This window comes from Bacidia gigantensis (assembly GCF_019456465.1).
Source record: "Bacidia gigantensis strain McMullin 20006 chromosome Unknown contig_74, whole genome shotgun sequence".
Lineage (NCBI taxonomy): Eukaryota > Fungi > Ascomycota > Lecanoromycetes > Lecanorales > Ramalinaceae > Bacidia > Bacidia gigantensis.
In genome coordinates this window covers 800,390-872,478 of record NW_025408613.1, presented here as the reverse complement: position 1 = coordinate 872,478, position 72,089 = coordinate 800,390, and positions in this window count along the sequence as shown.

The following is a 72,089-nucleotide window of genomic DNA, read 5'->3' as shown; positions in this document are numbered from 1 at the left end:
TTTAGTAGTATACTATTACGGATTATAATAAGAGTAGGATAAGGATATCCCAATTAGGCTTAGCTTAGCTTTACTTGGTTTAATATAAAGCTTTACTTCTACTATAACTTTTAAATAGCTTTTTAAAAAATCTATTATTAATTAACTATATTATATATATTGCTTATTAAGGCTTGCACTTAGTGCATTTTCTTATAATAGTTAATACTTATATTAATTATATTAAACTAGATCTTTATTTAGAATAGCTATTACTAGTAGCCTATTATATTTAATAGCGATTTATCTTTTTTAAAGAATATTATAAATAGAAAATAATAAGCTAATAAAGCGGAATAACTAAATATTTAACCTTTTATAACTATTAATAATATTAACCTTAATATAGCTATTTAAACTATAATTCCGCTCTCTCTTATAGGAGGAACATTTATAATATATATAATTAACTAAATATTAGTTCTTAGAATACTTAATACACTATACTTTAATAAGATAAATATTATTAAATTTTTAAATATATATATTTAAATATATAAAAATTATTAAATACTAGACATAGAATATTTTAATTAACTCCTTTATTACTATAGATTATAGATTAAAAAGGAAATATAAATAAGAATAAAATACTTATATAATAACTAAAAAAGCGTATATAAAAGTATAAAACAAGAATATTAAAATTAAAATAATAAGTAGAAACAGTTTACTTATAAGTTTCTAGAAGGATTTATTATATAAAAATATACTAAAAGCTTAGCATAATACTATTATTATTTCTATTCTATTATATATAAATTTATAATAAAAGGTCTTTTAGACAACTATAATTATATATAATTATTTTTTAAAAAGCTTCTTAAAAGTATAAAAGTTTATATTATTTATAAGTTAAAGTATAATTTAAATAATTTTAAGATTATAAACTATTAAAGTACCTATAAGTTTATAAATAAGCTAGTAACATAGAAGGAGCAACTTTAGCGTTTTAAACTAGATTTATAGTATATAAATTTTTCTATATTAATGTCTATAGTAAAACTAATAAATATAATTATAATTATATTTATAATTACTACCTTATTAATAATAAATTAATATTTGATACTAGTATCTATAGCTATAATTACTCCTATTATTTAAGTTATACTAAATAGACTAACTTATATATTATATTATATTAAGCTATTATTATAGGTGCTAGCTATATTAAGCTAAATTAATAATTTATTTCGCTAGTTTTAAGAATTATATTTTAATTTAGTAAAAATAAAAGCTATAAAATAAAACTTTAGCCTTTACTATTTATAATAATAGGGAGATATATATATAAATATAATACTTATTTAAATAAAGTATAAAATAAAGGTAAATATAATCTTTATTAGAAAGTATTTTATTTATAATACGCTTTATAGTATTTAGAAGAATTTATTTATAATTAGCTAGCTATTTATTAATTATATATATTAAAATAATTATAGCTAAATAAATATTAAAATATTTAAAAACTTAAGATTAAAACTTATTTTTTTATAAAAGCTTAGTAATTATATAGTAGAAGTATTAAAGTAGATTACTATATAAGAGAATTTAAAAATTAATTTTATTTCTATTTAATTTAAAAATATTTATAATTAAGTTAGGGAAATAGATAAAGAATTAAAAGTAGAATTTAAAAATCTAATTTACTTATATAAAGTTTATAATAATTAAGGGAAATAAGAACTAAATATAGATATATATATATTAATAAGCTAGTTACATAAATATATAAAATATAAAAGTAAAATACCTACTTTTAAAATACTAAAAGCTAGGGAATATAAATCTACTACTAATATAAATAAAGATAATAATAATATTAGCTTTATAATTACTAATAAATCTATAGAAATAAAAATAAAAAATATATTTATAATTCTAGTATATTTTATAAAGTTATAAGAAAAGAAAGCTAATAGTTGAAAGATAAAAACTACTAGTTTAATATTATATTTAAGTTTAAATACAATTTTAAATAAAAATATTAACTCATTAGTAAAATAGGTAATTAAGTTGTTGTTTTTTTTATATAAAAGTTTAATAAATATATATTTAGAAATAAATAAATAATATAATAAATAGAGTTTAATATTAATTAAAGTCTCTATAGTTAAAACCTATAATCCTTATAATAATATATATATAAGTACTTATCTAATAATAGTTATTAAAGTTAATAATTTATAAGTAAATATATTAGTAAACATTAATATAGAAATTAATATAATAAGCTAAAGCGTTGCGTATAGAGCTAGTATTTCAATTATATAAAGACTAAATATATATATAGTTTCTATAAATATAAAATATAAATAATAGCTTAAAATTATTAAAAAAATAATAGTAAAAGTTAGTAAAGTTATAATAATTATTTTTTTCTTTATACTAAGCTATACTTTATAAGATTATATTCTTAGATAGCTTTAGTAAGTTAAATTAAAATTAGTTATTATATATATAAATAATTAAACTTATAAATATATTATTATTTCTAATAATAATATAACTAAAGTTGAATTTAAAAGTATTATTAAGAATAGTTAATAAAATTAAATAAACTATAAGATCTTTTATTAAAATTATTTAAATAATTAGCTAAATAATTAATTATAATATTATTTAATAATAATTAAAAACCCTATATTTATTAATAATTATAAGGAATAGCTATTAGCTTAATTACTAAATAATATATAGCTAATTAGGATTTTATATATTTAGGTATATAAAATACTAAGCTAATTAAATTAAATACTAAGCTTTAAATAATATTTTATTTAAATTATATTATATTAAAATATCCTTTTAATAAAAATATATATATAAATAATATAAGAGTAAAAATATTTTAATTATATAAAATAAAAAATATTAAATAAGAATTTTATTTATTATAGAGGCTAAATTTTAAATTTATAATAAAGAGTTTAATAAATATTACTTATAAGTAGAAAGTAAATAAAGTATATTTAATAAATATATTAAAAATAGATAAATCTAGTCTTAGTAAGATAATAGATTAAAAGTAGCGTATAATAATATAAATATAAAGATAATAATATATAAAAGTAATAATATATATTAATATTCTATAGATTCCTTAGAAAGGTATTAATTATAATAGCTAAATTATTCCGAAATTCTTCTCTACAATATATAAATAATAACTTATAATAAAATATATATAAAAGCTTCTTATTAGTAATATATTTTAAAAGTAAAAATAAAATTTACTCATATAAGTATTATTAAATTATAAAATTATATTAATATAAGACTTCTTAGAAATTCAAAGTATTTATAATAATATAGCTCTATTTTAGCTATTATATATAGTTAATTATTATATATAATAAGCTATAAGTTTTTTAATACTATATAAGCTATAATAAACTATTATTAAAATATTAAAAGAATATTTAACATAAAACTTACTAAAGCCTTATTATAGCTTATATTATAACTTTTAGTTTCTAGTTAAAAAGAAGAATAATAAATATTAAATTATAAATATAGCTACTTATATAAATATAATAATTATATATAATATAAATTTACTATTAAATATAGAAAAATTTATAAAAGAATTTATAAGAATATAGTTTATTTCTTTAATTAATTTCTTCTTAGGATATAACTAAATAAAGCTAGCGTAATAATTATAAGATTTAATAATAATATAGATACTACTTAGTTTATTATATATAACTTAGCTTCTATAAGAAAAGACTAACTTAGTTATATAATTTATTTATATTATAATATATATTTTAAAGAATTTAATTCTATATATTATATAATAGTTTATTAATAATATTAGTATAAAAAGTCCTTATATATAATATAATAAAAAGAAAACTATACTTAGTGTTTATTATTTTATTATAAAATATATTAAAAATCTTAATTAAATATTATTAAATATTAAATACTTTAATATAATTATTTCTAGTAAAAAATTATAGTTTTATATAAATAGAGTTAAAATTATTAAATATATATATAATATAAATAGAAGATCCCCTAATATAATAAAAATTATTAAAATTTTATAATAGCTAAACTACTTTAACACTATAAATATATATATATTTCTAGGGGTTTATATTTACTATTAAATATAAATAAAAAGCTTTTTTCTAATTATTAATTTAATTTATATATTATTATAAAAGGATATTCTATTTATTTAGAAAGTAGAATAGTAAAAATAATAAATTATTTTAAAAAAGCTTTAACTAATATGCCTACTTTTAAACTACTTAACTATAATAATAATATAAATAAAATTACTTTAGCTTTAGATACTAGTCTAAAAAGCTAAGGAAGTGTACTTATATAGATAAATAAAGCTAATAAGAAATACTACCCTTCGCAATATAAGAGTAGCTTATAAACTAGCGCTAAAGTAAAGAATAATACTAGTAAATATAAATATTATAGTCTATTTAAGATATTAAAACAAGTGTAATTTTAATTATATAATTAAACTATATAGCTATAAATCTACTAAAAGCTTTTATAATTAAATAGCTTATATAAATTCAATTATTTAACTTTAATATCTATTATATATTAGAATTAAAGTATATTATAGCTAATAGCTTATTTTAAAAACTAATTATTATAAAAAATAAAAAAAAATTAGCAGAAAAAAAAGATATTAATAATTTTATTACTAAGAAATTATAATATATTTATATTTATTTTATATATATTAAGCTAGCTTTGCCTCTATTAATAAATTATATAATATTTAATAATATTAGAATAGCTATTAAATCTAAAAAATAAAAATAAGTTTTAGCGTTTTAAAATAGACGCTCTTTAATATATAGTATATAAATATATACTATTTTAAAAAGTAAGAAAAGATATATTTTTATAATATATAGTTAATCTATATAAAAAGTAACTAAAGATTTTAAAAAAAATTATATAATAAAAGTAGTTATTATAGATATAAAAATACCTATTATTGTATTATAAATAGGTATTAATAGTTGGATTTATTTTAAGATATTTTATAATACTTATTAGAAATATACTTTAAACTATATATATAAAAAGCTTTATTTTATATAAACTACTAATATATAGGATAGAATAGTAGTTAATATAATATATATACTATAATACTATAGTAAATAATATTTAGTCATTATATATAATAATCTTAGTAGTTAAGCTAAAAGTAGAGTAATTAATAATAATAATTTAAAAACTATTATTAAATTTTTCTATAAAGAAATAATAATATAGTATAGCTATATAAAAATACTTATTAATAATAAAAAACTAGAAAATAAAAGTTATATAGATAAGCTTATAATATATTTTAATATTAAATATAAGTTTATTATATTATTTATAAATAAATAAAATAGTTAAGTATAGCTATAAACTAATTATTAATATATTTATAAAAATAAATAAAAATAATTTCTACTAATAAATATAATATTTACTAGTAATATTATAGGCGGATTATATAATTATTTAAATAAATATTAAAATAATTTTATTTTATATTCTATATAGTATTAAATTAGTATTACTAATTAAATTTATTAAGCTAATTTAATATATCTTTTATTAGGGTAAAATTACTTTATAAAAAGAACTATTTATAATATATATTAAATAATTTAAATAATAATAAAAAGATTTAAATAAGGTAGTATTTTATCTTTATTATATATATAAAAATAATAATAATTTATTTTATATTATTATAAGTAAATAACTTAATACTTTTATATAATTCTACTAAAGAACTTATTCGCTTTATTAATATAAATTTATTATATAAATAGATAATACTATTTTATATTATTAATATAATAGATAGTTATAGTATATATAAAAATATAGAACTTAATAATACTCTTTTCTTTATTATTATTATTAGTTATTACCTAAAAAAGTTTATTTAATATAAAAAGCTAAATATTTTTAAATAAATTATAAATAATATACTAGATTATAGTATAAATTTAGATAATAAAAGCGATTAAAATAAGGTTATATTAGAAATAGTATTAGAACTAGGATTAAATAATAAGGTAGAAAAGGCTATTATATTTATATAAAAAATATAGTAAGCAATAGTAGAGTATATAAACTAAAACAAGACTTTATATATAATAAACTCAACTAATTATACTATTAATTATCTAAAAGGTAGTTATACTATTATTAGTAATAATACTTTTAAAAACCTAGAATATAAATATTTTTTAATATAACTTTCTAAATTATAAGTATAAATATTTATATTAATAGATAAAAATATAGATTATATCTACCTAAGTAATTAGATATAAATTAATTATATTTATATAGTAGGTATATATAGAACTATTATATTAGCTTAAGACTTTAGTTTCTATAATAATAAAATAATCTTATTTATATATTTACCTAAATAATAAGTATTAAAAATACATCTATTTTATAAATATATAAATAAATACTTACTATATTATATTTTATATATAATATAGCAAAAGTATAATATAATAAGATAGCTAAAGAAATATAAAAAGTTTTTTATAATATATAAAATTTTTCTTATATATTATAAAAGAAATATAAATATTAAAAATTAAACTTAGGTCTTACTATTATTAAAGATTAGATATTAATTACTATACTATAAATGTATTTAATATTAATAGTATTTATTTATATATATAAAAAAGGAAATAAAAATAGTTTATTATTTTTTAAACTTTCCTATAGAAATACTAAGCTAAATACTTTTACTAAGAATTAAACTTAAATCTTAATATTTTTAGGAATTATACGCTAACTACTATACTATAAGAATAGGTAAAGTAAATAGTATTTAACTATATAAGTATAGAAAAAATAAAAATTTCTTTATAATATATAGAAATTTTTCTATATATTATAAAAAATATATATTTACTAAAAATAAAATTTAGAGTATAGTGCTATTAGGAGCTATCTATTACTATTATATTATAAGTATAGTTTAAAAAAGTATTATTTATATATATAAATACTTTTTCTTTAAATTAATAATATATATAAATTAGCTTATATAATATAGTATATAATATAAATTATAAAGTATATATTACTTTAATATTATAAAACCTAAAAAATAGGTTCTTATTAATAAGGGAATATATTATAGTTATAATAATATTATTATTATTTTATAAATTTTAAGAAATTTTCCTATTATTAGATTTAATTAATTAGGATTTTATATACCTAGGTATATAAAATTAATAACTAATTATTTTTAATTAATAATTATATTATTAAAATTTAATTTAAATAATATATAATTATATATAATATATATATTTATTTATTATAATATTAGCTAGAATTTATAATATATACGACGCTATACTCTTATTTATTAAATATTATAAATATAGGGATAAAAAAGGTAGAACTTTAATTATTAAATAGTTAGGGAAAATAGAATATATAATTACTATAATAATATATATATTATAATATTAAAAAGGGAATTAGAAAAAATAATTATAATTATAAAAACGTAGTTTCAAATACGCAATTATAATCGCGTATATATATAGCTTATATATATTATTATAGTTAAAATTAAATATTACTTTTAAAATAGGCTATTTTATTTATATATATATAATTATTTACTAGAAACCTAATTACTAGCTATTTAGATTTAAAAGTTAAAAAGCTTTTCCTTAAATAAAATATTATTTAAAAGTAAAAATAAAAGGATTAAAGCTTATAATCCTAATATAGCTATTACCTTTAATAGCTATAATATATAATAAGAACTATAACTTTATAGAATAAGAAGATACTAAAGGAGGGTAATATAAATAAAATTAAATAAAAGTTTCTTTATAAAAGAGATAGAAATAAGAATAAAGTAATACTAGCTATTAATATATATAATTTATTTAAATAAATTTACTTTTGCCTTTATATTAGTTTTTAATAATATATATAATATTTTCTTAATATTATTTATAAAAATTTTAAAAAAATATATATAATATTATATTAAATACAATTCCTACCTTTTTAGTTTTAATATATAAATACTAGACACTATTTAGTATTAACTAAATAAAAAACTACTTAGCGATAGTTTTTATTAAATAGTATTATAATATATTGTTATATTTTAAAAATTAATTAATATAATAATATATTAATATAAAGAATTTAATTATATTATTCTTTAATAATATATAAAATATACTTAAATATTAGTCTATAATTAAACGCATTTTATAGGATTAAGAAGTAATTAAAAAAATAGTAAAAAAATAGAAATTTATATAGAATTAGATTAAAATTATATAGGATATTATTATAAAAAAGCTTAAATTAAATTAGATTTTAATAATCTAAGAAAATACTTGAACTTTATTAACTTTTATTAATTTTTTATAAAAATTAATAAAGCTTATATTTAATATAAACTATACTATTTATTAATGGTTTATTTACTTTAAAAAAAGTTTCTATTTTAATAAATACTATATTAAGGGATATTAAGCTAGGAATTTTTAACTTTTAAATTAAAGTCTCCTAGCTTAGTAATAGAGAATTTACTTAAATTAATATTATATATAATATGAATAAACACTTAGTATATATAATTAATCTACTATTAAAGAGCAGGAAAGTATAAATAGTAATACTATTAATTAAAAAGTAATAATAACCTACTTAATAAAGGGATTTTAAAGCTTTACTTATTATAATAGAAATATAGTAAAGAGATAGGCAAGCTAGCTTATGTAAGCCTTCTTAATCCTTATTATATATATATAATCTATAAATAACCTAAGATAAATATAAATAGTTATTAGCTTTAGAGACTAAAATAAGCAATAGCTTATAAATAATAGATAAAGTAAAAACATAATAGAAAAAAATAAAAAAATATATAAAAAAAAAAAAAAAAATTATTATTATTTATTAAGAATCTACTAAGCTATTAAGCGTTAAAAATAAAATAACTAAAGCTATAAGCGAAAGCTATAGTATTTATATTTATTATTAATTTATACTAATTAAGCTAAAATAAAGAATAAAAAATATTAAAATAGGAATTTATTAAGGAAGCTAAAGTCTAATAATATTATATATATATAGTTCTATTAAAATGTAAAGCCTACTTACTATAATAATAAGCTAGCTATTTATTACTTATATCTATAAAAGCTAAAGAAGCTTTTTACCTTATTTTATATAAATATAAAAATTATAATTTCTCTTTCCCTAAGAGTATAATAAAAGTAAAATAAGTCGCTTATATTACTATTATTTAATTAGCTTATAAAAGATCTAATCTACTAGCTAATCTTTAAAGAGATATATATATATAATTAATAGTTATTTAAATATAAAATAGTTTAAGAATTATATTTATATAATTTTCTAAACTTTAATATAAATAAACTTAAAGTATTATTATTATTATGTTGTTATCTAACTAGATCTAAACTATTATTTTATTATTTATTTATACTATACTAAGTGTTTAAAACTTAATATAAATACTGTTTTTTATTATTTAAATTTAAATATTCTTAGTATTCATAAAGGCTATAGTATATCCTAGATTTAAAAGAGTATTAGCTTAATATAAAAAAATAAAAGTATTTATATAAAAATATTTTTAAAATAGTATAATTATATTAAGGATTAATAGCTTAAAATAGTTATATATATAGCTTTATAAAATAATATAATTACTAATAGCTTTATTTATTATATTAAAAACTAAATAATATTTAATAAAAAAATAAATAATTATAAGATTAAATAGATTAAAGTTATCTATAAAGCTAGAGATATATATATCTTTTTATTTTATTTATTATATAATACTATTAGTTTAATAAAAAAAAGAGTAAATTACTATACTTCTATAGTTTATAGCTATTTAAGATAATAGTAATATACTAGAAGTAGCTAAATCTAGAATATATAAAGATTTAATAATTTTTTACTATACTTTATTAAGCTTTCCTAATTATATATTAATTTTATTCTATTTCTTATATATAATAGAACTAGATAGCTATTTAGTTATATTTAATATATTATTAAGAAAATATTATTAAGACTCTCTAACTATATTTAAAAAACTTAAGCTCTTATTCCTATATAATAGTAATAGTTATAAAAAGCTAATTAAAAAAACTTAAAAAAAGGCTTTTATTATAGTAAAAAAAATATATATACTACTAGAAAAGTATAAAAGGCGTTTCTATTAAAGGAAGTTATATTTTAATAATAGGGATAAAGAAGTTCTAAATATTTTTAATAATAAAAAATCTAGCTTAATAATAATATAAGCTTAATAGGATCCTATAGTTTTTTATACATTGCCTACCTTTTTAATAGTATCTCTAATGTCTTCCCCTCCTTTTTATATATAAAATATTACTATATAGTAATCTTTATAAAATAAAGATTATTAATCCTTTTATTATAATAATTCCTAGAAAATAATAGAAAATAACTATATATTATAATAATAAGCCTTTTTATTATAGTCTCCTCTTATATATTATTAGAAATAATTAAAATAAATAATTCTAAGTTAGCCTCCTTATTAATAGCTATTATATATAGCTAATTATTCTTTTTAAAGAAATATAGATTTATTTATTTAAAAATATATATTTAATATAGAAAAAGAATATATATTATAATATATATAGAGCTATAGATTAATAGGATTATTTAGTAAAGAGAGCTAATAATAAAAAGTATTAAAAGAATTTATAATGGATTAAAAAGAGCGTAGATTATATATTTAATTAATTAGTTACTTAATTATTTACTTACTTAATTACTTATTTACTTAATTACTTACTTAGTTACTTAATTACTTATATACTTGCTTACTTACTTACCTACTTACTTATTTACTTATTTTTACTTTATACTTATAGAATAAATACTAGCTAATAAAGAATATATTATAATATAGCTTTTTAAATATATAATTTAATTAATTTATAGAATATAAATAGACTTAATATAAATAATAGAGAATTAATTAATTATTATTTTTCTAAAAATTAGTTTCTTTAAAAGTATATATTTAAACGTATTACGATTTTTTTATTATATTTATATTACTATTAATTAAACGAACTACTACGTATACCCTCCTACTTTCCCTACGCTAGCCTCACTACTATACTATATATCCTACACCTTTATAATAGTATTAAATTTAATAAACTAAGTACTTTAAATGATACTAAAAATAAGCCTTAAAATACTTTAAAAAATAATATATATAAAAGCTAATAGTAACCCTTTTAAAGGTTTACTTAAAACTAGGGTAAAACTTATTATAAACTATATTAAAAGTAAGTTTAAAAAGCCTTTTTAAGATATAGAGGTATTAGTAATTTATTTCCTTATTTATATAATAAATAAAGTTATTAATTAGTTTCTTAGTATCTAGTAAGTAGTACTTAAGCTTAAAAGGGAGTTTTATATAATTAATAAATAATATATTAGCTTTAGTATTTAATATCGCTAGTATATTCCGCTAGGCCTTATCCTTTTAATAGCTTTTAATTAGTAATTTTATAAAGCCCTTATTTATATAAATTATTATAATAATATAAATATATTAAATATTAAGCTCTCTTTTAGCGTTTTTAAAGATAGTATTAGGAGAATTATTCTTAGTCTTTTTATTAAAAATATTTTTAAAATTTATATTAGCTAGCTATAAAAGTATATTAAGAATAATATACTTTTTATTAAAAGTATATTTTACTTTAAGCTTAAAGTAAGAGAGGTATTTAAAAGTATAAATTAAATAAAAGTTTATTTTATTAGTAAAGAAACTAGAAAATATAGTCTATTTAGCTATTCCTAGTATAGTAGTATAATTAATATAAATTATTATTTAAAAAGTAGTTTTAGTTATATATTATATTTTTTTAAAAATTTAAATAAAGCTAGCTACTTTTAGTTTAGTTAGCTAGTAGTAAGTAATAACTTAAATAAATATAATAAAAATAAAATAAGCTTAATTAAAGCTTTTATTAATAAAAAATTTTTTATTTTTTTATTTTTTTAAAGTTAAATAAGTTAAAATTATTTTTAATATAAAAGACTATAGTATTAAACTTAAATTCTTTAGAAGTATTAAATATAATATAAAAATACTTTATAGAATCTTAATAAATTAAGTAGTTAAAATATAATAGTAATAACTATAAACTATAAAATAAACCTTTATAAACCTAGGAATTTGGTATATAAACTATTAAAAAATAGTATTTATAAAGGTTTTCTACTTTTAAAGCTTTTTTAAAAGTAGGGTTTTAACTACTTATAAAAAGGCTATAATTTAAATATAAAAAATAATAGCCTTTTAATTAGCTAGTTATATTTAGATAAGTTTTAAAATCTTATAGCATTTTTAAATAAATTAATTTATTTATTTTTTTATTTTTTTTAAAGATAAATAAATTAAATAAATTAATTTTTTAATTTTTAATTTTATATAAAATTAACTAATAAATAACTTTAAAAGTTTAATAAATATACTTAGTTTTATAAAAATATTAAATATTAATTATAAATATTTAATATACTATTCTTTTATTTTTTAAAAAATAATATTATTATTAATATAAGCTTTTATAAAATTATAATATAAATAGAGGATATAATTAATCTAACGCTATATATTTATATAAATAAATTTTTATATCTTATTATAAGAATTTAAAATATTTTTTACTTATAATATAATATAATTATAAATTTATTTTAATTTTTAAAATATATATACTATTAATAAAGAAAAAATATAATATTTATAATAATAATAAAAAAACAACTATATATTAATACTATAGTATTTTTTTAGAATAATATAAAATAAATATTAGTTTAAATTAGCTTATTAAAGCTTTTAATATTAATAATAATATAATTTTTTTAAATACTATTTATATTAATTTTCTATATTATAAATATAAAATAGTTAAATAAAGTAATATTTTTTATCTATTAAAGCTCTCCTTACTTATATAGTTTATCAAATATTATATTAATAATAATATAGTTTTTTAAGTTAATAAAATAAATTTTAACTTTTAATAATATTTTTAATTTTTAACTTAGTATTTTTATTTATTTATTTCTAAAAATATTTATAAAACTTTAATTAGTTTAAATAGTAAGGAACTTACTTATTATTTATTTAAATATAATAATATTACTTCTATAAATCATAATATTATTAATAGTTTTTATTTTAAAAATAATAATAAGTTCTAAAATAATAAATAATGTATTTACTAAAGGGGCTAAGCTAAAAAATATTTTTAAATTATTTATTAAAATCCTTAATAATAATAAGCTAAAAAGAAGTATAGTAATAGTAGCTACTATAGTTATAATAGCTTATTTAGCCTAATTAATATAATCTACTTATTTTAGAAATTTAAAAGCAAGATCTTTAATTCTTAATACTATATAATATAAGTTATATTCTATATTATAAATATTTTTTAAATACGCTTTCTATAAAACTATAATAGGGATATTAGTATTATTTTAAGTAAAAATAATATTAATATTCTTATCTATTATATAAGTAAATAAAACAATATTACCTTAATTAATAAGCTTAAAAATATAGTTTTATATTAGTAAAGATTTTTTATTATTATATATAATTAATATTATAAGTTAAATATTAATAAGGATTATAGTAGCTTTTTATAAAAATATTATTTATTTATATTTCTAACTATTAGTATATAGTATAATTAGGGTATATACTTTATAGCTATTAATATAAGCCTTTTACTAAGAATAAAAATATTAATCTTCTCTAGTCCTATTATATTAATATTAATAAGTATATTTACTTTAAGCTTATTTATAATATAATAACTATTTTTAAATTTTTTAATTATAATAAATAATATTATTCAATAAATTTTAGGATTTGAAATCTATAAATATAGAAATAAATAATTAATGAGTAGTATACTATAGCTTAAGTTAAAGTATTTAATTTAATATTTAATAAAAATTAAATAAATATAAAGATATAGTAATATTACTAAAAACTATATCTTTTTTTATTAAAGGTTATAGTAGTAAAATAGATTAATAAAAGCCTTATTTTCATAACTAATAATATATTATATATCCTTAGTTATAAAGAAAGTAGGAATATTTATTACTAAGAAAAGTTTATTAACTTCTTTTAAAGAACCTCTTTTTATATAGTTAGTATAAATATATTAATATAATTTATTATTACTTAGAAAGTACCTTTTATAATAGCAATATATATATTTACTTTTAAAAGTAATAATAATAAATCTACTATAAACTTCTTTAAACTTATTTAAATAATTATATAAATTATAATAATTTAAGTTTTTATTTTTAATAATTATATAATAGGAAGAAGTTCTTATTAATAATAAGGGGTTATTTATTTTTTAATTTAATTTATTAAGTTTATTAGCTTTTTACTAAGAATTACTTTCTTTAATATTAGCCTAGTACGCCCTAGTAGCTTTTAAGTATTATAAATATTTATTTTAGTTTTAATATCTACTATAGCTTAAATATTTTTAATTAAACTAAGGTAAGTAATTTAATAGTAAATAAAATATATTTTTTAATATATTACTAGTAGTAATTTATAGTAAGAGTTTTTAGGGAGTAATACTAAGATAGTTAAGAAGGCTATTACTAATAGGGAACATTAGTATTATAGTTCTAATTATATAAATAAAAAAGCTATTATTAATATTAGTTACTTTATTAATATAGTTATTTATATTAATTAAAAATTATATAATATAGCTATTATAGCTAGAAAAAAAATAATTTTTAATATTTATTTTAATTTAAAAATATTAATTTTTTAATATTTAAATATAGAATTTAATATTAATATATTAGCTTAAATTAAATATTTATTTCTAAATTAACTTTATTAAAGAATTAGCTTAATATTATTAATATTATTAATTGATTAATATTATAATAAAGTTTAATAATTAAGTTATTTTAAATAATTAAAAACTAATTATATATAAATATTATTTTAGCTAATTTTATAAAATAAAAGATATATTAAATATAAATATATAAAGAATAATAAATTCAAATATTAGTTATAGTATATTGCTTAATTTATAAATATAAAAAAATAATAATAAATATTTTTTTAAATTAATATATTAAAGTATAATATTAAATATTAAAAGACTTTTCTTTTAAAAAAAAAATTTAAGCTTTATTAACTATAATAAATATTAAATAAAAAATTTATTATAAAAGTAAATAATTAATATTAATTTAATTTTAGCTTTTCTATAAATAGTAATAAAGTTTTTAATATAATTAATAAATATATAAATATTATAATAGAAAATATAATAACTAATATTAATTAAAAATATATTTTTTATATTTTTAAGCTTAGGATTAAAATAACTAATATTATTAAGCTTTAAAATATTATTTAATCCTATATTTAGAAAAATATTAAGAAGGCTAATTCCTAGTCCTAGTCCTATAGAAGGCTAATTCTTTTAAGCTAATAGCCTTTATAAAGCTATTTATTACTATTAACTAAAACTAGTATTATTTTAATTATTAATATTATTACTATCTTTATTATTGTTAAATCTATTAATTAGTTCTTTAGAAAACTATTTAATTATTAGCTTTATAGCTATAATAGTATTAATAATATAAAATAGCTAATATAAATTAATTTTAATTTTAATTATAAAGTTTAAAATAAATAATAATAATATAAAAATTAAAAGCTTTATTAAAATTAGAAAATAAAAAGGTATATTCTTAGTAAATCATAGCTTATAAAACTTTTTAATATAAGCTATTTAAATTAAAAAATGTTTAACTACTTTTTAAGTAATAAATTTATTAAATACTTAGTTAAATAAATAATAAGTTATTTAAAATAAAATTTATTTATTAAAAGCTATTACTTTTATTAATATAATTAATAAAAAAGGCTTAAAGTAGTTTTTAATTATAAATATTAAAAGGTTTAATACTTAAGTATTAATAATACTAGTATAAAGGAGATTAGTATTTTAGAAATTATAAAGCTAGAATACTAAAACTAGTAGGTTATATTTAATTAGGAACACTAGTATAGAAAGTACTTTTATAGGAACTAGTAATAAATAGATAGTCTATTATAAGCCTAGTTATTAATATAAGATATAAGATCTTATCTTAATAAGGGAATAAGATTTATTATAAAGATAGTTATTATAATATAGCTGCTAGCGCTATGTAGTAGAGTATATATTACTTATAGTAGCTCCTAGTTCATAGGTATAATTGATATATATTACTATTTCTATCTTTTACTTTTATTTATTACTTATTTTATAACAACTTAGTAGTAATATACTAGCTAAGGCTTTAATAGCCTATGTAGTATATCCTTATAGCCCCCTTATTATTATTATTAGTACTAACTAACTTAAATTAATAGGGCTATAAGCAAATACAACTAGCTATACTAGTAACAACTAGCCTCCTAGTATACTAGCTCCTCTTACCTTTAATTAATTGCTTAAGAGATAGATATAAGCTATTGTTATATACTTCTTATTTATTACTCTTATTAATCATTATATAGTTAGCGTTGCCTTATTTACTTAGATAGTAATAAAAATAAAAGGCGCTAAAAACTACTTTTATAATAATCCTTACTTCCTTAATAAGGTTCTCCTCCTAAAAGTCTCTTCTATATTACCTACTAGGTTAGTAATAGACTATCTATTTATTACTACTAAGCTGCTTATAAAAGTACTTTTTATATTAGTTACCTATATTAGCGTTCTTAATTAAATATAATCTACTAGTTTTAGTGTTCTAGTTTTATAATTTCTAGAGCACTAATCTCTTTTATACTAATATTATTAACGCTTAAGTATTAAACCTTTTAATACTTATAATTAAAAATTGTTTCAAGCCTTTTTTACTAATTATACTAATAGAGGTAATAGCCTCTAGTAAATAAATACTATTATAAATAACTTATTATTTATTTAATTAATTTATTATTTAAAAAGTAGTTAAACATTTTTTAGTTTAAATAGCTTATATTAAAAAGCTTTATAAACTATTATTTACTAGGAATATATTACTTTATTTATTAATTTTAATAAGGCTTTTAACTTTTATATTATTATTACTTATTTTAAACTTTATAATTAAAACTAAAATTAATTTATATTAGCTATTTTATATTATTAATACTACTATAGCTATTAAATTAATAACTAAATAGTTTTTTAAAGAATTAACTAATATATTTAATTATAATAAAGATAATAGTAATATTAAAAATTAAAATAATATTAGTTTTAATTAATAATAATAATTAGCCTTATAAAGGCTATTAGCTTAAAGGAATTTACTTCCTATAGGACTAGAACTAGGACTAGGGCTAGGACTTAGCTTTCCTAGTATTTTATTAACTGTAGGAATAAATAGTATTTTAAAGTCTAATAATATCAGTTATTTTAATCTTAAACTTAAAAATATAGAAAATATATTTTTAATAAATATTAGCTATTATATTTTCTATTATAATATTTATATATTTATTAATTATATTAAAAACTTTATTACTATTTATAAAGAAGCTAAAATTAAATTAATATTAATAATCTATTTCTATAATGAATTATTTATTTAATATTTATTATAATTACCTAAGCTTAAAAAAAACTTTTTAAAAAAAGCTTTTTTAATATATAATATTATACCTTAATATATTAATTTAAAGAAAAAACTCTTATTATCTTTTTATATTTATAAACTAAATAATATATTATAGTTAATATTTAAGCTTACTATTTTTTTTATTTATATTTAATATATTTTCTATTTTATAAAATTAGCTAAAATAATATTTATATATAATTAGTTTTTAATTATTTAAAATAACTTAGTTATTAAATTCTATTATAATATTAATAAATTAATAATAATAATAATATTAAGCTAATTCTTTAATAAAGTTAATTTAAAAATAAATATTTAATTTTAACTAATATATTAATATTAAATTTTATATCTAGATATTAAAAAACTAATATTTTTAAATTAAAATAAATATTAATAATTATTTCCTTTCTAGCTATAGTAGCTATATTATATACTTTTTAATTAATATAAATAACTATATTAGCAAAGTAACTAGTACTAGTAGTAGCCTTTCTACTTATTATATAATTAGAACTATAATACTAATATTCTTTATTAGTAATAGCCTCCTTAACTACTTTAGTAGTAAGTACTAATTGCTCCTTAAAGGCCCTTACTATAAATTACTACTAGTAATATATTAGGAAATATATTTTATTTGCTATTAAATTATTTACTTTAGTTTAATTAAAAATATTTAAACTATAGTAGTTATTAAAACTAAAATAGTTACCTATAATATTTAAAGGCTACTAGAATATACTAAACTAATATTAAGGAAAACAATCCTTAGTAAAAGGCTAATAAACCTAATAAATTAAATTAGGAACTAGATAACCCTTTACTATTAATAGATATTTCTTTTTATTATACAACTACTGAAAATAAGAATCTAGAATATTATAATTTATATAATTACTTAGATAAGTCTAAGGAGGTCTATAGTAAGTTTATTACTATTGTTTCTAAAAGTAAATATATATATATTACTGTTATAAAAGTACTTTCTAAGTAATAATAAGCTATACTAGTATATCTACACTAACTATATAAAAGGAGGCTTATTAAAAAATGCTAATAAACTCTTTTAACCTTAACTTTTATTACTAGTTAATCCCTTTTTAGTAATTGTCCCTACCTTCTAAACTATTGCTAAAGATATATAATACATTATTTATAATAAAACTTTATTATTAATGAAAATAAAGCCTTTATTAGTCTACTCTACCGCTATAGCTTTTAATAAGAAGGGATATAGTTTTTAATAATACTACTATATTTTTATACTTATCTAATTGTTATTAAACACTAAATTAAAAAATCTTTGCCTTAACTTAGGCTATAGTATATTACTTATTAATTATTTATTCTTATACTTATAAATTCTAAATCTAAAAATCTATTAAATGGTATTATTTGTTATAGTAAAAGGTTTTAAGAATAATTATTATACTACTAATTAATATATTAACTTTCTAGTCTATATTCTAGCCTAGAATACTTATAGTATTTATTAGAAAGTATTATATTATAAATAAGTTAAAAATAAATATATTTATTAATATTAATATAATAAGACTAAAGAGAATTAATATCTTTATTTCTTAATAAAAAGCTTATATTAGTAGCTATAAAGTATATACCTTAATTATATTATATACTAATAGTTAGAAAATTAAATAAATAATATTGTTATAAAAAGCTATTATAATCTTTACTAATACTTAGCTTATAATACTAATTATATATAATAATAAAAAACTTTTATTAATATAAAACTATTTTTTAAGCTTATTAATTAGAGTAATATTACCTTATTCGCTTATATAATAGATAAGAATATTAATATTATCTTTATTTAAAATAATACTAATTCTTTTATTATAGTCCTATAGAAAGTATATTTAAAAAATATTTATAATATAGAATATAATTTATATTATATAATATTAAAAATTAAGGATTTTGCTTTTAAGTCTTTAAAATAAGTATATTATATTTATTAGGCTAAATAAGCTATTATAACTATAGTAGCTACTATTATTATATTTCTTTTTAGCTTATTTTTATTAAAGACTTTAATAGATAACCTAAAAGTACTTTCTAGTTTAGCCCTTTTTATAAATATACTATTTATTATTTTAAAATTTATTACTATTTTTAAAATAAGAATTACTAGTAGTATTACAATTTATAGAAGCAATATTACTATATTTAAATAAATAATAAATAAGTTCCCTATTATTTAAACTAATTAAAATTTTATAGATATCTTTAAAAATAAACAAATAAAAATTTTATTAAAGTTAAATTAAAAATTAAAAATATCATTAAAAGCTAAAGTCTATTTTATTAGCTTAAAAAACTATACTATTATTAATATAATATTTAATAAACTATATAAGTAAAAAAAGTTTAAATAAATAAAAAATATTATTTTATTTAACTATTCTATTTTTATAATATAGAAAACTAATATAAATAGTATTTAAAAAAGTAATAATATTATTAATATTAAAAGCTTTAACAAGCTAATTTAAACTAATACTTACTTTATACTATTATAAGAAAATATTATAGTATTAGTATATAAGTATTTTTTTATTACTATTATAAATACTATATTATTTTACTATTAATAGTATATATATTTTAATAATTAAAATAAGTTTATAGTTATATTATATTATAGATAAGAAATATTTTAAATTTCTATAATAAAATATAAAAATTCACCTATATATATAGTATTAAATTAATTATATTCTTTATTTATATTATAATTTTATAAAAGCTTATATTAATAATATTATTATTTTTTTAAAAATAAAAGAATAGTATATTAAATATTTATAATTAATATTTAATATTTTTATAAAACTAAGTATTTTTATTAAACTTTTAAAGTTATTTATTAATCATTTTTAAAAAATTAATTTTTATAATTTATTTATTTTTAAAAAGAAATTAAAAATAATTAATAAACTAATATATTTAAAAATACTACAAAACTTTAAAATCTATTTAAGTATATCTAGCTAGTTAAAAGGATATATTCCCTTTTATACTTAAATTATAGCCTTTTTATAAGTAGTTAAGACTTTATTTTTAAAAAAGGTTTTAAAAGTAGGGAATCTTTATAAATATTATTTTTTATTAATTTATATATTAAATTCCTAGATATATAAAAGTTTATTTTATAGTTTATAGTTATTATTATTATATCCTAGCTATTTAGTTTATTAAAATTTTATAAAGTATTTTTATATTATATTTAATACTTCTAAAAAGTTTAAGTTTAGCGCTATAGTCTTTTATATTAAAAATAACTTTAATTTATTTAACTTTAAAAAGGTTAATAAAATAAAATATTCTTTATTAATAAAAGCTTTAATTAAGCTTATCCTATTTTTATTATATTTACTTAAATTACTAGAAACTTACTACTAACTAGAAGTAGCTAGCTTTATCTAAATTTTTAAAAAGGTATAATATATAGTAAAGACTACCTTTTAAATAGTAATCTATATTAATTATGCCACGATTTTAGGGATTACTAAATAGACTATTTTCTCTAGCTCCTCTATAGATAAGATAAACTTTTATCTAGTATAAGCTTTTAAATACTTTTTTTATTTTAAGCTTAAAGTAAAATATACTCTTAGTAAGGAGTATATTATTCCTAACACACTATTATAGCTAGTTAGTATAAACTAGAAAAGTACTTTTAATAAGGTTATTAATAATAACTCTTTTAATACCTTTTTTTAAAAATACTAAAAAAAAACTTAATATTTAGTACGCTTATATTACAATTATAGTTTATATAAATTAAAACTTTATAAAATTATTAATTAAAGGCTATTAAAAGGATAAAGCCTAGCAGAATATACTAGCTATTTTAAACACTAAGATTAATATACTACTTATTAATTATATAAAACTTTTTTAAGCTTAAGTACTATTTACTAGAAGCTAAAGTAGAGAAGCTAATTAGTAATCTTATTTACTATATAAATAAGGAAATAAGATATTAATATCTCTATATACTAAAAGTACTTTTTAAACCTATTTTTAATATAGTTTATAATAAGTTTTACCCTAGTTTTAGATAAACCTTTAAAAGGGCTACTACTAGCTTTTATATATACTACTTATTAAAATACTTTAAAGCTTATCTTAAATATTATCTAGAGTATTTAATCTATTAAACTTAATAATACTAGCTATATAGTTCCTTTAAATTAATATCTATACTTTTTATATTATTCTATATTATTATAATTAATTTTATCTTTATATTACCTATAATAAATAAGGATTTATATTATATTATATTAGTTATTTATAAGCTAAGTAAATATATTATACTTATTACTAGCTCTAGTACTACTTAATAGGCTACTACACTTCTTAAATGGCTTTAAACTACGGATTAAAGTATTTTATAAGTTATTATTTCTAACTATAATTAGAAGTTTCTTTTAGAAATATAAATATTACTTTTTAAATATTTTAATATTAAGCTGCTTTACTCTATTACTTACTACCTATAAATAAATAGCTAAAGCAAGCATATTAACTAGTTTATTAAAATTGCTTTTTAATTCTTTTTTATTATAATAACTAATTTAATAAACTAGCTAAAAGTATTACTTAAACTATAAGCACTTTTTAATAATTTAATTTTAAAGGCTATAAGTAAAATATTAAATAAAATTATTTATAAATTTTAACTATTATAATTAATTAATTTTTTTATTTTAGCTTTTAATATTATTAATTATATTTAATTTTAAATTAAAACTAAAAATATTGTTAATTTTATTAATATAGTTTATAAGTTCTATTATAATTAACTTTTCTATATATAAAAAAGAGAATATACTCTTTTATACTTATATTATAGTTATAATATCTTTTCTATTACATTTAAGAAATATAGCTAGTAGTATACTAGTTTTTTTAAGATTATTAAAAAAATTAAAATACTTATTTACTAATTTAATATACTTAGTTATTAAAGAATATATAATATAATTACTATTACTTAGCTTAAACTAGCACTTAACCTTTAGACTAATCTATATAAATAACTATATCCTAATTATCTTAATTTTATTTTTATTAAAAATAATATTAATACTTATTATTTATTTATTATTAAATAACTTATTAATAAGTATATTATTCTATATAGCTATAAATAAACCTTTATTACTTAATACCTTATTTAGTAACAAAGCTATAAGCTTAAAGACAATATATACTATTTAATAAAGGATTTTATTAACTCTATAAAACTAGTAAAAAACTATAAAATAGAAATAAAGAATAAGCTTATAGCTAGTAAATAATAGGTTTGTCTTTACTTTATTAGTATATAGCGATTAAGTGAAAAGTACTTTTAGACTAATAATATTAGTATTAACTAATAGGTATAAGTATATATAAGTATATAATATAGGCGTCTATTTTCTTTACTTTATTAGTATAAACTATTATAATATAGCTGCTAGCGCTATATAGTTGGCTACTAGCGCTATACAGTAGAGTATATATAGCTCCTAGTTCTTAGGCACAATTAATATATATTGCTATTTTCATTTTTTGCTTTCATTTATTGCCTATTTTACAATAGTAGTTCTTAATACTTTCTATTTTTATTACTATTTAAGTAAATAGAGCAATAGGAGCTAGTAAGTATAATAATAATAACTATATAGTAGGAGATAATTAAAAAATAAGGACCTTATTATAGTATATCTATTTCTTTTATAATTAATTAATTAATAGTAAGAGTAGCTAGTATACTAAAAGGCTAGTTACTACTAGTATAGCTAGTTATATTTATTTATAACCCTATTAATTTAAATTAATTAATAATAATAATAGTAAAAGGAGCTATAAAGATATACTAGATAACCTATTAAAGCTTTATACTAGTATATTACTACTAAGTTATTATAAAAGTAAGTAAGAGATAGAAGTAAAAAATAGAATTAATAATATATATTAATTATACCTTAGAACTATAAGCTACTATAAGTAATATATACTCTACTATATAGCGCTAGCAGCTAACTATATAGTACTAGTAGCTATACTACAATATTAAGGCAGTATATATTAAAAAGCTTTTTAAACTACTATTTATAAGTAATACCTTTACTTATATACTAATATAATCCTTAATACTAACTATAATATTATTAATAAAGTTTAAGTTGTATAAACTATTTTATAATATTAAAACTATAACCTTTATAGTATTAACTATTAAATACTTTCTAAATAATATATTAGACTATAGTAATAAAAACGCTAATTAGTAAAATACTAGTTTTACTTAGTAATAATAAATAGCCTTATAAAGGCTTCTAGCTTATTTAAATCTTAACCCTAACTTTAGCGGGTTTACTCCTACTAAAGGAGCCTTATTAACTAGAATAAATAGTATATTAAAAGCTAATAATATTAAATATTTTAATCTAGAACTTAAAGATATAAGAAATGCTTCTTTTATTAATATTAGTTATTATATTTTCTATTATAATATTTATACTTTTATAGACTATATTAAAAATCTTATTTCTATTTATAGGGAATAAAAGGTTAAAGCCGCTTTTATAACCTACTTCTATAAAAAAGTATTTATTTAATATTTTTTATAATTTATAAAGTTTAAAAAAACTTTTTAAAAGAAAGTATACTTAATATCTAATATTATATTTTAATCTATTAGTTTAAAGAATAGACTCTTATTATATTATTCTATCTCTAAACTAAGTAATATATTATATTAAATACTTATTTTAAATACTTACCTTATACTTATATATAATATATTTTTTATTTTACTAAATTAATAAAAATAACTTTAATATATAATTAATTTTTAATTACTTAAAATAACTTAGCTATAGTATTCTAATATAATACTAATAAATTAACTACTTTAATAATATTAATATAATTCCTTAATTAAATTAATTTAAAAATAAATATTTAATTTAAGCTAATATATTAATACTAAGCTTTTTTGTTGAAGCCAAGACGCTAGGCCGTAAGCGGCCTAGCGGCTTGGCGGAGATTGTCTTTGCGATTGTAGCTAGTTACATTATAATAAACTAAGTTACTTACCTACTTTTGAAATTTTTAATTAAAATAAATATTAATAGTTTAATTTTTTTTAGCTATAATTATATTTTAATTTTTTAAATTGATATAAATAACTATATTAAAGAAATTAATACTTATAATAGCCTTTCTATTTATTATATAATTAAAATTATAATATTAATACTTTTTATTAGTAATAACTATAATAAGAACCTTTTTTAGCTTTTCCTATAAAATTACTTATAGTTAAAAATATATTTAAAAATATATCTTATTTAATATTTTTAAACTTTTAAAATAATTAAAAATATTTAAATTAAAGAAACTACTAATAGTATACTAGGCTAGTATTAAAAACAATAACTAGCCTAAATATATTAAACTATATAATAAAAAATATATTTTTAATCTAGATAACTTCTTATTATTTAAAACTTTTTCTTATTATATAATAGTAAAGAGTAAGAATTTAAATTATTATAATTTATACTATATATTTCTAAATAAGTTTAAATAAGTTTTTAATAGTTTTATAATTAGTTTATCTACTTATTAATATTATTATTATTAAAAGTACTTTTAAAGTAATAATTAGTTATACTAGTATTTATATACTAACTATATTAAAGGTTAACTAATAGAAAGTCTAGAAATTTCTAAAATGGAAATTCTAGATAAAAGTCCTTTAATAAAAACCTTAAAACCTCTTTCTTAAATATTAGTACTAATATAGTTTAATACTAAGTTATTTAATAAAAAAAGATATAGCTTTTATTAATACTATTATATTTTAATAAATATTAGCTTTTACTTTAATAATAAATTAAAAAATATTTACCTTAATTCTAAGTATAATATCTTACTAATTAATTAATTATTTTTATATTTATAGATCCTAGAACTTATTATATATATATTACTAGTACATATTGCCACTACTTATAATTAATTAATTAATAGGTAGATAGTTAATTAATTAATATTTAACTAAGCTAAGAATTACTTATAATATCTAGTAGCAATACACTTAGAATATATTAGTTATTTAGATAATTATATAGGGATAGGAATATCTATTAGTAGTTTTCCTTTTTCTATATAGGGCGTTTATTAGTAGCTATCTATTACATTTATAATATTATATTAATATCTATTAGTAGCTCTACTAAGCGATTAATAATAATACTTAATAGCTAATATAAATACTAAATTTAATATTAATTAATTGCTACCTTAGCTAATAATTTATAATTATATATAATCGATATCGCTATTCTAACCAAGCGACAATTAAATACTTAACTACTTAATAATAAACAATCGAATTACTATATATAATTAAATAATTATTAAATATTAATTACTAACTATTATTAATCCTAAATATTGATTATACTAACCCTATATTTTTATAACTATATTATTATAATTATTTATATTATTTTATAAATAATAAGTATTAGTTTTTTTTAATTAAATAGTAATATAACTATATAGTAATATAATTATATAGTAATATAATTATATAGTAATATAATTATATAGCTAACAAGCAGTATATTTTCCTATTTTAAAATATAATATATTAATAAAATTAATTAAATAAAAAAAGTACTAAATAGCTATAGCTATAGTGGAAATAAGTAAAGCAATGTCTATATAACTTAGAAAGAAACTATTATAAAAACCCCTTATTAACCTACTAGATAATATTATAAAAATTAATAAATTAACTATTACTAATTATTAATAGTGTACATAGTTACGTGTATGCCTAATATGTATAGGATAGGCTTAATAGACATAGGATATATAGGCCCTTTAAGGCTTCCTATATTTAGATAATAATTAATCTTATATCTTACTCTAACCTAACCTATAATAATTAATAGCAATACTAATATTGTAATTTAAAGCCTTTACTATTTTTATTAGTTGTTTATTTGTTTAATATTATTAGAGGCCTTATTACTAGATAAATAAAAGCCTATACTAGCTTTATTAAAATTAAAATCTATAGAAGCAAAATCTATAGCATATAAGCTCCTTTAAAAGTACTTTTTAGCTATATAATAATTAATTAATTAAATAACATATAATATATTATACATAGGTCCTTTATTTAATTAATTATATAAGTCACGATAATAATATCATTATATATTCACTTTGTTAGTATTACTTTTGCTTTCGCTTTCACTTTTACTAGCGTTCCTGCTAAAAGTATATTAAAATAACTTTACCTTAGCAACTTATATTACAATAACGTGGGAAAGAGTAAGTCCTTTAATACTTCACTTGCTTACTTTAATTATTTTCTTATATTACTATTATTAATACAATTAATCGCTTATTTATAATATAACGCCCTAGCTCCTAAAACGTCTATCCCTATTAAAGAGGAATATATTATTGCTCTCGCGTTTAACTTTTTAGAATTTATTAGTATAGATTACTAATATACTTATAAACTTAATCCTTAAGGAATTTATTTTATCTTAGACATAGTTAAGAATCGATTTAAACTATATCGTTTATATACTTTTATTATAGGCATTCCGCTATTTAAACTTATATACTTATAAAAGTAGGCTATTAATAAAGTATTATTTAATCTTATAATTAAAACTTTATAACTTAGTATTAAGGAATTATACCTTATTTTAGAGGAAGAAAGGCTTCTACTTCTATTTATATTATAGTTGATATAGTTAACTACAGCTATATAACCTACTACTACTATCAAAAGTACTTTTAATGCTAATATCGATTAAACTTTTACCCTAACTAATTAAATAATTTACTTTAGTTTTAAAGCTAATATACTATCTATTAGAGACCCTACCTTGTTATAATAAGGTCTTTTATTTATAATATTAAATATAATATAGTAGGTAGTCTTTTTGATAAATCAATTCCGCTAGCTACTAAACTTATTATATTTTTCTTAGTAATAGCTAACCTCTTAGCTTATAGCTTTCGTATAATAAAAACGCTTTAAGGCTAGGGATATTAGTTATTTTAACTTTTTTAATAATATTCCTTCTATTAAAGCTTTTAAAAGCAAGATAATCTATTATAATATATTCTTATCTATATTAAAACTTTATATTAAAATAACGAATAATAATACTACTTTGATAATATACAACCTTAATTAATATCTCCTTAATAAAGTAGAATAATAGTATATAAAAGAGCTATTTAATATTATATAAGTTAGTCTATAAATAAGTATTAATCTATAGTATTTAAAACTTAAAAAACGTTTTAAAGAACTATTAAATATTATTTTTTTATATTTTAAAGTAATATAATATATTATTAATAACATGTATATATAAAAAGATTTAAAGGATTATATATTTAATAGAAGAAACTTAGGTATTACTACTATAGAAGTAGCTTAAGTAATATTAGTATATAATTATTTTAATATATAACTATATATACTACTTTTATAATAGCTAATATCGATATTTTTAATTAGTAACTTATTATAGTAAATATAGTCTATAAAAGCTAATTAGTTTAATTTCTATAAATTATTTTTTAAATCTTATAATAAATATATTTTATTAAACTTATATAATAAGTAGAATAGAAATAAGTAATTTAATTTATCTAGACTAATATTTAATAATAAATAAACTATAAAGGATTATAAATCTATTTCTATATACTTGCGTATTAATTATTAGTCTAATAAACCTATTAAATAAGAAAAAAATAAGCTAAAAGAAAGCTATTAATATGTGCTATATTAAAATTAAGCTATATTAAAAGATTAAAATAAATTTAATAAAAGAAGATAGAATAAAAGATAAATAAAGCATTTGTTCTATATTAATAAAAAGGAATATAATAATTTTAAAAATATTAAAGTCCTTATTAAAGACAATAACGCTTATAATCTAAATTATTATTATAATATATTTTATAATAATGAGAACACTTATATAGATAAAGAAATATATAATAATATTTTTTTAAAGAAAAAGTATAATAAACTTTCTATTATATAATTAAATACATTAGTTTCCTTGCGCTAAATATATTAATATTAACTAATTAATTATAATAATATCGCTATTATAACGCTAGATTTTAGTCTAGTAATAAGCTATATAAGCACTTAAAAACGTGCTTATTAATAGCTAAGAAGTAGTCTACTGTGGCTACTAAAGTATCCTCTACTAAAGTCGCTACTAATACACTATTTATTTGTTTATTACCTTAGCTATTAAAAGTACTTTTAGATAAAGCTCCTAAATTAGAGCCTTAGAAGTTAATTGATCCTAATACCTTTTCTATACTAGCTGTTGTTATATTAAATACTTTAATAAGTCGATATATACTAGGGTATAAGTATAAAGGATTTATATACGCTATAGTCATTATTTTAATAAAGAATCTAATTAATAATAAATCTATAATATATATTAATAGTAATTATATTATATTATTAATTAGTTAAAAGTTCCTATAAAAGTATATATTATTATTAAAGAGTATAATAATATTAATACTTATAAGAGTTTATAGTATAAGTAATAAGCTATATAATACTAATTCGTAGATAAAACTTAACTTTTATTTTAAGACTATAAATAATTTTATTACTATGTTTTTATAAAAAATCTATATTATAGACGACTTTAATACTAATGCCCTACTAAGATCTAATATTCTCTTTCCTAAAGGATAGATCCTTAACCTATTAAATAAATAGGCTTTATTAATTTATAACTTAGAAATAAAAATTAAATTTAAAATTATTAAATATACGCTTTAATTCGTATATTATACTATCTATAAGAAAGATATAATTATTATTTCTCTAAATATTTAAAAAATAATTATTATTAATAAGCTTAAAAATAAAGCTTTTATTTTTAATAAATATGATATACTATTTAAGCCTATTAATATATCTATTACCCTATTTACTTATATTATAAATAAAGGGACAAATATTATAATAATATAAAATACAACTTTATTACTTATTATTATATTTTAGAATATAAGACTAAGATATATAGGAAATATAAAGGTTAATAAACTATTTATTATTACTATAGAGGTAGAACTTTTAGTATTAAAAGGTAGAAGGAATAGTTAGAAGAGGGTTATATTAAAAAGACTTTTAATAGTAGTAACTATACTAAGTACAAGTTTATTATCGCTAGATATTACCTCCTTAGCGCTAGTAGCGTCCTTAACAAATAATATATTAAGCGCTTCTATAGCGCTATCGTAAATAGCGCTATCTTAAGCGTTATATAAAACAATATTATTAAATAGTATTATTATTTATAGTAAATAAAGTGTTATTAAATCTATAGTAAACAACTTTATATTACTTTAGTAAGATTATAGGTAATAAGTATATATTTTAAAGGAAAATTATATAAAAATACCCTTTATCAATAATTAAAAAGATATTTATAAGCCTAGACAAGCTTATATCTATTTCATTAGTCTAAGAGATTATAAAATTATAGATAATATTTTTAATAAGCTATATAAGTAAAATCGACTAGAATAGATAATAAAATATATATTACTTAGTTTCTTTTATTTTATAGTTTAGAAAAACACACTTAAAAGGCGCAAAAAAAAAGTTGTAATTAATATTAAAGTATTAAATTAAGTCTCTATTCCTAATATATACTTAATATTTATTTAATTTAATATTTTATCTATAGTTATAAGCTATAAATATATTTTAATAATTAATTATACCTCTTTTTTTTATTAATTCTTACTTAAGTACAATTATTGTTATCGCTTTATAGTCGCTTTTTATAGGGGCTAAGAAACATTTAAATATACCTTTATAAGCTATTATAACTTTTTAGTTTATATTTAATATATAATCGATAAATTTTTAAAGCTATAGTATAAATTTATAAAAATATATATTAATAATATTATTATTTATTTAAATAGCTTAGCAAACTATATTTCACACTTAAAAGTAATATTTAAATAGCTTTTAAAATATAATATTAGTTTATCTTTTAAGAATTTATTTCTTATATATTTATTTATTTAATTACTTAGCTAGAAGATAAATATTTTAATTAGCTTTTAATACTAATAAACTCGCTACTATTATAAGATTAGCGTTCTTAAAAACGTTATATTATTTTAAATATTACCTTAGTTTAACTAGCTATCTTTATTAATATATACTATATTATACTAGAATTATCTCCTTATTATAAATATATAAAGTAAAGTTGAATTAAGTTTTAAAAGAATAATTTATTATAGGCAATAGATATAAAAAAGAAAGCGGTAATTATATAAGTATTAAATTTTATAATTAAAAAGATTAATTTCTTTAAAATACTATAGAAGCTATTTATATATCTAAAGATTCTTATTTATTTCGATCTAATAAAGATCTTATTTATTAATATAAATATAAGCTTAAAAATAAGATTTAGTATTTATATATATTATATTAAAGATTATAATATAAGTACTAAGAACGCTAAATAGAAGTTATAGTAGCTAATTATAATCCTATTAAAAGTACTTTCCTTAGTAAAGACATAATATTAGTGTAAGAAAACACACTAGGTACAAGCCTTAATAAGTAATATATACAATATAGTTAATTAATAATAAATTAATTATAAAACTATTTAGGAGCTGTAGTAGAAGTAAGGCTTTATACTAAGCTAGGTAGGGCTAAGCTAAACCTAATCGGGATATCCCTATCCTACTCTTATTATAATCCGTAACAATATACTACTAAAAACAATAAAAAATAATGTCCTCGTTATTAGTATAGCCTTATTTTTGTTTATTTGTATTTTAGCTTTTATAAAAAATAATCCCCGTCCAATTTAGTCAAGTTTCGGGCAAAAACTGCTTGTATTATATTAGGGAACTTTTTCTTAGAAACTGTAGCAACAGCAAAATTTAAGCCAATTAGGTTAAAAATCACGTCGGAGGAACATTTAAACGTATAGAAAAACCGATAACAAGCGGAAGCTAATTAGTCGGAAAAAAGTATTAAAAATCGGAGGTAGGAAATCGTTGTTTTTAATAGGGATTTTAAAAGTTATAAAATTGTAAAATAACTGTGTAGCTAAAAAACTATAGCTTAAATTGTTTAAAACTATTTTAAAAGCTATTAATAAGCTCTAAGCTATATAAACTATTAATTATTATAATAATAAGTATAGCTATTTTAATAATAATAATAATTGTTTCCTGCAGTAAACTAAACGTCTATAGATATATATTCTTTATTATTATATATATTTCCTATATTATGTAACGTATAATTAAAACTATAAGCTGTAGGACTAGTCACGCCGACATAAGTATTTATAACTAAATTATATTCTTACTTTTGTCCAAATCTGTTAACAAAATAGACAGTTGTAAATAGCATTTTTTTTTATATTTATATAGTAAGCTAGCTGTAATTATCGAAAAAAAGGTGCTAAACATAGCGATTAATATTAAAACCAGAAATTTTAATTTTAAAAAAGTTGATTTTGCTAATTAAACGGAGGAAAAAGAGTAAAAAGGGCTCTTATTAGCTAATTCTATTGTTGCTACAGTAGATAGTAAAAAAGCTAGTTGCTATAAAAACTAAGCCTAAATTATTATTATTACTTATGTATGTAAATATTATATTAAATCGGCTGGAAACGCGCCAACTTTTTTAGGAAATTAATATAGTTTATATAGAAATATAAAAGCTAAAAGCTAGTTTTGAGCTTATTGTTAAAGCGATTATAAGCTATTATAATAATATTATAATTTAAAAATTTAAAACGCTTAATAGTAACTATAAAAAAGTTAGCTTATTTAATAACATTTTTATTGTTAGCGGCATTCTATTTCATATAGCAATTCCTTAATAAATCGTTTAAAAGCTAGCTATTCGTTTGCCTAAAATACTTTTTTAAATTTTTAACTAAAATACTTAAATTGTTTAAGTTTAAGATTAAGTATTTATATTTGTTAGTAAGTTTATATTGCTATTAAACGTAAGTTTTATTTAAGCCACTTATTAAAAGATCTTTGTTTAGGAATAAAATTACTATATAATTTAATATTATTTTTACTTTTTTAACTTTTGCTATAGTTTTAACATATTTAATAAAGCTGTAGACGTTATTATAATTGTTTTTATTAAAATAGCTAATATCTAATTAGCGGAAGCGGTCTATTAATAATAATATAACTGTTTTCTCTGTCTCTTTTTGCTGTATTTGATTTTAAGATTAATAAAAATCTATATTTTAACCTAATAGTAATAATATATATAATCTATGCTCTAAAGCTTTTGTATTTAGCTCTTATAGCTTATCTTTAATTGGTCTAAGCTGTCTGTTTAGCTTTTCTAACATCTTAACTTCTATTATTTATATTATTTATATAAGATTGTTTATAGAGGAGGCTTTTGATTAGTCGTTTTATAAGCGTATTATTATTGCTTTTTATATTGGTTTTAGAGTTATACTAGGATAGCTATTTTTCTCTGTTATTTTGAGCCGACTAGCCTAGTAAAAGGGTTGGAGAAAAGGCGGTTTTTTAGTAGTAGTTTAGCTGAGTTGCTAAAGCTGTTTCCGGATATTAATATTTAGTAAAATAATAACGACACTTAATCTTTTAGTGTTATTATTATTTATAAGGAAACGTATTAAGTATAAGCCTTAATAAGCAATATATATAATATAGTTAGTTAATAATAGATTAATTATAAAACTATTTAGGAGCTATAGTAGAAGTAGGGCCTTATACTAAGCCGGGTAGGGCTAAGCTAAGCCTAATCGGGATATCCCTATCCTGCTCTCATTATAATCTGTGACAATTAGCCTACTAAGCTTGAAGTTGTTAGGCTTATATAGATAGTTAAATAGCTAAGATATTTTATTAAAACAAGTTATTAGCTAACTATTATTTTTATTAATTATTAAATAAAATAGTTTTAATATAACCTTTATTATTAAACTAAATTTATATTATATATAATTGTCTAAATATTTAATAAGATTTTGTTTTAATATTCGCTATAAAACTAATAAGGTTAATATTATCCTAGAGGCTTTTTTATATCTACTAATTATTAATAAAGTATATAAGTACTTACTAAAGCAAAACAAAGAATTAATTATTTATACTTACTTTATTTTTACTATAGAAATATCGCCTAAGTTTCTATACTATGGCAAAAACAAATATTTTAATAATAAATAATATACTAAGTTATTTAAAATATTGAATAATAATTATTATTGCAATAAAAACGCTATATAATTATTATTTAAGATTATATATAAGTTGCTATATATAGATAATAAATAATATAGCCTCTATTTAATACTTTTTAGAAACCTTTTAAAAAAACTTTTTAAGATTATTTATAATTAATAAGGTTACTTAAGCTATAATTATATATATTAAAAAATTATAGATAACTTCTATATATTTAACTTATTTAAGTAGTTAAAGTTATATATTATATATTATTAAATATACTAAAATAACTAAATATTTTACTATTAGCCTTTTAGCGCTTCATAACCTATATTTAGCCTTAGATACTTTTTTTATATATTAATAATTAATTTTATCTTTATATTTTTAGTTTTAATGCCTAATAGTTTTAATTATATAATACTAATTATAAAAAAATTTATAAAAGTAAAAATAATTATCCTTAATAAATTTTTATAAAATAGTACTTAATAGGTAGTTGTTTTTTTTAATAGACTTTACCTTATACTTTAGGGAATATTATATACTTTTATATTAGATAAAGATAAAAAGTTTATAAATTAAATTTAATTAACTATTATAAAGTATTTAAGCATTTACTTTATTTTTATTATATTATAATATCTATAAGCTAATAGCTAATTAAAATATATAAATTAAATAATTAAGATCGCGCTATACTTTATAATTACTTCTTCTCTTAATAATAATTGCTTATAGTTATTAATATTTCTTTACCTTTTAATATCTTTATCTAATAATATTAATTAAATAATTAATTTTACTTCTATATAAATTCTCTTTAGTTAGCGCGTTAAAAAAGCGCTTAACCTATTATAAGCTATTCTAATTAATATTATAATTATACTCTTTAATAAAGATAATAAGTAAATAAATACTTTATTATTAATAGCCTTAATCTAATTAAAGCCCTTAATATATCCTACTTTAAATAATAATAATATTAATAAATTAGCCCTTGCTTTTCCTACTATCCTAATAAATCCCAAACCTTATCTGCCTACTTATATCAATATTAATAATATTATCTCTCTAGTAACAATAATTATAAAAGTATAATATAATAAAAAGCGAACTTAAAAAGACTTTTTAGTTAAAGACTAAGCTAGCCTAAGATTATATTATAGCTATATACTACCTAGGTTAAAGAATTAAAATATTAAAATATTTTAATAGTTTATAAAACCTTATAAAATTATTAAAAAAATTAATTTAATTTTATATTACCTATATTTATTTCTTTTTATATTAAAAGTATACTTTATTATATTGATTATATATCTTAAACTAGCTATACTATTTTATTAGAACTTATTCAATAAATAACTATTAAATAACTTAATCTTAACGCTTAATAGAAATATTAATTAATATCCTTATTCCTTACTATATAAATACATTTAATAAAGACGTAATAGTAAAGTATTTATAATATACTATAAAAGACTTAGTATTAATTACGATTAATAAAAGTATACTTATAATATACCTAAGGAGTTGAAGCTATAGTTTAAGTATAGCTAGAATATAAGATATATTTACGATTAAGGACCTTGTTTTAAGCATTGTTTAGAAGGCATTCTTAGTCTATATATCTTAGTCTATACATTTATATTAGTACCTAGGATATATATATTTTTCGTTAGTAGCAAACTATTAGCAGTATATATAGTTGTACGTATATCTAATATATATAGGATAGGCTTAATAGACATAGGATATATAAGTCCTTTAAGAGTTTCTGCACTTAGATAATAATTAATCTTATATCTTACTTTAACCTAACCTATAATATTAATTAAAAAAGATAAAAAAGATAGAGTTAAATATATTTTAAAAAAAATCAATATAATAGGAAAGAAAAAACTACTAAATATAGGGTATATAAAAAGTGCTTATTAATATAATATAGTATATATTCTTTTATTAATAAAATAAATATAGAATAGGATATTACTAGTTAACTATTAAGTTAGAAATTATATTATTTAAATAAATATAAATATAGTATAACTTCTATACTAACTTTAATTTAAAGTAAAATAGAAAAACTTATAAAAGGAGGCGGAAATAAACTTTTTCTAACTAAAGAATACTATTTATATCTTTAAGATAAAAATTATTTTTAACAAATAGCTTAATTGCTTTAGATTAGGCCTAGACACTTAGGTAGGCGATTTAAAGGTAAATTTAAATATAATATTTTAAATAAGAATATTACTAGCTTATTAAATATAAAATAATCTAGCTATAAATTAGAATATTTTTTAATTAGTTCTAGCTTAAATAACGCTACTATACTAGCTACTATTAGAAACTAGGGCTTTACTAGCTTCTACTTAATAAGGGAATATAAATTTTAACTTTTTTAAATTATAGAAATCTTTTTTTTATATTAAGTAATAAATATAATAAGTCCTTTCAAATATAAAAAAAGATAAAAGTAAGAACATTAATCCTTTATATTTAAACGCTAGAATACTAAGCTAGAAGAGGTAGAAAAACTATTTAAGGAAATAGAACTTACTAAGAAGCAAAATATAGGTATTCTACTCTTTTTAGATAAAGAACAACTTTATAGTCCTTATTATTAAAGCTTGCGGCTATAAAGCTTATATAATTACTTATATAATTGCCTATACAATTATAGTCCTCCTTAATATAAGTTTATAAATACTATACTATTATAAATATATTATATTTTTAATAATTGCTTAGTATTAGTTTTACTAAAAAGCGAATTCAATATTTTATAATATTAGCTAAAAGAAATAAGTATAGAAATATACTAGCTATATAATAATTATAGAATAATATTATAATATATTAAAATATATTTATATAAAAATGTTAATAATATAATAAATATATTTTAAAAATTCTATTAGATAAAAATAGTATTAAATATTAATAATTAATATACTAAATATACTTTATATAAATAAGTAAACAACACTTATATACTTCTACTTTTTTAGTAAAATAATTGAATATATAATAAATATAAGCCTTTAAATAGAAGGAGTAGGAGACTACTAGAGGAGTAACTATAACTTTAAATATAAGTCTATATATTATAACTATTAAATATTATATTATAAGATTTAAATAATAAAAAAGGCAAAAACATAGCATTCTTTATATATTAATTTAAGTATATTACTAAGATTAAAGGTAAGGCAATAGTATTATATATTCTACTAATCTATTTATAAAGGGATATAATTATATAATATAACTATTTATTAAACAATACTAAGTAAGAACTAAATTTAAGCTTAGCGTTCTAGGAAGATAAACTACTATAAGAATATAGACTAAACTAGTTTAATTTTTTTCAAATAGCTAAGAAGTTATATTTTAATTTTAATAAAATAAATATATTTTTAAGTAAATATTTTTCTATTAAATATAAAGATTATAAATAAATATATAATAGTTAGCTATTTATAGTAAGGATTAGAAGGATAATTAATATTAGTAATATTATTAAAAAAAGATTTTAATATAATTAAAAGTTTTAATTAGTAAGTAAAAAATAATAAAGCTACTATAAGATAGGTATATAAAGATATAAAAAAAGCTTTAAAAGCTACAAATAATATAAATATTAATTAGTTATATATTATAGTAAATTAATTATATATTATATCTTAAACAAAATCTTAATACTAGTAGGATATAGTTATTATTAAGGAAACTTAGGAGATAAAGAGTATTACTATTTAGAATAAAAAAAAACGCTCCTAAAAAGGAGTAGATTTTTAAGAAAAACTAAATTTAAAAGAAGATAATTTAAAAAGTATATTAGGCACTAGTTTAAGATATTCCACTATTAAAGCGATTTTATTTTTATTTTTATTTTTATTATAAAGGCGATTATTAAAATCAAGATTACCTAGCGGACAATAAAAAGGTTTTTAAAGCTAATTTATAAGACGAAGATAAAGAAATACTAGATAAAGATAACAATATTATTATTAATTTTTATAATCCTAATATATATAAGATATTTTAAATTAAAGTATTTAAGAAAAATCTAAAAAAATACTAATAAGATATATAGCCGACGTAGTACCTATAAGAGTAAATATTAATAATAAAAAAAATATATTTATATTACTTATTTAAGTATTTAATAATATATTAATTTGTTATTTAAATATTAAATATAATAATACTAGTAAAGTATTGGAGCTAGAATTATATTTTTAAAAATTTATAAAAATTTTTTACTAATATTATATAAATAATAATAGGGTAGTAGATTTTATTTTAAATATTGATTCTTTAGTATTACTTATATTTAAAGCTTATTATAATACTTTTTTTTTAACTTTAAATTTTTATATAATAGTAAATAGTTATTAGTTTAAATATAAGGGAATAGTAAAAAGCGATATTATATTATTACTTTATACTAAACTAATAATTATTATAAAAATATTAAATAATATATTAATTTTAGTTAAAAGCGAAATATATATTATTTTATTATTATTTTATAGCTTATTATTAAGTATAAATATTTTAAAGTTAAATAGTATATATATTTTTTAAAATATTAAATAAGATATAATATAAATTAAGGACTTAGAAATTTTTATTAGAATAATAGCTCTAGAATTAGGGACTTTAATTTTTTTAATAGAGATATCTATTTTTATAATTAAAAACATTATAATAATACTACTTATTAAGCTATATATATATATAGAATTGAAATAAAAAAATTAATTTTTATATATTAGCTAATATACTTTTTCTAGTTAAATATAGTATTAATATTTTAGTAGAATATTACTTTTTAATTTAAATAAGTATATATTATTTATTTCTTAAATTGAAACTAGATTTAGCGTTAGGAATATTTTATTCTATAGTTTAAAATATAATTATAAATAATCTAAATAAAATTCTAGTAGCGAATTTTAGTTATTATAATATTAAAATTTTTAAAAAATAAAGACTTAGAATAATTATATTTCTAAAAGAGTTAAACTATATAACTATAAATATTAACTTTATTTATATTTTTATGGGAAGGTTTAAAGATAAAGTTGAAATACTTTATATTATTAATTATCTAGAAGAAATAATAGTAAAAAAGGCTAATATTTTTTAGTACTAAAAACTTAAATATATAAAAAGGATTTTAAAAGTACTATAGCTTTATAAAAAGCTATTTCAATTAGGTTTAGGGAGATTTAATAATAATATTAAAATACTAATACTATTCTATAATAAAAATAATTTAAATAAGTTAAAATAAAATATTTTTAAGTTATTTTATTAGGATAAAAAGGCAATAGATTTAATCTTAAACTTTTTTATTAAATAGGAACATATTAAATATATCTCTTTTAGGATATTATTTTTAGCTTTTTCGCTAGCGTTTATAGTTTAGAAAAATAGAAAATTATATATTATTATTAATCTATATAAAATTAATACTAAGTTTTATTTAGATGCTTATTTTTTACCTAAATAAAATACTATTTTAAGTATTCTTAGTAGATCGATAATATTTTTATAGATTTTATAAAAAGATTTTTTTAATAACTAATTAAAAAGTCTAACTAGTAGAAAACGATATTTATAATACTATATTATAGATAAAAGTAGCTTACTATTTTTATAATAAGTTTAGTAAATATATTAGGTTTCTTCTAATATCAAACAAAAAACTTACTTAGTTTATACTTTTAATAATTTATTTTAATATATATTAATAATATTATTATTTTTTTTATTTTTTTTAAATAATTATATAAAGTATTTAAATTAAATATTTAAGATTTTAGAATAAAGCAAAGTTATATTATTAGTTAATAAATATTGTTTTATATATTTTAGTATTATAGTTTTAACTTATTATATTTTTTAACTAAACTTAAGTATAATAAAAGAAAAAATAGAAACTATTTATAAAATAAAATTCCTTTAGAATTTATACTAATTTAAAATAGGTTTAAACTTTTTAAGTACAATTAGAAATGTATTTATTATTATATTTTTATTATTTAGCTATTAGTATAGCTAAAGATATAGGGCTTTAAGTATATAGTAATTAAAAATAGTAAATAACGCTACTATACTAAACGAACAACTATTTATAAAGTTTTAGTTTTTAAAGTAAAAGGACTATTACTATAAAAGCGATTACCTAATATAAAATTAAATAAAATAATATAAAATATTATTTTAAAGTGTTTTCAAGTATAGAAGATATTAAAAAACAAATTATATAATATTTCAACTTTAGCGTTTCTAAATTTTAACTTACTATTTATTTTTTATATAGATAGTAGTAAAAAAAAGAACTATAATATTGCTTTTTACTAAATTAATTTAAATAGAATAGAATAACTAGTACTTTATTTATTTTACAATTTAATAAAAGCGGAAATATCGTATTAGGTAATAGAATTAAAAGCTAGCGCTCTAGTATAAGTATTATTAAAATTACTATAATACTTTAACTTAAATAATTTTATTATAATAATAGACTATATAGTATTAAAATTAGTATTATAAAATAAGATTATAAAAAAGTAATTAGTATATTTAAATAAGTAAATACTTTACTTATTATTTTTTAAATTAAGAATAAATATTATACATTAGGTAGGAAAAGTATATAGTAATATAAATAACTTATTATATATTTTATTAATTAAACTATTAATAGCGATTAAAAATCTATTATTAAATATAGTTTTATAAGTTTTCCCTATAATAATAATATAATTTAATAATAATTTTTTTAAAAATTATTATAAAGAAAATAAAAATTAACTTTAAATTTATTAAAATTTATAAAAAGTTGCTAAAAATTAAAAAATTATTAAAAAACAATAAGTAAAAAATATAAATATTATATTATTTCTATTACCTAGATTTAGAGACAGGTTTACTTTACTATATTAGTATTAATATTAATTATTTATATATATTAATAAAATTTATATATACTATCCTTAAATATAAATATAATTTTTATACTTATAAAAAGATTAGTTATATATATAAATAATTAAGATAATTAGTATATTTTCTAAGAATATAGAAATAAATTAAAAGCTATATAAAGGCTTATTTTATTTATTAACTATTAAAAGTATTTTAAAAACCTTTTTATAATAAATTATACTTTTTAAACAAGGCTATAGCTCCCTTTAAAGTCGTTTTACTAAATTTTATTATTATATTTCTATTAACTTTTAAATAAGTATTATATTTTATTTCCTATTATAAAAAAAATAATAAAATTTATGTAATTAGTTTCTAGAAATAAGAAGTAAATAGCTAAATAATAAATAAAGTAATATTAGCATTAGATATACTATATATAAGGATAATTATTAAAAATGATTTTAAATTAAGATTTTAAATTTATATCTAATTTTTAGAAAGCTTTATTTATAAGATATAAGGTAAAATTAGGAATAACTGCCTTTTATTACTTTTTAGTAGAAAAGTAAACTAAATAAATAAATTAAACTATAAAAACAATTTTAAAATATTTACTAATTAGTAAATATAAAAAGCAATAAAATAAAAAATTATTTAAAATTAAATATACTTTAAATATATTACTAAATATTTTTACTAGTATAATACTATTTAAAGTATTTTATAGTATTTTACTTAAGGATTTACTATTTTTAATAATAGATATAGAATTAAAATATAATTAGCTAGCTAAAAACTTTTATAAGAAATAATAATAAATTTATTTAAATAGAAATAATATAATTTACCTAGTTTAAATATATATAGTAATTAACTTTAATCGAAAATATTAACTATTTTAATTCTAAAAATTAGTTTATTTAAAGTTAGTAAAAATTAGTATACTAGGGTATTATTTACTAAAAACATTAAGTATTTTAAATAAAAAATTTACTTTATTAGTTAAAGCTACCGCTAGTTATAAGCAAAATATATTTTATTATATTAGTTATTTATTTAAAATAAGTAAATATAAATTTTTATAAATAATTATTTTTTTACTTTTTTTAATTCTTATTAATAAAGTAGAATATTATATTATTAAAAAGATTTTATAAAAAAAAAAGGAATAACTATAAGGCTATTAAATAAAATAAAAAAATTATAAGAAAATAATATTTAAGCTAGTATAGCAATTTTAATAAAATATTCCCTAAATAGTAAAATAATTTAAAAAGTATAAATAAATTATATAAGTGCGAAATACTATTTTTTTATTAAAATAGTTTTTTTAAATTTTTTCCTTAGATAGAATTAATTCTATTTATTTAATATTTTACTTTATTATTATTTTCTAGCTTTATATTTATATTAAATAATTACTTATACTTATTAACTATATTGGAAATAAGCTTTAATATTAAATAAAAGAAAAATAAGTATAAATATATAGTTAAACTCCTACAATAGACTATAAAGCTATAAATATTTTTTAGAAAACTATTAAATATTAGAACTAAGTAGGAATATTACTTAGGAGAACTAGTAAATATAATAATATAATAGTATTAAAAGCTAAGCTATAATAATTATTTAATAAATATTAATCTAAATAAACTAATAAAATGGGAGCAATTAGCTTATTTACTAGACTTATAGTATTTACTTATAGTTTAGGCAAAAAACCTAGAGTATTATAATATAGTATTCCTAGAAAAATATTTAGCTATTAATATTAATTATTAAAATGATTTAAAATCAAACTTAAAAAATACTAAAAAATTAGTTTAGGCGCTATATATAAATAATATATTATATTTTATATTAAATAGATTTTATTTATATAAAGTAGTCTAGAACACTTTTAATAGAACTAGCTAACTATATATTCTATAAATAATTAAGCTAGATAATAGGATTATATATAAAATAAAGTCTTTCTATAAAAGCAATTTATTTAATATAAATAAATCTATAGACTTTCCGAAGGTATATATTAGTATTTTTAATTTATATTTTATAATTAAAGATAGTAGATAGTACTATAGTATTTTTATTAATATAAAAGTAAAATAGTATAATATATATTATTAAATTTATATAGGCGAATTTAATAAAAAGGTACTATAGTGGAAACAGAATATAAAGTAAATATAAAATATTATTTTAAACTTTTTAATTACTTATAACTTTTTAATAGACAATAGTATAATATAAATCTAATAAAACTAATTATATACTATTAAAATATAAAAAGTTATAAATTTAGCTTTTTTATCAACTTAGAATCTATACTAAGGGAAATTACAATAAATTCCGAAATATTTATTAAATATAATTGGCTTTAGGCTAAATATAACTTAAGGGGATATAATAAACTAGATATTAAAAGTAAAGCTATTAATATTAATAAATAATAAAACTTAGAATATAATAAAGATAATAATTTTATAAAATTGTATTATAAATTATATTAAAAAAAATATATTAGTTTATAATTTTAAAAAAAGTATAAGTTTTATTTTATAAATATTTAATTAAAAGATATATTTCAAAATATATAATATTATAATATTTTTTATAAAAGATATTAAAATTTATATTTTACTAAAAATAAATAATATAAATATAGTAATAATAATAATAGAGTATAAATAGAAACTAAAGATTTTAAAGTTTATAGTATAGCCTTTAGTTACTTATTAGCTAGTTAAAATTTTAATATACTTTATTATATATTTTAAAAGCATTTTTTTAGACGATTAATAGACCTATTAAATTAATTATCTTAAAGGAGTAGAGGGTACTAAACTATATATAAGATATTAATTACAGTTTATTAGAAAAAGCAATTTAATTAAAAGTATTATCGTTAGCGTAAAATACGCCGTATAAACTTTTAATAGTAAAACGAAAAAATAATACTTCTTATACTATAAAAGAAAATAGTATAAAAGTAACTTTATAAAATAGTTTAATATAAATAAGGATTTCTTTAAACCTAATAATTATAGGGAAAATACTTAGTACTTAGGTAATAAGTTACTGATATAGTATTATACGCCTCTAATACTATAAATACTATATAGCGTGTATAATAGAAATTAGCTATATAATAAGAGATTAGTATTAAATATTACTTAGAAATTTAAAAAGTATTTATTATTTATTACTAATTTAATATTAATAACTAAAAAGAAGTATAAAAATATAATAAATAAAGAAAATAAAAAAGACTTTTTTTTATAAGCGGGATTAAAAGTTAAAAAGCTTAAAAAGAACTTATTAAAAGCGAAAATATATAGTTACTAGGTTCTAAGTGATTTTAAGTTAGAAAAAGAAAAAGATTTTAATACTAAGAAAGAACTTAATTTATTAAAAAAAGAAAAGGCTTAAATAATTATTAAATTAATATAACTTTTATAATAGGTAAAAAAAATATTATAATTAATAAAAACGGATATAATTAAACAACTTACTAGGAGCTTAATATAATAAGTATTAAGTTATTAAAATTAAATAATAATTATAAAGTAGTAAAAGCTATAATAGAGGTTATAACTATAAATTTAATAAAATATTTTAAAAAATAAATATTATTATTATATAATAAACTTTTTAAAAAGTCTAAAATATTTTAAGAAAGTTTATATAAAATAGATAATAAATTATTTAAAATAAGTAAATTATATTTTAACCCAAATATATATATACTATTAAATGAAACCAATACTATAAAATAAAAATATAATATAACTATTAATTATTTTAACTCTATTAATAATATTTTTTATATAAAGAATAAGATTATATTATAAAATCTATAAAAAGTTAAAGGTAAATAGGATATAGCAATAGTTAAATAGTATATAGCTAAAAAATAAAAAGGTACTATATTATAAAATTTATAAAAAGTTAAAATTAATTAAAATATAGCAATAGTTAAGTAGTATATAGCGGAAAAGCAAAGTAATATTATACTATAGAATTTATAAAAAGTTTAAAGTAAATAAAATATAATAATAGCAAAGTTATATATAGCTAAAAAGAGAAACTTTATACTATAGAGTTTATAAAAAGTTTAAAATAAATAAGATATAGTAATAGCTAAATAGTATATAGCTAAAAAGTAAAATAGTATTATACTTAATAGGTAGCAATCGCAAGTGCAATTGCAAGCAGAAAACAAGGAACTAGTAATCGTTAATTATTATTATATTGTATACTAAGAATAAGTTCTATAAAATACTTTAAATTTATACGCTATGCGCTATACGCTATTTACGTATTAGTTGCTTTTTCTTTTTGAATACTACTGCTCCTGCGCAGCTTAAATTAGAATAAACGTAAGTATTTATATATAATAATTGTTTATAAAGAATTGTAAGTAAGGAATCGTTAACGATAATTGTAGCTAATATTATATAGTTGATAAGTAATATATCGCAAATATATATATTGCATATTTGAATTAGGGCTAAAGGAAAAGTAATAAACTATTAATATAAAAAAGTATAAATTAGGAATTATTAATTGAAAAAAGATCGTTAAATCAACTATTAATATATTATCGATTATATCGAAGAATTATATTCTATTAAGAAATATAAAAAAAAAGAATTTATTAAATTAAGTCGTTAGCAATATATTGCTAACGGATATATTTATATTAAACTGATTTTATTTTTTATTTTTCTTTAATAACTTTTATGCCTTTTCAGTTTAGTTAAATATTACTATTCTTTAATAGTTTGCTAGTATTACTTCGGTTACTAACTTAATTTTTAAAAAATTACGCGATAGTTCCGTTATTTATATAAATAGTAATATAATAATACGATTTAAATATAACCGTTTTAATAATATTAATTGTCCTAACGAAACGATTATTTAAAGTTATTAGTATTTTTTCTATTTAATTATAGTTTATATAGCTTTTTTTCAACAATTCGAATATGAATTTTAGAGTTATTTTACTATTATAATATATTCTTTCTAGTACTCGGGTTATTTTTACTTATTTCCCTTCGGCTATTAGTATTAATGTGTTTGCGCTTTTTATTTTCGCTTTAAGTTAGCTAACTTATTTATTTATTTAAATTTATTTAGCTTCTAGCAATATAGTAATATAAATAAGTATTTTTTAAGGTTTTTTATTAAGTATTATAAAGCTATCGTTTTCGTATTCTTCGTTTTCATTACTTTTCTAATTTATATTTAAATAATTTATTATATCCGATATAGGAATATACTTTGGAACCAACTATTTTAAAATAGCTTAAAGCTGCTACGTACTTTTACTTATACGAATATTATAATTAAATTTGTTTTCTATAACCGCGGAAAATATTTTATTTATTATCGATTTAAAAAGGAAATTGTCTTTTTTTTTAAACTTTTCCCTTCGTTGTTTTCGTACTAAATTATCGATAACAAATTTATTTTATTTTTTAAGTTATCGCTTAAAGCGGGCAGTAATATTTTTTTTTAAAATTGGTTATTACTTACTTTATATAACTAAACTTAAATTTGCCGATTGCTATAGCAGATTCTTTTTGGGAAATAGCTAAGCCGGAAGCTAAATTTATATAAATAATTTCGTTTTCATTTTATTCGATTTTTTTTTTAAAGTTTTCGCTTTTTTTATTAAAATATTTTTATCGTTTTTGTTTCCTATTTCTATGCTTAAAGACTTTAGTTAGCCGAAATCCCAAACTTTAAAATTTTATTTAAAACTTTTTCTATTATAAGCTTATTCTATAATTCGAAAATTAATTTCTAGCTTTAATATACGAATATACGACGACGAAATTATTATATTTATATATGATTTCGATTTTATTTTAGAATTATATAATAAGATCTTAGGTAAACGGCAGTAATAGCGTTTAGTTGGATTTTTTTTTTCTTTTTTTTGCGTAAATATTTTTAACTAAACTTATATAAGCCGGATATTTTTAATAAAGAATATTAGTTCTTAATAAGTTAATAGTATAAACTAGGGGTTTTACTTCTTAATATATATACTACTTATTTAAATAATAAATAATAATATAATAAAAGCTAAGTATTTATATTTTTTTAATTATATTTTTATATTAACTTATAATCTACTAGTTTTAGCTTTCTTTTTTTTATATTAAGATTTTTATTTCTTTTTTATTATTTTGTTTTAGGTATATTGTCGGTAGTATACTTTCCGAATATATATTTTCGAGCTATTTCTAAATTTATATCGGGATTGGAGTTGTCGTTTTTGTTTATTAAGTTTTTTAGCAATAAATTTTTTAATACTAAATTAATACTTTTTATCCCGGCATTTAAAAAGGAATTATTAATAAAATATTTATTTTTATTATTTTTTTTTTCGTAGTTTTTAGGTTAACTTTCCATAGAAAGAGGTTCTATAAAATTATTATTATTTTATTTTATTATTTTTATAAGTATATTTCTTTAATAAAAAGAATATAGCCCCAGTTACCTAAAGCTTAATAAAAAAAAAATATAGTTATTCTAGTTTAAAACTAAAAATACTAATAAAGTAATTATAATCGTAAAAAGTAATTAAACTTATTTTAATAATATAATCTTAATTTTTATCCGATAATATTTCGAAAATATTTATCTAGTACTATTTATCGATTAAAAAGAAAAGCGATAATATATATTCCTATTTATATTCTATATATAAAATTCCTTTATATAAAAAAATTTTATTTATCGTATTATAGATTTCGTTTAAAGCGGGATATAAACCGCCGATTTATAAACTAGCGATAAATAATCTATATAGCTTTACTATTTTTTTAAGAAAGTTTCTAATTATAGCCAACATTTTTAAGTTTTCGATTTCAAGCTTCGTTTTAATATAATTCGTTTTATTATTACTATAATATATTAATATTTTTTATATAATTGCTTATAGCTTTTAAAAAATTAATTTAAAATAATTGTATTCTATTTCTAAAACGGTTTTAAAAAAGAATATTTTATATAAAATATAATTATTAAATGCTAGTTTTAACTTTTTTAAAAGCCCGGAATATAATATACTTGCAGTTTATTTATTAGTAATAAATATTATTTTACTATTTTATTTAAAATATTTATTTAGTATAAGCTATAAATTGCTTTTATTAAGCTTAAATGTATATTAATAGAGTAGTGAATAGTTTCTTAATATATTAGTCGGTTCGTATAATACTACTTATATATTATATATATGTTTAATAAGTATTAGGATATTATTTATATATATTATTTGTCCTTTAATAATTAAAAAATAGTATAGTATTGCTAATATATTTTTTAAAAAGTAAAAGTTAAAATAAGGATTTAAAGTATTATACTGCTAAGCTTTTAATACTAATTTACTTTTCTAAAGTATTAATATCCTAGTTAAATTAACTTTTATATAAATAATAAAATAGGAACTTATAACAAATAAAAGTATATAGTAGTTTATACCCAATTTTAAATTTTAAGTTAGACTACTTCCTTAAACTATAATATTTTTATAACAATAATATTTAGCTTATAACCGCTAGCTATAAATAAACTTATATTTGTTAATTAGGTTTTATATAGCATTATTTATATTAAATATTTTTTAAAGTAGCTATTATTTATTTTATATATAACCCTATTTTTTCTATTTAACAAAATACTATACTTCTTTGCGTTTACTATGACTTGGAAAACTAAACACCTTATAATTAAAAATTTTCTTTATAAAATAATTGCTGGTTTTGTTTTTATATTTTTTTATAGGTTTTAAACAGTTATTATTATATAGTTTTTAGTATAGGTTTTTACTTTTTAAAGCTAATTCCAATATTATTATAAATATAATAAAATATATTTTCCAATTTTCTAGTAATTATAGCTTATAAGCGTTTAGCCTATAGTATTTAATAATTTTGAAAAAGCTTATATATTAATTATATAATTTTTTATTGTCGATTCTTAATAACTTATAACTTTTATATAATCTAATAAAAATGTAATTTCCTTCCTATATAATAAAAAAATAATAATATATATTATAGCGTAGTTTCATTTCCGCTACTATAAAACCTATAGTATTTAAAACTTTTTTCCTAAATTTTTTCGCGGGTTTTTATTATATTAATATGCTTAATCGGTATAAGTAATTTATTATTATTTAGCTTATATTTATATTGTATTTTATTTAGAAAAAAAATAGTATTAAAATTTATTATATTATTAAAGGAAGTAATTATACGTTTTATAAATTTATCCTAAAAAGTATTAGAATATATAGCGATCGCAAACTTAAATATAATTTCGAAAGTCTAATTACTATATTCTAACTAATTGTCCGTTTATAAATAATATAATATTAATACTAATATTTTAATACTTAAAATTCTAAAGATCTTTTTCTAAAATTTTAATAAAAATTTACAATTTTTATTAGAAATAATTACTTTAGAAATATTCTATAATCTCGTAATGTAGAGCAAAGCTTTTGCCTAATTTTTAGCTATTTATATAGTTATTCTTAGAACCGATTTAAATACTTTACTAAACTTATAAATAATAATTATATTATAATTAAAACCGCTATCGAGTTTTAATAAAGCTATTATAAAATTAATAATAATAATATAGTAATCAATCGGAGGGGAAATAATAAATTGCAAACGCCTATATATTAAATGCCGTTTTATTTGCCCTAATTAATATTTTAAGTAATAGACCTTAACGACTTATTTATATATCTTATATAAGCTATTATAGAAATATAGATTATATACTACGTAGAAAACCGTTTTCTCGCAAAATTCTAATATATATAGCTATATTCGTGTATTCTTTGGATCCTCGTAATAAATAAAATTTAATTTAAAACGGAAAAAAAATATTTTCTCCTTTTATTTTTTTTTTTTTTTAGATTTTAAAGTATTATAAATTTTGTTTTATTTCCTATTTTTAGTATATCTTTTAATAAGTTTTTTTTTAAATATAAACGATATTTCCGCAAAAATTATATAATAAATATTAATATTGTTAAAAATATTTTTTTCGCTTTCTAGTTCTACTAATTTCGCTTTTTTTTAAAACAATTATAATAGCGTATTTAATATTATGTTTTTTTTTTTAAGTTTTTAGCGAACATCGAAATTATACTAAGAAATATATTAAAAAGCTTGTACTAATCGCAAGTTTAGCTTATTTATAGATGAAAACAACAATCTGGTATTGTTATAAACTTTAACTATAATTATATAATTAGTAAAAATTATCGGTTTTTTTTCTATTTTATATATTATTATATAATTAATCTTTTTAAGAATTTATACTAAATAAGCAATTTCTATTTTAGTTAGCTAATAATACTTTTCTACTTTAATTAGTAATTTCGAAAAAAATAAAATCGGTTCGATAGTATTGCGAAAAAAGCTATTTTTTTTCGGATTTTTTTTTATATAATAAACTATTATATTGAACCCTATTTTTAATATATTAAGCTCGATAAATAACTAGCGTTGTACGTTTTAATAAACTAACTATATATTTAAAGTTAGTATATTCCGAAAAATATTAAATATTTTTATTTCTTTTTCTATAAATATAAACAATTTAATATAAGACTAGTTTTTTTATTTATTTCTTTTTTTAGGAAGTATACTTTTTAGCAATTTTGTTTTTTTTATTATTAGTAGTTTTGCAATTTAAGTATAATATACGATATTCGACCGTAAATAGTTCGAAAAGCCGAGCTAATATTCTAATTAGTCTAAGTTCCTAGGCATTTTAATATGTTTAATCGCCGCTATATATTCTTCGGTAATTAAAAAACCGAAAGTATTAACTATTTTTTTAAGAGTATAATGGCCGGATATTTAAAAAACGATTTTTTCGGTTTTAAAAATAAATATTTTTATATAAATAAGTTAAATATTTAATTTAAATACTATATATATTTTTTAAATATTTTCGAGAATACTACTATATTATTTATATAATAATAGCAAAAACTCCTAAATTCTTATAGTATTTTATTTTTTTTTTTTTATATATAAGGAACCGATTTTTTATAGCTTATAAAAGCTATATTAAAGGATTTTACTTTATAGTATAAAACTATTATAAATTTATAATAATCGAAAATTCGAACTAAAAATAAATAAAATATATTACTTCCATCGACAACTATAATATAATAATAGCCTATTAATAGTTAAATAATTTCCTTTTAAAAAAAAAAAATTGATTATTTAATACCGCAATTTTATTAAGTTTTCTAATATCGATAACAATTTTTCCTTTATAAATAGGCGTTTTCTTAGGTTTTATATATAATAAATATAGGAAAAGCAAAAAAAGTTAATAGTCGAAACTATAAGATCTTATTTTTTTTATATATTTTATCGAATTTCTTATTAATTAGTTTTTTAATATCCGGATTTTGCAAATAAACTTAATAATTAAGCTTCATAGTAAAAAACTATTAATTAATAATTAATAATACTTCTATTTATTCGTTTTTAGGAAGTTTAACTATATTACTTATATCCTCTTAAAGTTGGGGATACTTATTAACTAATTATCGTATTTATAATATTTTTTCTAATAATCCGTACACTGTAACTTTATTAATTAAATAAGTTTCCAAGTTCGGGTTAACTATTTTTTTCTATATACTTAAAGTAGCTTTTTCCCGTTTTCTATAAAATTCTTTTTCAAATTCGGAATTAGTAGCTAGTAAATATAGCTTAATATCGATAGTATAAGCTTTTTATTAATTATATTCCGAAATTACTTTTAGTTTATATTTAGCTTTTAATTCTAAAAGTTTATAGTTATTATTTTATATTAAAATAAAATCAGTTTTTATATCGATAAAATAAGTATAAACTTTTTCAATTTCTAGTTTAAAAAGAAAATTTTTATTTAGAATAAGTATTTATTTTTTTAGCATTATAAATATTAGGACTATACTATATAGTGGAATTATTTGCGATTTATTGCATTAAACTACCTAACGAATATAAATATTCTTTTTAGTAATAGGTTTTATAGGGACTTCAACGTATTAATAAGTTTTGAATATAAAGACTTTTTTTAAGATATTGATTATTATATTCTTCGGTTTTAAAATATTTATTCTTAATAGTATATTAGCTTTTAAGTTATTTATAATACAAACTTCCCGATTAAAGTAAATAAATATTTTATTTCTTAAAGTCGTTTTGTTTTTTATATAGAAATTTAGTATTATATACTTATTAGTTATATATCTGTTTTTTCCGATGTTTCTAAGCGTTATAACATTTAAGTACATTTTAATTTGCAATTATTTATAGCGATTTTTAAAAAAGCGACAATCCCCTAAGCTTATATTACATCTAGTGTCTATATAAATAAAGTTTAAAACTTTCTTAATAAAAAAAGATACCCTAGTTAATAGAAAATACTATAAGCGAAATAATAGTTTTATACTTTTAGCTAGATTAGCTATAAACTCGATTATTAGTATTTCAACTATATTAAATAAAAGAAAAAATAAAACGTTAATACTTAGCTTTTTTATTATATTTTCTTTTTTATTTTTATATTTAATATTTATATTTTTTATTTATTTACTTCTATCGGTATAAGGTTTCTTGCTTATACGATTTGAATTTTTTATTTAATAGTATATTTCTTAAATATATATTTATAGTTAATTGCTTAATTTAAACTTTTTTTTATATTTTAGGTATTCTAATAGCTTACTAAGCTTAGAAGTATTGGCTTAATAAATATATTATATATTGCTAAAATATATAGTAACTTTATTTTACTTTGCTTTTTCTAACGGCTTTTCTATTTACTAATTTTTAAAAGTATTTTAATAATTGTTATTCGTTTTTATATAGAAAATGTTTTGTATATAATAATTCTTTTAATTTAAATACTAATCGTTTAAAGCATAGTAAGTTTCTTATAATAAGCTTTTTTTTTACGTATTAGCATAGTATACCGGCATATTAATAACTATAAGGCTATATAGTATTAGGGCCGTTATACTATATTTAGCTATTGGCTAATTACTATATACTATATTTTTTTAATAAGCTAAGAATTAGTTGTTGCTATATTTCTAGTTCGGTTGCGCATTTTTAGTTATAATTATTAAAAAAAGGTATATAGCCGGTAGCTTTTTTTTTATAAGCTATTAAAATTGTACTTAATTTGTACTTTACACTTATTACTATTAAGGATATAACTATAATAATACTATTTACAAGTATATATTTAAAACTTATATTATTAGATATTAGTAAGCTTAAAATTAAAAAAAGTAAAATAAACTTAGCGGGTATCCTAAAAAATAAACACCGTATATAAGCCGCTAAAAATATATTTAAAAATTAAAAAGTTAGTTACTTTAAAAAAGCAGCTAATAAATACTTTTAAAACTTTTCTACTATTAATTGTAATATAAGTTCGATAAACTTTAATTCTAATTTCTTTATAGCCTCTTACGCGGACGATTTATACGTAAAAGCTTTTTTTCTTTTTTATATATCTTTTTATATATTTTTTTCTTTTATAAGTTATAAAGTTTTTTACGGTTTTAATTGCGAACAATCGCAATTCGGTAAAATAATTCTTTTTTTTTATTTAATTTTATAGTAAATAACCGAATAATATAATCTATTCTTAGCGGAAAAACTATATTTTGTAGTTCTATTGCAATATTATTTTATACTTAGCTATATTAAGTTGTTTTATTAGTAATACCTATTTACTTTATATATTTTAATACTAATTATATATAAATATTTGCTTTTTTATACTTTAAAACGTCGTTTAGTATATAATATTGCTTTTTTAGCTTTGCTAATATAAAAAAAATAAAAAGCTTAAATTTCTTTTTTAAATAGATAAAAAATCGTTTTAAACTAAAAAAAAATTTTATAAATAATATTTTTTCGTTTTTAAATAGTATATTTAGCTAAAACTGAAATACAGATCTATAAAAACATTTTGTAATATTTTTTTTAATCGATTTTTTTTTTATTTTTGCTTCGTTTTCAATATACCGCGATTATAAATATATATTTTAATAAATTATTTCTTTATAAGCGTATATAATATTTCCTATTCCGTATACCTTTTCGCAATTTGGCTATAAAAAACTAATATCCGTTGCTTTAAATATTTTTTTAGTATTTTAGCTATTGAAATTTATAGGCGCTAAGCTAGTATTAGTATAAAAATTAGTATTTATATTTATATTTAAAAAGTTATTAATTTTATTAATACGATAATTTATAAGATTTTCGATTTAGTTTTGCGAAAAGCTTTCTTAATAGGATTAAGCTAATACTTATACGATAACTTACTATAATATTTTATATAATATAAAAAGTATTGCGGGTTGCGTATTGCTTTGCGCATTTCAATACGTTGTACTTGCTAGCTAATTCCGTATTTAAGAATTAACTTAAAGGAAATAAGTATTCTAGGAAAATATTTTAATTTTAAAATTAATAAGGTTATTGTTAATAAAAGGGTTTACTTTTATAATACTAGATTAGGGAAACGTAGCGGTATAACAAATTAATAATATAAAATTAAAATTTTAATTAAAGTTTTATATATTATTATTAGAATTACACAATTGCTTAAATAGCGAACTACTATAATTAAAAGCTGCTATACCATTTTTTAATATTTTAGAAATAAAATTTTTATTAAATTTTAATAGCTAAGTTTTTTTTAGCGTTTCTTTAATAAAAAATATTAAAAAAAAGGAATTATTTTTTTTATATAATATTTCATAATAATTTTCGTAAAATATAGCTATTTTTAATTCCGAAAATACTTTTTTTTTAAACTTTATAGTTGAAGTAAAGTTAATTATAGTTAAAACAATTTTAGTATTATAGTTTACGCTATTTATTTAAGTAGTTAAATTGCTCAATTTAAAAACTTTTAAATAGTATTTTATTGCTTAATCTTAGAAAAATACGGTTTATAAAAATAAAATAACGATTTTTCAATATTTAAATATTGCTTTCTTTAAAAAAATTTAATTGCATTTCTAGTAAGCTAACTGCCTAAAAAGCTAATAAGCGGCTTAATATTATCGGGAATAAAAAATACTTATTTTAATATCGATAGCTTATCTTTTTCGGTTGCAAATATAGTTACTAATACTAATATAAATTTTTTTTTTTTATATTAGTTAATCTACTCGAAGTATATTATTCAAAGGATAATAAGCGGTAATAATTAATTCTATGCAGATGCTGCGTTATTTTACTTCAATAGCAACTATTATCGTATTAATTAAAAGCTTATAACTAAAATAAAAGTTCGACTACCCTCTTAAGCAGTTCTAGTTTTTTGATATTAAATTGTAATTAAAGATTAATTATAAAAAGTATTAAAATAAAAATATTTTTATTGTTAAAAAAAGAAGTTTTTTGTTGTTAATAAGCAATTTAGTTGTTGAAGGGGAAATAGCAATAGCTTTTTCCTTCTTTTTAAAACGTTTTTTCTTTACGCGTTAAAGCGCAAGCTACTAAAAGAACACGATTCCAAGAAGGCAAAAATTAAAAAAAAATACTAGGATTATATAAGTGCCTATTTTGCGGGTTTTAGTATATATAGTATATAATAGCTTTTATAGTTATAGGAGTCGTATATAGCTTAATACTATAATACTTCAATATAAACATATAACTATAAGCCTTTTAAACAATTTTGCGTATACCGATTTGCATTAATTATTCATTAATATATTAGCAAAAAATAGCCGCTACTATATTGATTAAATCGTTATAATAGAAGTATAAAGCAATTATTAAATTTAATAAAACGCTAATATGTGTTTCTAGTACGGAAGAATAGTTTAATTAATATTAGTAATAAGCGTAAAAAAATAAATCTAGGCTTTAAAAAAAGCTAGTACACCGGTAGAAACTAGGTATTACTATTAAATAATAAGTAGCAATCGCAAATTCAATTACAAGCAGAAAACAAGGAACTAGTAATCGTTAATTATTATTATATTATATACTAAGAATAGGTTCTGTAAAATGCTTTAAGTCTATGCGCTATGCGCTATACGCTACTCACGTATTAATACTATAGAAAATTAAAAGCAAATAAAATATAGTAATAGCTAGGTTATATATAGCTAATAAAAAATAAAGTAATATTAATTTATAAAATATATAATAAGTCGAGAATAAGCGAAATATAGTAATAATAAATTTATAAATATTTTAAAAAAGGTATAGTAATATAAAGAAAAAATATAATTGTTTATAAATAGTAATAAATAATCTAACTAAGGCAGGATATTTAAAATTTATAGATAATGCAAATATAAAAGGTAATAATAATTATTTTTTATTATAAGCGATAAAATAATTTTTAATAAATCAATAATTGCTAATCAATAAAACTAAATTAATAATTAATAAAATATAATTAAATAAAATTTATAAATATTAGTTATTTTAATAAAGTAATAGCTATAATTAAAAAAGATAATTAATAAATCGATAATTGCTAAGCAATAAAACTAAATTAATAATTAATAATTATTATATTAAATATAATATTATTTAAAAATCTATTATTTTAAACAACTTTTAAATAAATAGAATAGCTAAAAAAAACAGCTAAACTATTATTATTAAAATAGTAATTACTTATTAACTTAAAATAAGTTGATTACGTAATCAAGCTAAAAAAACATAAATATATATAATAAAATATATATATATTATATGAGCTTAGTAATCAAAACTATTAATAAATATATTTGGAATTAAATTGCTATTGTAGCAAACTAGTAGCAAAACTGATTTCAAATACAAGTATAAGCCTTAAATCTGACGTAAGATTACGAGCTTTTATTATAAATCCCTCAGATTTATAACGTAAGCTTATAGTAATATTAGTTGTAATCTATGATTAGAAATACAAAGATTATAAATCCTTAGATAGTTTTTTGTCTATAAATAAGGAGGTTCTCCCTTCTTAAAAATCAATCAATCCAATATTACTCAATTGTCTTTTAATACAATCGTCCAAGAATTCAAATACACGCCCTAAACCATTACCTCTACCTATAATATAAGTCCTAGACTATATATCCCGATTAAGCTAGCTTTAACATTTTTCTAAAACTTAATTTTGTTAAAAAAACCTTAACTCCTTCCGTTTGAATGTAATCTGTCCTCCGACACTTAAATTATATTTCTAATTATTTTAAGTATAAATAATATAATAAATCATAATATATATAGCAATTAAGTAAGAGTATTAAAGCTAAAACACTAAGCTATTTACAACCTAGTGGCTTAGCAGAGATTATCTTTATAATTGTAGTTAGTTATATTATAATTAACTAAGTTACTTACCTACTTTTAAAAACTAATAATAATAAAAGGCTTTAATTATAAATAAAATAAATAATATTTTAAAATTAAATGTACCTTCTACCTAGAGTATATAAATTCTACTTTTTAATTATTTTTATATATAATATAATAGTTTAGTACTTAATAGCTTATTCTTATTATTATTTATTTATAAAGTATATTTAATTATAATAATAAATAGTTTTGCCCTAGTTAAGGATAGTAAACTTATATCCTTTTCTTATTAATTATTATTTAAAATAAATATTTCTAATTAATTTAAAAATGAAGTTAAGTAAATAGTAATCTAGCTTATTAAATATATTAAAGCTTTAGTATTAATTAAATAATAATATATATATTGCTATTATATAAATTATATTAAAAGAAGATAGGTATTATATAGTATAATTAAAATAATTTAGTAAATATAATAGAAAAGGAAAATATAATAACAATTAATATTAAAATTAATAATAGAATATTAATATAAAATATAAACCAAACTTTATTACTTATATATAGTAAGGAAAATATAAATAACCTACCTTTAGTAATATATTTATTATAATATATTAAAGAGACTATAATATTAGAAAATATTAATAAAAGTTTTATAAATAAATATAAAGAAAGGGAAAACTAGTAAGATAATACTTTTATAGATAATAATAACCTAGTTAAAAATATATTATTCAATATATAGAACTAGGGAGAAAATAACTTTATACTTACTATATAAGAAGCTATAACTATATTTATTACTTAAAATATCTTTATAAAAAAAATTTTAATTAAATTTTATAATTAAACTAACTATAGCTAAGAAGTACTTAAAATTACATATTCAATTTTTAATAATATAAAAAGCTTTATAAAATATATTAATAATTAATTAAATTTAAAAGATAATTATATTCTAAGTAAATCTTTTATTAAGTAAATAATAGATTATATATAAGTATTTATTTATAGTATATAATAATTATTTATTAATCTAGAAGATATGCGCCCTAAGGCGCAATACGCTAAGATAGTACTAGCTTAATAGGGCTAGCCCCTAGCCTAGCTAATAGGTGAGCTGAAAGGCGGGTAGCTAATATATATATATATAGTAGAATACTCTAATAAGAGATATAATAACCTTCTAAAGACTAGTAACAAATTTCCTATCCTAATCTAAAATAATTATAAGCGAGATACCCTATAGAATAAGGTATAACCTTTCTATAAATATAATAGCTTATTGCTTACTTATTTATATAAACTTCTTAGCTATTATTTTCAAAAATTTATCTATAATTAATATTAATATAAATATAATAAGAATAAAATTAATAAACAAGGTATTAAAAGAGCAAAAAAGTAAAAAAATTAATTATAAAGCTTGAAAAAAAGTGTAATATAGTATCTTATTATTTAAATATAAGGCGTAGTAAGCTAAATATCTTTTTAAATACTTAGTTATATTAAAGAAATAGAATTTTCTTATAATACTTTTATATATATAATTAAAGCTTAGATAACTTTAATTATTATATATTATTTTAAAGATTTCTTATTTTAGATTTAAAGGTAGAATAAAATAGAATCTTTTAATTTTATTATTATTATAAATAAAATTATCTAAAAGTTTAAATAAAAAATATATTATATTTTAATTTTTAATATTATTTATTTTTAAAAAGTTTAAAATATAAATATATTTTATATTATTTTAATAATTAGCTTTAATTTAAGTTTTAAACTCTAGAGATATTTAATAATTGCGATAAAATATATCTTAATAATCTACTTAAATTTAGTTTCTAAATAATTATATATATTATTAATAATAAAAAATCTTAATAATATATTAAGGATAATATTTACCTTTCCTACTTTATAATAAATATTAAAATAAAAATATATAAAATACTCTAATAACTAAATATAATATAGATTTAATTTTATAATAGAAATTATATTTAAAAAACTTTACTTTACTATTACCTAATAATCTATAAAAATAATAGTAAGTTAATATAATACTTTAATTAAATACTATAACTTTTTAACTATTTATATTAAATATATAATTTCTAATTTTATTAGCTAATATTTTAATTTAACTTAATTTAGTAATTCAAAAAAAATATAATAAGTTCTAGCGATTTTTACTTAATAATAATTATTTTTTTATAAGGATTAAGGTCCTTAATATAATAGATAAAAATATTAAAATTAACTTCTAATAATATATTAATATTAATAGATAAAATTCTATAAAGATTAAAATATATAAGGTTTTCTAAATATATAAATAGCTTTTATAGAATTTTAAATAAATTAAATTTTAATTTTATTAATTTAAATATCTAAGTTTTTATTACTTCTCTTTTCTTAATATTAACTTATATATATATCTTTTATATAAAACTTAACAAAGTTTTACTTTTTCATTTTAAAAAGGTATCATAAAATTAGTATAAAATAGAATATATTAATAAAAATATTTAATTACTTTTAAATAATAATTTTAATAGTAAAGAATTTTTAGAAATATAATTCTTATATTTATAGCTAGCTTATCTTTATTAGAGGTAAAATTAAAAGTATTTATATACTAACTTAGTAATTATATAGACAAGTATTTAAAAAATAACTTTTTAATTAATAGTAAGATATTGAAATTTAATTATTTTTTAAAAATATTTTAAAAATAATTTTTATATTCTTCTAAGGAATTAGAAAATTTTAATATTATTTGTATAAGTTTTAATATATATATAATAAGTATATAGTATGTAGTTAATTATATATTAAATAGAAGTTAGCGAATTTCTTTATTTTATTAAAGTATATTTAAAAGTTTTTTACTTATAATAAAATAAAATTATAAATTTAAATTAATAATCTTTTTTAGAAAAAAACTAGTAAAAGAAACTAGTATAATTTATTATTAAAATATATTTATATTTAGAAATTGTTATAAGAATATTTAATTATATAAATATAAGATAAGTATTAAAGATTATAATTTAATTTAAAGCTTTAATATTAATTATTACTTAGCCTTTATAGCTATTTAATATATTTTTTTATATAATAAAATATAAAAATAAGAATAAAATATAAATCTTTATTTATTTTAAATGATTCTATTTATAAAATTTATTAAAAATAAAATTAACAACCTTTTAGTTATTTTTTTAAGCTTAATCTAGTTTATAAATATTTTATTAATTATTAATAAAAGGAACTTTTATTTATTATTTTTTAAAAATTCTAGCTTATTATCCCTTATTTTTAAATAAAGATCTATAAATTTTAATAATACTTTATATCTATAATATAATATTATATTTACTATAAACTATAATATTAAACTTTAAATAAGTTTTTAAATTTAGCTTTTTAAAATTTTTTTAAATAATATAGAATTAATTTTAATATTATTAAAATATAATAGCGAGGTAGTTTAAACTATAGGATTTAATATAATAATAAGTATTTTAATTATATGTAATATTAATACTATAGCTAAAGTTTTTTTTAATATTATTCTTTTCTAAGAATTGTATTTTCTTTTAAATATAAATAATTTATTATAATAGTAAATATACTATCTATTTCTATATTATTAATAAAACTAAGTTTTATATTTTTAGAAATTATATTTATTAATAATATAGAATTTTAAATAAGAATATTTATAGCTAAAGTATTTATTAGATATATAAATAATATAATAATAATATTTATAAGTTTAAATAGTATATCTTATTTTTTAAATTAAGATCTTTATTAAGATTAAATATTAATATTAGCTTTCAACTATAAAAAAGAATAATTATTTTATTTTTAAAAAGATTATATATTATAAATATAGTCTTTATTTAATAACTTCTAACTTAATTTTTATATTAAGATTGTAGGTTAAAATAGCAGTTTTATTAGATAAATTAAAAATTTAGCCTTTTAGAAAAAGAATATTTAAACTTAGTAATATATTTATATTAAAATTATTAATAATATATATTTTTCTTTTAAAATAAGCTATTAGCTTATTAGTTATTAGAAAATAGAAATTAAATTCTATTTATTAACTAGTATTATAAAGTTAATCTCCTATTCCTTTAACTTTTATAAGTATAGGCATAATCTTAATTTCTAAAATAAAAGAACAAATTTTAAAGAACTTCTTATTAATAAGTAATATTATATATTTATTATTAATATATATAGTAATTTATGAGTTTTATATATTATAAATTAATATAATAACTATAGTATAAATATAACTTTTAAAGCTATATCCAAGAGTATAGCTACTTATAAATGTTAATAATAAAATAATTAAAAATAAAAAAGTATTAATTTTAATAGTAAGTAGATTTTTTATTAAAATTTTTTTTAAAATTTTTAAAAATCCTAAAGTAGCGAAATAGCTTAGTATTTTTAATTTTTTTATTTTAATAAAATTATAAAACTATCTATTATAGTAATAGACTATAAATTTAATAATTCTTTAATAATAATATTTAATAAAATTATTTTATCTAGTTTATTTATTTAAAAATTCTTAAAAAACTTAGATTTAAAAATTTTAGAAAAATTAAAAAAGATAAAATCTTAGTTAGATTTCTTTAAGCTTTTATATAAAATAGAAAATAATTTCTCTTAAATAATAATAAAAGGAGGTACTTCCTCCTTTATTTAATAGTTTTTAAAATAAGTAAAAAAAGATTTATTTTAATAAAAATAAAATTTAAAATATTTATATAATTTATTATTAAATAAGAATTTAGTATTATACTTCTAATATAACTTTATTAAAGTATTACTAGGTTTTCTAAGCTATAAAAATTTAATGTTTTTTATATTATTAATAATTATAGAAAAATAATTTAAAATTTTATTTTCTTTAGAAAATAAAATATCTAGATTATTAATAAGATTTTTATTTTTATAAAATATACTATAATAATAGTTTAAGTTATAAATATTATTATTATTTTACTTTTTATTAATATAAAATAAATACTTTATTTATCTTTTATTAATATTATATCTTTTTTTATTAAATTTACTTTAATTTTTTAATATAAATATAGCTTAATCTTAATATAATATAAATTAATAGCTATTTTTTAGCTTACTTTTTTCTTATTTAATAAATTTATTAAAATTATTATAAAATATATAAAAATAGATTTATAATCTTTTATAATTTATTTATTATTAAATATTAATTATTTAAATAAATTAAAGTAAAATTTTAATATATTAAATTATTTATTTTTATTTTATTTATTATAAGAATTTAATTTAAAAAATAATTTATAGAAATTAAACTTATTAGCTTTTATTAATTAAATTTATTAAAATAATTATAAATTATAAATAGAAATATTAATTATTATAATAATAAAAGTTATAGCTATATATCTATATAATTATATATTATTATAATTTAAATATATTTTAAAGTTATTATTCTAGAATTTCTACTATTAAAGATAATTTATTAAATATAATTTTTATAATTTTTATAATTTTAAATATTAGTAATTATATATTTTATTAATTTTAAATAAATAAATATAATATTAAAAAGATTATAAAATTAGTTTTTTAGTTTAAAGTATTAAAATTTTATAAAAGTTTATAAACTAGTATAAATTATATTTAATAATTTTTTAATATACTATTTTTTAACTTTTTTTAAAAATATTAATTTAAGTTTTAAGTAATTATTATTATATTATTACTTATAGCTTTAACTTTTATCCTTAAAGTAAAAAAAAAGATATTATAATATATAATTCTCTTATCTAATAACTTTATAAGAGAAATATTATCTATAAGCTTAAATAAACTAATATTATAAATATAAAATTCATTAGATTTTTAAAAACTTAGAAAAAAAGTAAGATATTTAGGAGGTATAGGTTAAAATAATACTAAAAGCTATTAAAATTAATTATTTATAAAAACTATTAAGTTTAAAGGTTTTTAATCTTTTATAATAAAAGGTATAATTATAGAAAAAATCTATATTATAATTATTTTTAAAGCTTATTATTTAGGAATTAAAGGCTAATATAAAGAGGAGGTAGAAGCCTCTTTTTTTATATTTTAAATATTAGTTCCTTTGAAATTTTTCTAAATTTAATTAACTTTAAAGGCAAAGTTCTTATTAGCTAAAATAGAAGCTTATTATTTAAAATTTAATAGTAATTTAAATAAAATTTAGGGTAAAAATTTAATATTAAACTTAAATATCTTAATAATAAGATTAAAATTAAATTTATTTATATTTTAAACTTCTAGATAAAAAAGTTAAAAAAGGAGTTCTTATTTAAAATTTATAAAAATAAGGTAGTTTAAAGCTTTATTTTTTAATAATTTATATAATTAAATCTTTAATATTATTATTTTTTTTTCTAAAAGAAAATTTTAAAGATATAAAATTTTAAAAATTAAAAGTTAAAAAAATAATATATTTAACATTTAAAAATATTAATATTTTAATCTTCTTTTTAGATTAAAGAAGTTAAAAAAATAATATATTTAACATTTAAAAATATTAATATTTTAATCTTCTTTTTAGATTAAAGAAGTTAAAATCCTAATATATTTATGGTTATAAAAGAAAGGTATAATAAAACACTAATAGCTAAAAAAGGTAAAGTTAAAGAAAATAATAGATTTTAAAAGTAAAAAATAAAAATAAAAATTAAATATATATATAGTATAGGGCGTTTTTATTATATATTATAGTTACATAAAATAACTTTTAACTATTATTTTATTAATTTATCTTAATTTTAAAAAAAGTAGGTATATTACTTTAAAATTAAGAAGTTTTAAAATCTTAAAATTTAAAAACTTAAAAAAAAGTAACTAAGTAGAAAAGAATAAATTATAATACGTTTTTCCTCTTTAGGGAGGAACTATAGTAAAAGTTTAAAAAAAAGTACTAAAGTATAATTAAATTTTTCTAAATTATAGTAAGATTATAATAAAATAAGTTAAAGCTAAAATATTATTTCTTAAGCTTAAAAAACATAGATATATATTAGTCTTACTCTTTAAATATATAGAAGCTATAATAAAGATATATATAGGTATTATAATAGTATAATATTCTAGTATAGAAGCTAAGAAGCTTCTCTAGTTTAATAATAAAAAAATAAGTTTCTTAGTTAAGGCTTTAATAGCTAATATATTATTTAAAAAATAAGATATAAATATAATAATAGCTCTTAAAATTATATAATAATATTGCTATTAAATTATAAATATTTATTTATAATATATAATAATTATTTATTAATCTAGAAAATATATACTTTAAAGTATAATACATTAAGATGGCGCTAGCCTAATAGGGCTAGCTCTTAGCCTAGCTAATAGGCGAGCTAAAAGGCAGATAGCTAATATATATATATATATATAGTAAAATACTCTAATATTATAGGAATAAATAGTAATAATATATATTTAATATTACTATCTATAGAATAAAAATACTAAAAAAATAAAAGTTTATTATAGAATTTAATTATATAGAAGTATAATTATATTATAGAAATATAGGTATTAATAAAATATATATTAATAAATATATATTTTAAAAATTAATTAAAATTTAAAATAGAAAAAAATTAATTAAATATAGCTAAAAATAAAGTATAAGAAGTTAAAATATAATTAAAAAATATTACTATATAAAGGTTTTTAATAAAATATAAATTTATATTTTAATAGTAAAATATAAAACAAATAGCTTTAAAAGTTAGACTTTTTTTATAATAATAAAGTATTAGCCTTAAAAGCTAATCTTAAGGATAATAACTTATATATAATATTTTAAAACTTAAATAATAAAAAAGTTCTAAATATATACTTTAAAACCTTTAAAGGGATTTTATATTTAAAATATATTTATAATAATAATAATAAAATATTCTTAATAATAAGTATAGATTATACTATAGTAATTAATATAAATAAAGTACTATTTAATATATTTTATTATAAAGATCTAGAAAAGATTTATTTTATTATATATAATAGGCTATAGAAAAACCTAAATAATATAGATTAAAAAGGCTTATAGTATAATATAGTTTAAAATAAATATAATAAGGTTTAAGAAAAGGTTTAGTAAAATAGAATTTAAAGCTATAAATAAAATAATAGTTAAAGAATATAGTAAGGGTATAAAATATTATTAATAGAAAAGGATAACTGTGAATAATAGTATCTATTATATAATAATAAGTATATATAATAGTAAAAAGTAAAAATTAACTCTAATAATAGAAAATATCTTAATAGAAAAGTTCTAAAAAGTACTTTTATTATATAAAATATTTAAACTTTTAAAGTCCTAGCTTATATAATCAGGATTTTTATATAAAAATAATATAAAAAGAAAAGACTTAAATAATACAGTTATATTAGTAGTAAAATATATATAATATATATATATATAGTAAAGTAGTATAAGTTAGTACTAAAATCCTTATTTATAAGAAAATATTTTCTAGATATAGCTATATAATTATTTATAGTTAGTTAAAGCTAAATAGTTTCTATTAAAGTTAAATATATTAAACTACTTAAAAATATTATAAAAATAGCTTTTTTAATTTAAATAAATAATATAATTTAAGTAATTATAAATTAAACTTATATTTAAGTAATAATCAATAAAGCCTAAGTCTTTTATATTAAACTTTTTACTTAGTTAAGTTTTTAGCTATAAAATAATTTTTATATTTAAGTTAATAATAATAAAATTATTTATATATATAATAATAATAATATTTAGCTCTAGGTATAAGAAATAAAGTATAATATTTAATAAATAGATAATATTTTAACTCTATAAAGAAGTTAAATAAATAAGAATATTAAATTTATAATAATTACTTTAAATTATATAAAGCCTTATAAAGCTTATAAGCTCTTTCTATTTTATTTTTAAAGCTTTTAAGCTATTTAATATAAATATTTTTAATAATATTACTTTAAAAAAAGTAATTTTAATATTTATTTATTTAAGTTTAAAATTATAAGCTATAGTAATAATAAAAAGTATTTTATAGCTTATTAATTTAATAATTATAGTGAAAGTATTATAGAAATTAATATTTTTATATTATTAAAAGCTTTTTATAATTTAATAAACTTTATATTAAATAACTTTATTAGTAAACTTTCTTTTAAAAGTTTAAACCTAGTAACTACTTAATATATTAACCCTTTTTAGAAGGTTAATTAAGTCTAAAGTATTATTCTTTATAAAAGAATTAGGCTCCTTTTTTATAGTAAATATTAGCTATAGCTTTATTATATATTTTAAGATTTTTTAATTTTAAGTAATTAAATACTATAAAGTATATTATTACTTAAATAAAAAAATATTTATATAAAAGCTTAGCCTCTTTATAAGTAATTATAGGAAATATAGCGCTAGTAAGTAAATTTAATAATTTAGAAGGCTTATATAAATAAAAGTAATAATTAAGTTAAATATCTTTTATTAAAATAATAAAAAAAATATTTTAATATAATCTAATTCTATAAATATATAATCTAATTTTATAAATATAAATAAGTTAAAAGTTAAATACTTTAATTTTAAAGTATTTATATTTAAAGTTAAATAATATAAAATTAATTAATTAAACTTAATTATTAATATATTATTTTTAATAAATAAAAAGGAAAAATCCCTTTAATTAATATTATTATAATAAGTAAAATTAATATATTTAGTATTAAAGTCCTTTAAATAATATTACTTTAATACTAGTAATCTTATAGAAAATCCCTTTATTTATAGTAGAAATATAAAAGAAAAAAGGATTTCCTTCTTATTTTTAACTAGTTTTTTCTTATTAAGAAGTTATTTTATATAATAGTAGCGCTAAATAAGACTATTAAGTATTACTATATAATAGAAATTATTGTTTTTATAAGGAAATATAGTGCGTAGAGACCTTAATAAGCAATATATATAATATAATTAGTTAATAATAAATTAATTCTTAAACTATCTAAGGATTATAATAAAAGTAAAGCTTTATACTAAGCTAAGTAAAGCTAAGCTAAGCCTAATTAAAATATTTTTATTTTATTTTTATATGATCTATAATAATATACTACTAAAAATAATAAAAAATAATATTTTTATTATAAATATAGCCTTATCTTTATTTATTTATATCCTAGCTTTTAAAAAAAACTATTTTGGCTTAATTTCGTTAAGATTTAATTAAGTTTTAACTAAGATTTAATCTTATTATATTGGGAAAAAAAGCCTATTTTATAGTATAAAGGTGTAGAATATATAGTATAGTAGTAAGGCTAGCGTAGGAAAAGTAGGAGGGTACGCGTAGTAGTTTATCTAGTTAATAGTAATATAAGTATAATAAAGAAAATGTAATACACTTAAATATATGCTCTTAAAAAAACTAGTTTTTAAAAAAATAATAATCAATTAATTTTCCGCTATTTATATTAAATTTATTTATATTTTATAAACTAATTAGATTATATATTAAAAAAGTTATATTATAATATATCCCCTACTAGCTAGTACTTATTTTATAAATATAAAGTAAAAATAAATAAGTAAGTAAATAAGTAAGTAAATAAGTATATAAATAACTAAATAACTAAATAAGTAACTAAGTAAATAAATAACTAAATAACTAAATAATTAAGTAACTAACTAATTAAATATATAATTTATATTTTTTTTAATTTATTATAAATTCTCTTAATATTTTTTATTATTAGCTTTTTTTACTAAATAATCCTACTAGTCTATAGCTCTATATATATCGCGATATATACTCTTTTTCTATATTAAATATATATCCTTAAATAAATAAATCTATATCTTTTTAAAGAAAACAACTAGCTATATATAGTAGTTACTAATAAAAAGGCTAACTTAAAGTTATTTATTCTAATTACTTCTAATAATATATAAAAGGAAACTATAATAAAAGGGCTTATTACTATAATATATAACTATTTTCTATTATTTTAAAAAAAGTATTATAATAAGAAAATTAATAATTTTTATTTTATAAAAATTATTATATAATAATATTTTATATATAAAAAAGAGGGGAAAATATTAGAAACACTATTAAAAAGATAAGCAATATATAAAAAGCTATAAAATCCTATTAAACTTGCGCTATTATTAAGCTAGATTTTTTATTATTAAAAATACTTAAAACTCTTTTATTTTTATTATTAAAATATAACTTTTTTAATAGAAATACTTTTTATATTTTTCTAATAGTATATATACTTTCTTTACTATAATAAAAGCTTTTTTTTAAGTTTTTTTAATTAGCTTTTTATAACTATTATTATTATATAAGAATAAAAGCTTAAGCTCTTTAAATATAGCTAGAGAGTTCTAATAACGCTTTCTTAGTAATATATTAAATATAGTTAAATAGCTATTTAGTCCTATTATATATAAGAAATAGAATAAAATTAATATATAATTAAAAAAGCTTAATAAAGTATAATAAAAGGATATTAAATCTTTATAAGCTTTTACTAGGTTTTTATATATTCTAGATTTAGCTATCTCTAGTATATTACTATTATTTTAAATAGCTATAAACTATAAAAATATAATAATTTACTCCTTTTTACTATACTAGTAGTATTATATAGTAAATAAAATAAAGAGATATATATATTTCTAGCTTTATAGATAACTTTAGTCTATTTAGTTTTATAGTTATTTACCTTTTTATTAAATATTATTTAGTTTTTAATATAATAAATAAAGTTATTAATAATTATATTATTTTATAAAGTTATATATATAACTATTTTAAGCTATTAATCTTTAATATAATTATATTACCCTAAGAATATTTCTATATAAATGCCTTTATCTTGTTATATTAAGTTAATACTTCTTTAGATTTAAAATACACTATAGCTTTTAAGAAAACTAGGAATATTTAAATCTAAGTAATAAAAGGTAATACTTATATTAAGTTTTAAAAACTTAGTATAGTATAAATAAATAATAAAATAATAATTTAAATCTAATTAAAAAATAATATAATAATAATAGTACTTTAAGTCTATTTATATTAAAGTTTAAGAAATTATATAAATATAATATTTAAGCTATTTTATATTTAAATAGTTATTAATTTTATATAAGTACTAGTTATATATATATACTTCTTTAAAAACTAGCTAATAGATTAAATTTTTTATAAACTAACTAAATAATAGTAATATAAGTGATTTATCTTATTTTTATTATATTTTTAAAAAAGAAAAATTATACTTTTTATATTTATATAAAAAGAGGCAAAGAGCTTCTCTAGCTTTTATAAATATAGGCAATAAATAGCTAGCTTATTATTATAGTAAGTAGGCTTTATATTTTAATAGAACTATATATATATAATATTATTAAATTTTAGCTTTTTTAATAAATTCTTATCTTAATATATTTAAATAAAATATAAATAAATATCTTTTTTAATTAAATTCTTAATTTAAAAACTGTAATAAGCTTTAGCTTTTTAACCATAAAAATAATATAAATAATTTAGTTTAATTTTATTATTTATTTTAAGTATATTTTTAATTAGTAATATAATTTCTTATAAGTTTAATAAAAATTTAATATTTTTTATTTTCTATCTTAATTTAATTAATATAAACTAGTAATAAGCGTAAATACTATAGCTTTTACTTATAATTTTAATTATTTTATTTTTAATATTTAATAGCTTAGTAAGTTTTTAATAAATAGTAATAACCTTTTTTTTTATCTTTTTATATATTTTTTTTATTTTTTTCTATTATATTCCTATTTTATTTATTACTTATAAGCTATTACTTATTCTAGTTTTTAAAGCTAATAACTATTTATATTTATTTTAAGTTATTTATAAATTATATATATATAATAAAAATTAAAAAAGCTTATGTAAGCTAGCTTGTCTACCTCTTTACTATATTTTTATTATAATAAATAAAGCTTTAAAGTCCCTTTATTAAATAGGCTATTATTATTTATACTCTCTTACTCCTTAATAGCGGATTAATTATATATACTAAGTATTTATTTATATTATATATATAATATTAATTTAAGTAAGCTTTCTATTACTAAGCTAAAAGACTTTAATTTAAAAGTTAAAATTTTTTAACTTAATGTCCCCTAGTATAATATTTATTAAAATAGAAATTTCTTTCCTAGGGTAGGTAAGCTATTAATAAATAATATAGTTTACTAATATTAAAATATAGCTTATATTAAGTATAAGCTTTACTAATTTCTATAAAAAATTAATAAAAATATATAAAGTTAAAATATTTTTTTAAATTATTAAAATCTAATTTAATTTAAGCTTTTTTATAATAATATCCTATGCGATTCTAATTTAATTCTATATAAATTTTTATTTTTTTATTATTAATTTAACTGCTTTCTAATTTTATAAAATATACTTAATTATAAACTAGTATTTAAATATATCTTATATATTATTACAGAATAATATAATTAAGTTCTTTATATTAATATATTATTAATATAATATAAGATTTATTTCCCCCTATAAAATATAATAAATTTATTTCTTAATTTAACCTAGATATATATACTTTTAACTACTAGTAGCTAGGAAAACTTTTAAACCCTATCTAAGGCTAAAAAGTATCTTAGTATATAGGTTAGACTATACTTAAAGTATAGACTAAAAAGTAATTTTATTTATATATAATATTGCTTAGTAATATAGTAATAACTATTATAATAATTAGAATAATAATAATAATTATAATAATTATTAATAGTTACTACTACTATTATTATTAATACTAGTAAACTTTTATATATTATTTTTCCCTTTTTCGCTTTAAATTCTAAGTAAACTAATTATTATTTAAATCTAAATATATATATATTATTTTTCCTTCTTTATTAAACTTTTCTATTATACTTTAACTTTCTATCTAATTGTCTTATACGTTTTTTTAATACTTTATTAAATATACTTTTCTTAGTAAAATTAATATTATTTAATTACTTAAATTTCTATCTTTTATTATTCTACCTATATCTTTAAGTTTTTATTTCCTTCTTTTCTTTTAAATAAAAAAGAAATATTATTTATATATTTTTTTATACTTATTTTTATAAAACTTAAATAAATATATAATTAGGTTATTAAGTTTACTATTATTATATTTTATAATAATTATAAAAATTAATATAATATAATTATATACTATTAGAAAAACATTAATTCTATAAATAGTATATTTAAAACTAAAAGTATTTACTAGCTCTATAGCTATATATTATATAAAAATTTTAAATATTTCTAAGTATTTTATTAATTTTTTTAATATTTAGTTTCTAATAACGTTTTTATAGCTATATCTTATTACTACTTTGCTACTTCTAACTATAAATATTAATAAATTATTTAATAAAGTAGTATTAATATATATAATAATAAT